The sequence below is a fragment of the Prionailurus bengalensis genome, chromosome D1, assembly GCF_016509475.1.
Source record: "Prionailurus bengalensis isolate Pbe53 chromosome D1, Fcat_Pben_1.1_paternal_pri, whole genome shotgun sequence".
Taxonomy (NCBI): Eukaryota; Metazoa; Chordata; class Mammalia; order Carnivora; family Felidae; genus Prionailurus; species Prionailurus bengalensis.
The window spans coordinates 102,050,985-102,106,749 of record NC_057346.1 but is presented as its reverse complement, the minus strand read 5'-3'; the positions used below and the strand labels follow the sequence as shown (position 1 = coordinate 102,106,749).

The 55,765-nt window shown below is 37.0% G+C and overlaps 4 protein-coding genes and 1 pseudogene across 4 annotated transcripts; 4 read left to right on the top strand and 1 right to left on the bottom strand.

Moving 5' to 3' along the window:
• Nucleotides 1-4,036: 4,036 nt before the first annotated feature.
• Nucleotides 4,037-5,044, top strand: LOC122483761 (olfactory receptor 5M10-like). The gene has a single exon (XM_043581129.1). The coding sequence runs from the start codon at nt 4,097-4,099 to the stop codon at nt 5,042-5,044; it is 948 nt and encodes a 315-aa protein (XP_043437064.1). The 5' UTR covers nt 4,037-4,096.
• A 10,531-nt stretch (nt 5,045-15,575) lies between these two features.
• On the bottom strand, nt 15,576-16,559 carry LOC122484345 (annotated as a pseudogene).
• A 10,995-nt stretch (nt 16,560-27,554) lies between these two features.
• Nucleotides 27,555-28,595, top strand: LOC122483763 (olfactory receptor 1030-like). Its single transcript, XM_043581131.1, has one exon. It carries the CDS (start codon nt 27,657-27,659, stop codon nt 28,593-28,595), a length of 939 nt encoding a protein of 312 aa, XP_043437066.1. The 5' UTR covers nt 27,555-27,656.
• A 6,979-nt stretch (nt 28,596-35,574) lies between these two features.
• On the top strand, nt 35,575-36,513 carry LOC122483764 (olfactory receptor 1030-like). The gene has a single exon (XM_043581132.1). It carries the CDS (start codon nt 35,575-35,577, stop codon nt 36,511-36,513), a length of 939 nt encoding a protein of 312 aa, XP_043437067.1.
• A 12,495-nt stretch (nt 36,514-49,008) lies between these two features.
• LOC122482794 (olfactory receptor 5M11) lies at nt 49,009-50,269 on the top strand. The gene has a single exon (XM_043579090.1). It carries the CDS (start codon nt 49,020-49,022, stop codon nt 49,962-49,964), a length of 945 nt encoding a protein of 314 aa, XP_043435025.1. The 5' UTR covers nt 49,009-49,019; the 3' UTR covers nt 49,965-50,269.
• Nucleotides 50,270-55,765: the final 5,496 nt, after the last annotated feature.

Here is a 55,765-nt window from a genome sequence, read left to right as displayed (position 1 = left end):
GCAGAGATAATACCTATCCTTCTCAAGCTATTCCAAGAAATAGAAAGGGAAGGAAAACTTCCAGACTCATTCTATGAAGCCAGTATTACTTTGATTCCTAAACCAGACAGAGACCCAGTAAAAAAAGAGAACTACAGGCCAATATCCCTGATGAATATGGATGCAAAAATTCTCAATAAGATACTAGCAAATCGAATTCAACGGCATATAAAAAGAATTATTCACCATGATCAAGTGGGATTCATTCCTGGGATGCAGGGCTGGTTCAACATTCGCAAATCAATCAACGTGATACATCACATTAACAAAAAAAGAGAGAAAAACCATATGATTCTTAAAAATTTTTTGAGGGGAAGGAAATGGTTGCTCTTGAACTGCATTAGCTTAAGGCTGGAAAGAGCCCTGATCACATCATACCTTTTCTGTTACACTTTATTAGTAACAAATATTTTGTCAGTATTAAGCATCTAGTGAATAACTTCATCTGCTTGACCCTGTGGAAATAAAAGTGACCTTTAAATCAAATTTATGGGGGTACATATACTCACAATGAAAGATAGAGATTTTGATTGTATCTTGGCAGTGCGTGCAGCCATGCAATCACAATTGCGCTTTTTCAAAGCTGCTGAGGATGGGGAACAGGAACAGGGCACATAAAATCACCACAGAGGACAACCTTCTTACCAGATTCTGCCATTTTTATTTGAATAGCAATCCTAGGTTTATTGCAAGCCTTTGGTTACTTTCCAAAAGTCCGAAGAAGTTGATTTGACCACTCTGCCAGTGTTCTCATTGATTTTATGGAGGAACAGGTTTGGGAGAGGCCATTCCCCTGCTTGTAGGAAGTTGGTCGTTCTCTGTAATATGTTTTCGGGATTTATTTAAGTTGCGTTAGTCAGTTTTTGTTTTTATTTCCACGCAGTGTTCCATTATATGTAACAAAGGAAATTTTCAATAACATTGGGGGCCCTGCTCCTGGGCTACCAGGAAAGTTATTATTAAAATTTACCAAGGTCCAGGGGTGCCTGGGTGCTTCAGTCGGCAGGTCATGATCTCATGGTTAGTGAGATCGAGCCCTGCATTGGGCTCTGTGCTGACAGCTCAGAGCCTCGAGCCTTTTTCAGATTTTGTGGCTCCCTCTCTCTCTGCTCCTCCCCCACTCACACTCTGTCTCTCTCTGTCTCAAAAATAAATAAACACCAAAAAAAAATTAAAATTTACCAAAGTCCAAGTGAGTCCGCAAAGGCTCAAAGCATGGGTTGTTTCTCCCCCGAGCACACATCTATCTGCTTCATTAAAAAAATAAAAATAAAGAAGTCACCAAGAAGAAGCATCCCAAACATAAACAAAACAAAACACAACAAAAAGCAAAACCTTCCTGATTCCCCTAAGATTAAAGTCATGCAGCCATGCACATACTAAAAACATAATACTAGGTTTGTAACTTTCTGGAATGTCCTTCATCATGGTAATTTGTAACTCCTTATGTAATATATATATATATATATATATATATATATATATATATGGTGTTGCCCCCCGAGCACTCTCTTCTTTCTGAAGACTGTGTATCTTGGGCATCTGTCCCACCTTGGGCTCAAATAAAACTCGTCTCCTTTCTCTTCCAAATTTTTAAAAAGTTTTGTTCATTTTGTGTCCACATCTGGACACACCACAAATTGTTCGTCTATGCGTCTGCTAATATATGTTTGAGTTTCTTTGTGGATAAGTGTCATCTATTTTCTTGAATAAATACTTAATACTTGTTTCGTCACAGGTTAGTAAGAAACTGTAAGTCTATGAGAAATTTTAGGAGGTAGACCCATTTTCCAAAGTCGCTGAATGACTTTATATTCCCTCAAGGGATGTATTAGGAGAGTTACGTTATTTCGCATTGTCATTTTTGTCAGTTTATTCTCAATCTGTTTTAATTCTTGCTCTTGAGATGGGTGTGAAGAAGCATCCGGATGTAGTTATAATTTGCTTTTCTTGACAATTCTAGTGGTCGACATTTTTTTTCCCTGCTGTTATTGGCTGTTCAGATATCTTTTATGAAGAGCCTGTTCACTTCAGATTCTTTTTTACTGGGCTGGTTATATTTTCATCCCTTAGTTATGGAGGATATGCACTTATTCTGGACATAGATCCTTTGTCAGAATTACTTGAGGTGAGTATTTTTTCTAGTCTGCAGTTTTCCTGGTCTTTGTGCTCCTCAAATCACTCACCTATAGTCTTAGTCTGCAGTCTCACTAGCTGAAGTCACCTTAGTGTTCACAGGGAAAAACAGACTTTCTAATTGGAATTCCCACTCTACCATATTAAAAAAAGCAAAACCTATCTATCTTTGTCTTCCTTCTTCCAATAATATTAAAACGGAAGGCTAATTTTGCTAATTGTGCTAAAGATCTCATGCACAGAACTAAGCAGTGTACACATATGTTAGATAGGGATATTGGCCTCAAAGGAGAATTCAGTTCTCAGAGCATCAATTTAAGGTTATACCTGTGAGGAACAAAGACTCTTTTAATTACTTTTTTAGAATTATTTTTTAATACTCTATGGAATATACTTAAGAAATACATTATAAATCTCCCCACCTTGATTTTACAAAACATGGTAAATCAGCTTTTTCCAGGTAGGTCACGTTCTACATTGTTTACTAAAAATACGTTATGTTCTTTGTGTGGAGATTTGTATCCCAATAAAGAGGAAAAAATGCACCTAAATGCATTCCGTCTTTATTTTTCTCCATAGCCCTTGCTTTTAACTAACATAATGATATATCTCTTTGTCTATGTGTCTAATGTCTGTTCATTTTCCTACAATATATGCAGCATGAGGTTGGGGTGTTGTTCACTGTGATAACCACAGAACCTAGGACGGAAAAAACAAATCAGCCTTTACAGTGTAAATGAATAAATGAATGTGTCAATTTACAGAGCAGAAATAATTCTGTATTCTGTAAACTGTTAGCCAAGTATCAAGAGATGAATCTCATAAATAAATGTTTCTGAATGAAATCAAGCCAGATGGCTGTAGATTTAAGGAGAAAATATGGTACTAAAGATTTATCTCCCATGTTATATCTGAAACAATAACGTATCATTGTTCATGGGACATTAGAAATGCAAGCTCATTTTTGTCCATTTGAATGATGCTAATTACCTGCACCTTTTCTTATTTAAAAAAACATCTATTTTATCTATCTATCTATCTATCTATCTATCTATGTATTTATTTATTTTAGAGATGAGAGACAGAGCACAAGCACAGGAGGGGCAGAGACAGGCAGGGAAATAGAATCCAAAGCAGGCTCCAGGCTCTGGGCTGTAAGCACAGAGCCTGACACAGGGTTTGAACCCACGAACTGTGAGATCGTGACCTGAACCGAAGTCAGACGCTTAACCGACTGAGCCAGCCAAGTCCCCCAAATTGAGTTAATCTTTTTTTTTCTTTTTAATTTTTTAAAGTTTATTTATTTATTTTTTGAGAGAGAGACAGAGCACAAGTGGGGGAAGGGCAGACAGAGAGGGAGACACAGAATTCAAAGCAGGCTCCAGGCTCCAAACTGTCAGCACAGAGCCCGATGTGAGCTTGAACCTGTGAACTGTGAGATCATGACCTGAGCCGAAGTTGGAAGCTTAACTGATTGAGCTTCCCAGGCAACCTTTCTTGCACCTTTTTATTGCTGAATTTCATCCCACGGGTTTTCTTTTTCTCAAAGTGTGACCAAATTCAAATATGGAGTTCCCTGGGAAGAAAGGCATAAATGTATGAACATGTGTATACATAAAATACGTAATATTATACATTAGTAGATAATAATTAATATGAAATGTGCACATATGAATATATATACACAGGAGACAGAGAAAGTGTGTGTATGTTTGGCATTTGAGATATAGGAGAAAAAGACAGTACAGTGACATGTACTAAATATTTATGTAGACGTTCTGATGTATTGTTAGAAGAGAAATTTTCTGGTAGATGAATATATCAATGAATAAATGATGAAATGGATGGAATAAAAGGAGACTCTGGCTCAGATGGAATTTCTCACTTTCTCTGTCACTCTCAGTTTAAAAGGGATAAGAGAATGTCTTCCCCAAACCACACTACAGTGACAGAATTCATTCTCTTGGGACTCACAGACGACCCTGTCCTGGAGAAGATCCTGTTTGGGGTGTTTCTGATGATCTACCTGATCACGCTGGCAGGCAATCTCTGCATGATTATGCTGATCAGGACCAATTCTCACCTCCAAACACCCATGTACTTCTTCCTTAGCCACCTCTCCTTCGTGGACATTTGCTATTCCTCCAATATCACTCCAAACATGCTGCACAACTTCCTCTCCGACCAGAAGACCATCTCCTATGCTGGATGCTTCACACAGTGTCTTCTCTTCATTGCCCTGGTGATCACTGAGCTTTACATGCTGGCTTCAATGGCATTGGATCGCTATGTAGCCATTTGTAGCCCTTTACGTTACAATACCAGAATGTCTAAGAACGTTTGTATCTCTCTAGTCATGGTCCCCTATATTTATGGCATCCTTAATGGACTCTCCCAGACACTGCTGACTTTTCACTTGTCCTTCTGTGGCTCCCTTGAAATCAATCATTTCTACTGTGCAGACCCTCCTCTGTTAATGTTGGCCTGCTCTGACACTTATGTCAAAAAGATGGCGATGTTGGTAGTCGCTGGCTTGACTTTGTCAAGCTCTCTCTTCATCATTGTCCTTTCCTACCTTCTCATTATTGCAGCCATCTTGAGGATCCGTTCTGCTGAAGGCAGGCACAAGGCCTTTTCTACTTGTGGTTCCCACTTGACAACAGTCACCCTATTTTATGGAACCCTCTTCTGCATGTACTTAAGGACCCCATCTGAGAAGTCTGTGGAGGAGTCCAAAATAATTGCAGTCTTTTATACTTTCTTGAGCCCAATGTTGAACCCGGTGATCTACAGTTTAAGAAACAAGCATGTGATCCATGCTATGCAGCAAATCATTCAGGGAAATCTCTTTCATAAAACTGCAATGTAGCATCTGTTCATTGTAATTACTGAGTGTCTGTAATAACATAGTGGGTCCCTTCACAGGGCAAACCTACTACTCTATAGTCATGATGGAATATTACATAAACTCTCAATGACATTACCAAATTTCTCCACAAAGTAATAGCTTTAATAAAAATTGTAATGTTGAAACAGTATTTCCTTAGCAAAAAAATCTCAGAATGTAAATTGTGTAGTATCCAATAATTCCCGAAAACACTTTAACATCTTTATTTTCGGGGGGATAAATATTAGAATTAATTCAGTTTGATTGGAACATGGGAGATTCATCTCCTCTGAATTATATGGTCCAGAGAGCCATAATGAGGTTCAAAATAGAGTGATTAGTTTTAAACATTTTAAAAGAGAATTATGAAATAATTTATTCTTCAATGAGTGATATAGATCAATGGTCTTGTGCCTGAGTAATCACTATATTACATTGGGGGAATTTTATTTTTATTATTATTTTTAAACGTTTATTTATTTCTGAGACAGAGAGAGACAGAGCATGTACGGGGGAGGGTCAGAGAGAGGGAGACACAGAATCCGAAACAGGCTCCAGGCTCTGAGCTGTCAGCACAGAGCCTGACGCGGGGCTTGAACTCACCGACCATGACATCATGACCTGAGCCGAAGTCGGCCGCCCAACCGACTGAGCCACCCAGGTGCCCCGGGGGAATTTTAAATATATGGATCCCCTATAAGTTTAAGCTTTCCATATTTTTTCCCAACCAATATTAGAGATATCCTGAAAAAGTTTTGTCTTATTATAAATATTGTTTATGCTCCTCAATTTTGAAAAAAAATACTCTCAACACCTGCTTATAAGTTTTCAGAATCATGGATCCAGTTCAATCATAGTATAATAGAAATCTAGATATATATTTCATTTAGTACTTCTGACTTAGATCCAATTTATTCAGACTTAATAAATAGAGTCTATCAATTGGCTCTGTAGACCTAAGAATGCCCTGAAACATTCTACAAATGAGCGGTGTGTCTTTATCTTTCTGAGGAGAATACCTGATGTTTACTTTGGTTCATAAAAGTGTCTGTGACTCATTATTTGGTGAATAAGGCTGTTGCAGTATTTTCCAAAATTTCTATCGTGAAAAGTAATAGTAAAGAAGTTATATGAAGAGGTGCATAATTCAACACGTTAGCACATGAACCTATGTGTTATTAGTCAAGCTGATGGCTGTGTATTGAAATGTAAGTTAAATTTTCTAAAAATTATCTTAAATGTCGGTGTTCTAATATTGTGTGCTCGGATATTAACTAAGATGGCAGTAGTAAATGCTTATGTGAAATCAATTCCTGTATTTACAGTAATGTATTCAAATGCTTTTCCAGAACAATACTTAAATGACCTGCAGTTTCAGTAAGTTAGGCTCCATTCTTATGTCTCAGTTGATTGAATAAGGCTGATTCTTTCAACAATGTTTGCCATATACAAATTAAAAAAATAAACTGATGTGAGGCAATGACATTTATTGGTGACATTTCCTACTCCAGTGGGCAACTTCTGTTTGTATTTTATTTTTTTTTATTTATTTATTTTTAAATTTCTCTTTAATGTTTATTTATTTTCGAGACAGAGGGAGACAGAGCACGAGTGGGGGAGGGGCAGAATCTGAAACAGGCTCCAGGCTCTGAGCTGTCAACACAGAGCCTGATGCGGGGCTCCAACCCACAAACCGTGAGATCGTGACCTGAGCCGAAGTCGGCTGCTTAACCGACTGAACCACCCAGGCGCCCCTTCTGTTTGTATTTTATTATATTTTTCTCAATGATTTGATATGCATACATATTCTTATAATTCCTGAGACACAATTGGAATCATTTGCCTTATACAAGTTTGAATACTAAGTTTTCACTTGATAGTATGTTTGTATTTTCATACAGACTAAATATTTTTAGTGAACATCACTTCTGAAGTATTATACAGAAAATTTGACCATACTTGAAATTAGTTACAAGAATATTGTATATGAATTGTAGAAAAGTAAGTTGGAAAATACTAAAGGGTTTTTCAATTTTGGAACAAAATTCAAATTAAATTTTGAAAAAAAAAGCAAAACGTACTTGTAATCTCTTATTACAATGAATTTGGTGCACCTTCTTTGCATACAGTTTTTCTTGCAAGCTTCTGTCATATTGTATCCTATTATTGCAAGGATTAACTCATATCTCCATGAACATGCTTGATTGTTTTTTTAGGATGGGGAATTGCTGCATTTAATGCTCTGAATATGGCTTTTGCTATTTTTTAAACTTTTTGTTAATTTTTTTCTGTGGGTAAATTTTTCTCTGGGAGTCATCAACTTAGTCATAAGCACTTATGACTAGTTATGCTTGAGCATAACCAGTCGACTGTGCCTTTATTAATATTAGGGCATATCATTTAAGATTGTTTGTCTTCTTTGTTGTCTCAACTGCACTCTTTCGAAAGGAATATGTTTTAATTGGAACAGAAGAATAATTGAAACATACTTTTAAGTAATAAAAGACATACATCAGTTTGATGATTGCTGTTCATGTTATTTCTGATGATTCCTCATATGAAGAATATTTACATTTTTATGGGAAATTTTTTTTAAATTTTGTTTTGTGGCCTCTCTGCCACCTAAAATTAAATAAGCAAGCATCTCTGTATGTTATTAATTTTTCCTGGCCATATTTTGTAGGAATATGTTGAATTTTTCTAAATAAAATTTTATTGCACACTGTGATATTATATAACCTTTCCCTTCATATTTTAACCTGTTTCCTATTTTTTTTTTAATTAAAAAATTCCTTTGAGTTAAGATACCGTGTAATATTTGTTTCAGGTGTTGAATCTAGTGATCCTTCCCTTACATACAACTCCTAGTCCTCATCACAAGTACTCTCCTTAATACCCATGCTTCATTGAAACCATTCCCTCACACACCTCCCCTCCCGTAACCCTCAGTTTGTTGTGCATAATTAATAGCCTGTTTTCTGGTTTGCTTCTGTTTCTTCTTTTCCCCTATGTTTATCTGTTTATTTCTTAAGTTCCACATATGAGTGAAATCATATGGTATTTGTCTTTAACTGACTTATCTCATTTTGCATAATACTCTCTAATCCCATCCATGTCAGTGCAAATGGCAAGATTTCATTCCTTTTTATGGCTGAGGAATATGCCATTACACACACACACACACACACACACACACTAACTTCTTTATCTATTTATTAGTTGATGGACATTTGGGTTCTTTCCATAGTTTGGCTATGTTGGTAAGGCTGCCACAAACATTGGGGTGCATATATCTTTCCAGATCAGTATTTGTATTCTTTGAATTACTACCTGGTAGCACAATTTCTGGATCATAGGGTAGTTCTATTTTTAACTTTTTGAGGCTACTTCATACTGGTTTCCAGAGTCCCTGCACCACTTTGCATCCCCACCAACAGTACAAGAGGGTTTCTCTTTCTCTGCATCCTCTCCAACATCTGTTGTTTCTTTGGTGTTAATTTTAGCCATTCTGACAGGTGTGAGGTGGTATCTCGTTGTGGTTTTGGACTTGTATTTCTCTGATGATGAGTGATGTGGAGCATCTTATGTGTCTGTTAGCCATCTGGATGTCTTCTTTGGACAAGTATCTATTCATGTCTTCTGCCTAGTTCTTAACTGGATTATTTGTTTTTGGGTACTGGGCTTTATAAGTTTTTATATATTTTGGATACTAACCCTTTATGAAATATCTCCTTTGCAAATATCTTCTCACATTCTGTAGGTTGCCTTTTAGTTTCATTGATTGTTTCCTTTGCTGTGCAGAAGCTTTTTAATTTGATGAAGCCCCAATAGTTCATTTTTCCTTCCGTTTCTTTTGCCTCAGGAGACATACCTAGTAACAAGTTGCGGTGGCCAAGGTTAAAGAAGTTGCTGCCTGTGTTCTTGCTAGGATTTTGATGGTTTCCTGTCTCACACTTAGGTCTTTCATCCATTTTGAATTTATTTTTGTGTATGGTGTAAGAAAGTGGTCCAGGTTCATTCTTTATGTTGCTGTCCAATTTTCCCAACAACATTTATTGAAGAGACTGTCTTTTTTCCATTGGATACTCCTTCCTGCTTTGTTGAAGATTGTTGGCCAATGTAGTTGTGGGTTCATTTCTGGTTTTTCTGTTCTATTCCATTGATCCATGTGTCTATTTTTCATCACTACAGTTTTGTAATATAACTTGAAGTCTAGGATTGTGATCCCTGGAGGTTTGCCTTTCTTTTTCAAGATTGTTTTGGCTATTGCGTATCTTTTGGGGTTTCACAAAAATTTTAGGATCATTTGTTCTAGCTTTGTGCATAATGCTGGTTATGTTTTCACCGACATTGCATTCAATGTGTAGATTACCTTTGGTAGAATAGACATTTGAACAATATTGGTTATTTCAATCTATTAGCCTGGAATATTTTTTCCCATTTTTGTATCACCTCAGTTTCTTTCATCACTGTTTTATAGTTTTCAGAGTACAGACATTTTACCTCTTTGGTTAGGTTTATTCCTAGGTATCTAATTGTTTTGGGTGCAATTATAAGTGGGATGGATTGATTTCTCTCTCTGCCGCTTCATTATTGGTGTATAGAAATGCAACAGATTTCTGTACATTGATTTTATGTCTTGCAACTTTACTGAATTCATGTATCAGTTTTAGCAAATTTTTGCTGGAATCTTTTTAGATTTCTATATAGAGTATCATGCCAATCTTCAAAGAGTGAAAGTTTGACTTCTTCCTTGCTGATTTGTATGCTTCTATTTCTTTTTGTGGTCTGGTTGCTTAGACTAGAACTACCAGTAATATGCTACATAACAGTGGTGAGGGGGAACATCCCTGTCTTGTTCCTGACCTTAGTGAAAAAGCTGTTATTTTTTTCCTATTGAAGATGATATCAGCTGTGGGTTTTTCAAATATGGCCTTGATGATGTTGATGTATGCTCTCTCCATCCCTACTTTGTTGAGGGATTTTATCATGAATGGATGGTGTATTTTGTCGAATGCTTTTTCTGCATCTATTTATAGGATTATATGGTTCTTATCCTTTTTTTTAAATTAATGTGGTTTATCACACTGTTTGATTTGTGAATGTTGAACCACCCTGCAGCTCAGGCATAAATCCCACTTGACTGTGGTGAATGATTCTTTAAATGTACTGTTGGATTTGATTTGCTTGTATCTTGCATATATATATATATATATATATATATATATATATATATTTATGATATGCATCCATGTTCATCAGGGATACTGGCCTGTAGTTCTCCTTTTCCGTGGAGTTTTTGTCTGGTTTTGGAATTGGGATAATGCTGGCCTTGTGGAATGAGTTTGGAAGTTTTCCTTCCATTTTTATTTTTGGAATCGTTTGAGAAGAATAACATTTAACACTGCTTTAAATGTTTTGTAGAATTCCCCTCGGAGGCCATCTGGCACTGGACTTTTGTTTGTTGGGAGATTTTTGATTACTGATTCCATTTCTTTGCTTGTGATTTGTCTGTTCCAGTTTGTATTTCTCCCTGTTTCAGTTTTAGTTGTTTGTAGTTTTCTAGGAATTTATCCATTTCTTCCAGATTGCCCAATTTGTTGGCATATAATTTTTCATAATATACTCTTATAATTGCTTGTATTTCTGTGATGTTGGTTGTTGGTTGCTATTTCTCCTCTCTTATTTGTGATTTTATTTATTTGGGTCCTTTCTTTTTTCTTTTTTATAGGTCTGGCTAGGGGGTTTATCAATTTTATTAATTTTTTCAAAGAAAGCCCCTGGCTTCATTGATCTGTTCTATTGTTTTCTGTTTGTTTGTTAGTTTCTATATGTCATTTATTTCTGCTTTAAACTTTATTGAGCTTCTTCCTCTGACTGTAGGCTTTATTTGTTTTTATTTTTCTAGCTCCTTTAGGTGTAAGGCTAGGTTGTTTATTTGAGATGTTTTTCCTTCCTTGATAGGCCTGTAATGCTACATACTTCCCTTTTATGACAACTTTTGCTGCACCCCCTGATTTTTGACTGTCATGTCTTTAGTTTTATTAGTTTCCATGTTTTTTTAATGTTTTTTTTTTATTTCCTGGTTGACTCATTGATTCATTAGTAGTATGTTGTCTAATCTCTATCTATGTGTTCGTGGTCCTTCCAGATTTTTTCTTGTGGTTGACTTCAAGGTTCGTGGTGTTGGGGTCAGAAAATGCACATGGTATGATCACAATCTTTTTGTCTTTGCTGAGGCCTGACCTATTTGTGACCTAGTCTGTGATCTATGTTGGAGAATATCTCATGTGTACTTGAAAAGAATGTTTATTCTGGGGTGCCTGGGTGGCTCAGTCATTTGAGCATCCAGCTTTGGCTCAGGTCACTATCTCACCACTGGTGAGCTCAACCCCTGTGTCGGGCTCTGTGCTGACAGCTCAGAGCCTGAAGCCTGCTTCGGATTCTGTGTCTTCCCCTCTCTCTGCCCCTCTCCTGCTCCTGCTATCTCTTTCTCTAAATAAACATTAAAAATGTTTTTAAAAATTTAAAAAAAGAAAGAAAAGAATGTTAATTTTGCTGCTTTAGGATGAAATGTTCTTAATGTATCTGTTAAGTTCATCTGGTCCAGTGTGTCATTTAAAGCCATGGCTCCCTTGTTGATTTTTCTGCTTCATCTATCCACTGATGTAAGTGTGGTGTTAAAATCCCCTGCTGTTATTGCTTTATTATTAATGAGTTCCGTTATGTTTGTTATTAATTGTTTTATATATTTGGGGGCATAAGTAGCTACAAATGTTAGAACTTCTTGTTTGACAGTCCCCTTTATTATAATATTACAATAATATTATAATAATATTACAATAATATTATAATAATCTTATAATATAGAGCCCGTCATCTCTTGTTACATTTTTGGTTTAAAATCTAGTTTGTCTGATACAAGTGTTGCTACTTTGGCTTTATTTGATGTCCATTTCCATGATAAATGTTTCTCCATCCCATCACTTTCAATCTGCAGATGTCTTTAGGTCTAAAACAAGTATCTTTTTGGCACATATAGATGTTAACCCATTTCATCTTAATATTTTTAAGCAATCCTTTATTATCTCACAAATGTATGATGTTATCTTCATTGTATAATTAGATGAAATACTTCTGTTTATTTCTTATTTGTTCACATCATTTAAAATACATATAGATGTAAATACATCTAACAATAAATTCTTACAATTAATATAAATGTAAAACATGCTCCAATTGCTAGTAAAAATTCCATCTTCGTTATTTTTCCTTATAAAAGTTTTTGTAGGAAATGCAAATCAGATGCTTCTAGTTATCCAATATTTTTAACCTGGCATTTATGCATAAGGTGGTTTCATTCATGAAATACAGGAAAATATATACATAAAATTCAAATATGGCTATGCATACAAGACATATCTGCAGTAAATTATTTGAATAATGAATAAACATGTCTTAGTATGAATAGGAATGTTATGGCTTAGTCTTCACGCCCGACTGGGAGATGTATGGGATTATGGCATAGAGAGTTCTGCTTAGGATGAAAGGAGATGAGTGAATTAAGACTTTTTTTTTTTTTCCAGAAAGGCAGAGAGATGCTGGTGGCTTATAAAGGACGAGCAAGAATGCGGTTTTATCTATAACCATTGTGCATTACTTAACACTTTTATATAAACATTTTAGTTTTGTAACATTGCCAGGGTCCATAATGCCACATAGTTTTTCGCAGATATGTAAACACAGAACCTTATCCCTAGCTAAATTTCCCTTTTGCCAACAATTATTCCCCCCCAAAGAACCGACATGCCCACACTGAGCCCTCAGCTGTGAGTCATTCAATCACTGGAAACAAATTCTGTGTTGATTAGAATTATAATAAATCCTGAAAATTTCAACAATGAGAAAAATGTTTCTGAGCTTAATAGTAGTAGGAAAAGTTCACGACAGAAAATTAATCTGTTTGACTATAAAATATTTAAAATAAGCAGCACTCCGGGTGCCTCGGTGGCTCAGTTTGCTAAGCATCTGACTCTTGGTTTCGGCTCAGGTCACGATTTCACAGGTTTTTGAGTTTGATAAAATAAATATTTTTTATTTTATATTTAAATATTTAAAATATTTAATTTAAATATTTTTAAATAAATATTTAAAATATTTAAAATATTTAAAATATTTAAAATATTTAAAATAAATATTTAAATTTTTAATATTTAAAATTTTTTATTTAATTTTTTTTTATTTAAATATTTAATATTTAAAATAAGCAGCACTCCGGGTGCCTCGGTGGCTCAGTTTGCTAAGCATCTGACTCTTGGTTTCGGCTCAGGTCACGATTTCACAGGTTTTTGAGTTTGAGGGCCAGGTTTGCCTTTGTGCTGGCAGTGCAGCCCCTGATTGGGATTCCCTCTCTCTCCCTCTCTCTGCCCCTCTCCCACTCACATTATCTCTCCTTCTCTCTCAAAATAAATAAATAAAGTTAAAAAAATAAATAGGTAGCACTCAATAATTGGGCAAAGATTTTGCCACAAAGAGAATAAAGTGGTAAAGTGTTAAGGTTTGATAAGTTCCTAGAAATCAGTTGAATCACTAACCCCAACACATAAATAAATGCTGCAAGCTATGAATGGAACTTTGATAAATTTAAACATGCTAAAAATGGATGAGTAACAAGTTTGGTAATGAAAACATGAACTAAGATACTCATTTGTGGGGGCGTGCCTGGGTGGCTCCGTCAATTAAGCATCCAAATTTGGCTCAGGTCATGATCTCACAGTTCGTGGGTTCAAGCCCTGCTGGGCTCTGTGCTGAGAGCTTGGAGCCTGCAGCCTGCTTCAGATTCTCTGTCTCCCTCTCTCTCTTTGCCTCTCCCCTGCTTGTGCTCTCTGTCTCAAAAACAAAACAAAACAAAACAAAACAAAACAAAAACATTAAAAAAAAGATACTCTTGAATGTCAGTTAAGAGAGTTCTAAAGGACTAGTACTTCCATACATTGTTAGTGTCAGGAAAAATAACAATTCACAGTGTTTCTGGAAATCAATTTAACGTTAGGTTTTCAGGAGTATTAAAGATGTTTGTCCACTTTTATTCAGCTATTCCAATTGTAAGAATGCGCTGAAGGCCTAAAAAGATATTTTGAGAGAATTTTCATAGTAATGTTTCAAAAGTCTATCAACCCAAAGAAATTCCACCAAAGGAAGAATTCTTCTTGTGCTGTAACAGCATCATCACAACAGCTAGAAGTACCGTGTCATGGAGATGAAGTAAAACAAATTTCGGTTCCAATAAATTGTATCTGATGCACTAATGTCCTCTGTGATGGTTTTATATCTACTGTATTCACACATACACACAATGAAATAGCACTCACAACGCTTTTGAGGAGAAAGGAAAACTTGAGCACCCATTTGGTGGTGGCGACGGTACACATAGCTACGTCCAAAAGGAAAGAAAGAAAGAAGTAAGATTAAGTAAGACTGTAGAAACTTATCTTCATGTAATAACCAATCAGAAGCTGAAGCTTACGTGGGGAAAGATTTTCCTAAAGAGAGAAAAATAAAAACTGCTGAAATATTAAAAGGAAAAGATGTACTAAATGTGTCATATCAATGGTACGCTATATTAATTCACTTAAGTAAAGCCCAAGTTCAAAAAGTATCAAGCAATCAGGAATATGGCTGTGCTACGAGTTAGTTGCAAAATACTAAGCCCAAATTTCCACGCTTAGAATAGCTGCTATTTTAAAAATAGTTTATGGGTAGACATGAACGGAACAGCAAGGTAATATGCAGAATCACAGAGCAAGTAATTGTCAATAAGGTAGGAACAGAATCATAAAAGCCTCTAATGGAAGCCATGACATTTCTATATCCAGAATGGGTTTCGCCTATTCCTATAGGTATCTGCTTTGATTAAGGAAAACTATTGAAACAAATGTGTTGGTTAATTAAGACGTCAACTATCAGATTCTTTGTGAAAATAATAAAGCACAGATGGTTTTCTACTCTGGATAAGTAGACATAAGAATGTACCAAAAATGAACGTATTGAAACAAATATGCAGAATTAAAGTTTTCAGCCTTTTTTGAGAAGATAATCAGCTTTCATTAAAGGAAACTATGTAGTATATCAAGTGAATGTAAATTATTTGCATATTCAGGAAACATACTGCAAAGCCCTGCACTTTGCTAATAAGAATAGCTCAGTGATGGTCAATATTGTGGACCTATGAGCTGAAAGGAAGGACTTGTCTGCAGACTGATCAAGGGGAAGGGAGTTCTTGAGTGAGACTAAACAGGGGACCCTGCTTAATTATAAGCAGCTGACTTCCGCTGTTGTGTTTCCCACCTGTCATCATCTCCAAACAACTGTCCTTTTCATGGCTGCCATTAGGATTCTCACCTGGTCAGAAGCTGTGCATATATAATCCATGTTAGTGTTACTCCAGAGAATTGCACTCAGGTACAACCAACAGGGGTTGCTTTTTCATTGTTTTGGCATGTTTTTGGTTTTTTCATTGGGAGACTGTCAAAATAAACCTTTTCTCCATTGTGCCAAAGTTCCTCTGAAACATTGTTCTCAAAGCCTGCTTCACATCTTTGTTCCTCAGGCTGTAGATAAATAGATTCAGCATGAGACTCACAAAGATACAAACCACTGCCACAATTTTCCCTTGTTCAACAGACTGCTCAAGGGCTGGTCTCAGATACATGCAGAATAGGGACCCCAAAAACATGGCGACAGCGATCAGGTGGGAGCCACCGGTGGAGAAGTCTTTGCACTGGCCTTTGCTGGAAGGGATCCTCATGATGGTGGTGAAAATGAAAGTGTAGGAGATAAGGATGATGAGTAGGATATAAGGATGGAACGGTGAGGTTAATCTCCACACACAAATAGAGCCGTCTGCTTTCTGTAAGTGTCTGATCCTGTGAGCATCAGGAGGGGTGGGTCAGCACAGTAGAAATGGTTGATGATGTTGTGTCCATAAAAGGATAAGCGAGAGGTCAATAGTATCTGCATTGTGCCCACCATAGTACCCAGAGGTAGGGGGCAGTGACAAGGCAGATGCAAAGGCGCCTGGACATTCTGCTGTTGTAGTGTAGGGGATGGCAGAGGGCCACGTACCTGTCAGAGGCCATGGTACCCAGCATGTGATACTCCATAAGGAGCAGAATCACAAAAACAAAACATTGGGCCAGACACCCCATGTAGGAAATTATTTTCTTCTCTGATAGAAAATTACCAAGCATCTGAGGTGCGACGTTAGTAGAATACAAAATATCCACGCATGTAAATGGGTGAGGAAAAAGTACATGGCGTTTTGCAGCCATGGAGTGAACCCGATTAATACAATGAATCCAACGTTCTCTGTCAGAGAGCTGAGGTAAATCAAGAGAAACACCACAAAAAGGATGGACTGCAGCCCTGGTTGGCTTGTGAGTCCTAGCAGGATGAATTCAGTTGCCTCAGTGCCATTTTGTTGGGGAAGTTTGTCCATCGTCATATTCTCTGATAAGAGAATAATTTTTCAGATATAAATCCAGAAATAAATTGCATTCATTTCAAGACTAAACAAAGTAAATGGGCACTAAAACAAAGTCAGGTTTGGAAAGAGAGGTGTAAATAGGTTGTTAGTTGCCCCAGTGTTAGAAGAGTTGCAGCAGGTGCCTTGAGGTGGTTGGTGGTGAAATGGACAATATATTTGAAGTCCATGCACCTGCCATGCTGACTGCTTTGCCACTCTCACCTCACAGCTAGCACATACAGAATTCGACTTAGCTCATTGGTGTCGCTGATTAGGCTGTGTTATCACAACCACTGGTGCTCCAACATGGCTACTGCCATTGTCTGATCACGACATAAAGCTTCATCAGGAAATCAGGAGATGGGGTGATGCTCTGTAGACTGGTTGTATTGTTGTCAACAAGGGCAAAACTTCTGTAATTGGAGTAGAATATACTCTTGAGAGCCTGTTGTGTATGTATTCATGTTCAGTTTCTTCCTCATTTCTTCCTTATTCTCTTACAGCAACGTAGGTTTCTTGGTGTCTTTTCCATCTCATCTCCTTTCAAACCAGCCACTCAGAGTCTGGGTTGTTTCCTCACCTAATATCCCTTTTGATCTCATGGTCTCTTTTTATCTCATAATATCCCAATATCTATGATTATTTTATATTATATATGTCATGTTCATATTTCATTTTATCTCATGCCTTTGATTTCATACCTTATATCTAAACTATCAGGAAGTCTTATCTGCTATACCTTCCAAAGATTATGCATGGAATCTTAAAACAGCTTGTCAGCATTTTCTCTGCTGTCACTTAGGCCTAAGATAAAATTCTCTCTCTAGTCATTTTTCTTTTGCCACATTGTCCTTCTAGTGTTTTTTTTTTTTAAACATCTTGAGCACAATCCTATCTCAGGACCTTTGCATATGCTCATCCCTCTGCCTTGAAATTTCTTCTACCAGGCCTTTGAGTCACTCATGGCATCACCTCATTTAGATCTCTCAAGTTAAGTTCTGCTCCAAATAGCTCTTTAATCATGGACCATGATCTATTTTTCCTCATTTATCACTTCTGAAATGATTATTTATTTACATAAATAATTATTACATATTTTTTAATCTGTCCTCTATTAAAATGTTAGTAACAGGAGGGCAAGAACTTTATTTTTTGCCACATCCCTAGAACCTGGGCCAATACCCACATCATTTGATACAATAACCATTAGTTGAACAAACGGATGAATCAATGAGGTATGTTTGCCAATTCACATCTGCTGATTTTTCATGATGTGTAGATGTCTCACCTCTGTGATGTGCCAGTGTAGACTGAGTTGCTACAAAAATTCTAGCTACCATATCAGATTTGTTTTTATAACACAAACTAGTGATAATGGCATCTGACCCAAAACATTTTTAATTGATGATTAAAATTTGCAGGTTGGACTATTAGAAAGAGTTGGAAGTTGACTCAGGACAGAAAACATAACTTGCCTTTAATTTTTAAAGCCAGGAGGATATTAAAAGTTTATACATTTTAAAGAATAACTCTATTGCTTATAACAATGATATATTCACAAATATAACACTTCAATCAGTGATTATCAACTCTGGCTTCATGTTACATTCAGATGGGGAATATTTGAGAGCATTGATACTGGGATCACAGTTCAGCTCAGGTGAGGTATACACATTGGCATATTTCTTAATAAACTTTCCACATGATTTTAATGTACAGCTAGGGTTGAAGCACTGAGTGAGACAGTTGTTATGATCTGTTTAAACTAAATAAAAGAGGTTTTATCACCTGTTTTTACCCTCTGCTGGTTTATACTTTCTCCTTAGAGAAGATCCTGATGTATCACCACAAAGTTTCCCTAAGTATAGAACTTGCCATCATCATGCACACAAAAATTTTCCCCATTAGTTTGAAGAAGGAAATACCCCTTCCTCTGACTTTAGCTCTAGTAGTATTCTGTTGGTTTTTTAGAACCTTGAAAAGAGATAATCTTACCAAGAGTCTCCATGAGCCTAACTCAAGTTTTCTTGCATTCGTAAATAGAAGGAAAAAGAGGTAAGCCTTATTATTAATGATCACACCATTCTGTTGTTTACTGCATAAGGTCCAGGGTTTTCTTTCTTGGATACATGTGGAGAAACACTTACTGTGGAAGTAAATTTGGTATAGTTATAATCCAAAGTATAAGCTGAAGTGAAGGAGTAGAAGAGAACTTATGTGTTCATATTCTCACTAAAGTGTTCAGTGTTCAAAAAATGCCAGCGCAGATTTTGTTGAATGGCATCTAAGACTTTTTCAGTCACATGTCACAGAGCATAGCCCACAATGCCATGGGCCTCCACCAGATGGGTGCATTCCACGTTGTTAAGAGACCCTTCTTCCTCTGTCATTCAGTGCTCTCATTCCAATAGAAAGATTAGTGAGAAAATGAGAGGAATGAGAGCAATCCAAAAGAAGAGAATAACTAAATGTATAAAATCATTACAGTTCAAATAACATATTTGCCAAAAAGAACCTCAATTATGCTTAGCTTAGGTAGGAATTAAAGGTCTATGAACAATATGGGGACGGGGGACAAACAAACAAAAAAACCCCTTCAATCCCTAATGAATCTTTTCTGATAACTTTGGTTAAATGGGATCCTTTAGCTCAAAAGTCAATAAAGTCCATTGCAGTGTTGGAAAGGGACAGAAACACAGTAAAGAAGGAATTCCTGTATGACTCAGTAGAGCACGTGACTCTTGATCTCGGGGTCATGAGTTCCAGCCCCATGTTGGGCATAGAGTTCACTTAATAACATGTGTTATATATATAACACAGTAAAGAAAAGTATATTCCCCTTGAACAAAACAATTTAAATCTGTTTTGATCATTCTGGTCGCAACAATGCCATCATATTTCAGTGCAAGCTTGAATTGAGTAAATCTATGAGAAGCTCCTTCAAATGAATAAGGGGAGGTGTTCACATTTATGTTTTTCTTTCTCACCCTTAACCTTACACTCATTTACCTAAATCCTTTAAAAATATTCTCTTAATAAAAAGTATAGGAAATCATTACAGTTGTATGGAGTTAAAGTACATTTTCTTGTGCGAATGTCTAAGTCTCTAGTCTTGGAGGAGGAAAGGTTAAGAGGGAAGGGTGAGGTACGGACTTTTTGAATTCCAAGAACTGGCTGAAGCTCGGTGTGTAAGTCTATTCTAAATCTTAGCTGTATTATGAAATGGATCTGTAACCAATTTCGAGATGGTTGCAAGGCCTGACCTCAACACATTACCAGTCACCTGCTGTCTTTGTCAGAAAGAGTCGGAGTCTGCCTGCCTATGGTTTTGCCTTAATGTGTCAATTTTTATAATCCCTGCTAGTTCCATTTTATGTTCAAAAGAGGAGATACTATGATATCAAACAATATTAGGAGTTCTTGATTTTCAGACTTGCCTGTGGAGGGATAGTGATTTCCTAGCCTCCTGGAAGGTCCCCAAGGTAGCAGGATTCATACTTGGATGACTAACTCTGGATGACTCCTCTCTGAAGCATTCATCAGGAAATCACCTAGGGGACATCATTAGGATTCCCTCTGGAGGTCTTTACAAAAGTCACTTCTCAATGGATCAGATCCTCATTTATGGGTTAATCATTAAATGAATGCTGTATCTTTCATTAAATGCAAGAACACATGGTACCAGTTTTGATACTGAGATTTCTCCTAGGGTAGGTAATAAGGTATTGCATTCTTTGTAATGAAAAGGTCTTTGTCGTGCCTCTGCTCATCATATCCTCAGCTGGAATAGTTGTTTCCCCTTGTGAATGCCACTGGTGGTTTTCCCTGTCTCTCTTGTACTTACTACTTTTGTAACCTATTTCTTTTACAAGATTGTCAGTGCTCTGAGGACAGAATTAATGTCGATTTCAGTTGACATCTCTGAAACAGATCCATACAATATTTTGGGTGCACAGTTGATGTTTAGTGGAGAGGTACTGAATGAATACCTAAGCAGTGATGCTAGGAGGAGCGTTGTGACTTAGTGGTGTTCCATGTAAACAGCAGCTTGTCTCATTTTCACTAGGATCAACCTAAGATCATTTCTTCCCGTGAATTAAATAGCAAGTTGCAGGGAGTGAGTTTTTAGACTCTCAGATCTAATTGAAAGGTTAGTTTGAATGAAACTTGTTCAAGTATACTTGTTGGCATGGGCTGCTTATACAACAGTAGGTTTAGTTTATGATTCCTGCTCATATAATATTTCTTCTTTGAATTTTATTTACATTATAATTTGAAATCATAGTAAATTCCTAGTACTTCTGAGCCAGGTTCATAATAATACCATTATAAATAAGAAAAAATAATAGTATTTTATCTTTTATATGATTGAGCCAAATTTTCCTCATCTGAAGTCCATCTACCATTAGTGCTTGACATAAAAATGTAGATTATGACAGAGAGAAAGTAAAGAGCCCAAAGCCTGGTACTTTGGCATAGGCATACTAATGAGTGAATAAAAAAAAGAAAAAGATGATTTAAGGCCTTAGGAAATAACTCTGAGACTGGCTCTCCTTGCTGTGGGCTTTGACCTTGAATCAACTTGTCAGGCAGCCAAGGCAAAGTAGACTGTGGGCCCACCTAACTTAAATAGTGCTCCTTGGACTTGACTTAATGTTCCAAAAGTTTCTTTGGTTTCCATGGGGGTATGGGCTATCCCCAAATTTCCAAACTTCCTTCATCTCCTTGTAGGGAATGTGAAAATATCACACAAAGGTGGGAACCTCAGATATGTTGCATCAGCGAGGCTGAGTACTACACAGGAGCATTCCCAGGTCATGTCTACAAGAGTCTAAGGGGCAGATTTAAGTTACAGGAGGGGCTGTAGTCCCCTGAAGAGCCAAGGTACAGCTGGGTCAGTAGGGAAGATTAGCAGGCTGTGTCCAGCCAAGAGAAATTAAGGACTACAAGATGCACTTGTCCTGGTAGAGGACAGCAGAGCAACCATGTAGATCGGAAGCCAAAGAAGGCCAAAGAGAAGCACAAACATAATGGATGCAGATCAAAGCCTCTTTTCACCAGTGATAAGAGGCCTCATAAGTCATAAAACGGGGGAAATCATTAAAATATGAAGGACTGGGCCTTTCCCTAAAGAGGAAGAGCAACCAAAGAGTTATTAACATTTTGATGGCTCTAAGTCCAAAGTTGCTTTTTAAAAGAAAATCATACTTCACAAGTCTACATGCTATGGAATTATATCCTGACACAAGGATTCAGGTAACATGACAACTAAAGATAGATAGATATTTTGTCATTAAATTTTCTTCTGAAAATATAAGAGAGAAACATGCAAAATATTTATTTACCAGTTGCCATGAACATGTGAAGAGTAAATAAAAGAACTTTACTCGTCAGGTGGGTCAAAAATCCTGCTAGGTGAAAAAAAATAAGCAACAACAAACCCTATATATACTCCTTGTCATTCTGAAAGTGCTTTTCTGCCTAGCTGATCTGTTGAGATGGGTCAAAGCTTGAATATATTATAATTATCCCTTATACTTTATAACACAGTATTAAATCCATGCTATCATCAAATCTTTCATGAAATATGCTAGTAGAAAGAAATTATGTTTTCATGTTTAGTTAAGATATTGTTTTTCCTCCCTTAAGGTGATACATTGTATTCATTGTGGAAATTTGAATTGCTTACCAATCAACTGACCTATTGCTGAGACCTTGAATATGTTTTGACCATCAACTTCCACATTATACACTCTGTTTATACATGCTTTGATCGTTGAAATTATCTCTGCATTTTCTTAAATTCATCTGGGCAGATATAATTAACTGGTTTTATAGCAGATTCACCATAAAAAACACACTGTATCTTGTTTCCCCCATCTCTGCTCAATGTAATTGTCTCCAGAGGAAGAGGTAGACAATTACAGGGAATTATTAAAGTTACATTTTCACATTTACTTTACGTTATCTGCACCTACAACACATTTGAGACTCAGATAGTGTGGAAGATACTCTCATCTCTTGAGTATTTATGAGGAATGCAAGTCACTAGTGTGCTAAGCATTTTAAAATAAATATCCATCTTCATTACCACAAACAGGCAAAGAACATTTGACATTTACAATATTTCTGTGATGCAGATATAATTTATTTCTTAAGCTGAAAGTCCTGACACTCAGAAAAATTGAATATTTTTTTTCCTATGAACACAGAGCTAGGATGCAGGTAAAATATTATTTGCTTAGATATTTCTCTGAGAACACTTCAGCCCATATGGACTTGTTAAGGCTAATAATGAATGTTTATGGGTAATTATGCTTCAGACATTCTTGAAAATTATAAATACACACACACACACACACACACACACACACACACACACACACAGGTTTCTTATGGAGAAGACTGAACTATGAGGAGCACCAAAAACCTTTATAGTTTCCAGGCAAAAGGATTGGGTCCAGTACTAGATTGATAGTGTTTAATGGGATCAAAAAGTGGTCAGAGCCATGACTTGCTTTGTTCTGTCGTGCACTTCCCATTCATAGCATTTGTCCAAATTTGAAATTTTTATTAAAGAAATTAATTTTAACATTACATATTATTTTAAGAAAAAGGATCTCCCAAAAGTTTTGAAGCAACTTTGCAAACCTCTTTGAAGTTTCTTTCGATGCCTATGATTCCGATTGTTTTTCCCTTCTTTTTCTCCTCCTTCCCCTTCTTCTCAATTTAGGAAAGTTTGACTCAGAGTATTTCAAAGTCAAGGATATAATAATATTCAGAGGGAATGGGGATGAGAACATGTAACCATTGATAACAGAGGCTTCTGGAATGCATGAAGAGATGAAAGGGTGTGCCAATTATGGTAACAAGGGATGAGGCAGAGGTGACTCTGGGGGACAAGGTTTTAAAGGACATTTTGGATTCCATTCACTGCATCCCCCACATGCTTATCTAAGTAGGGTGAATACAGATTAGTGGGATTATGGAAAAAGATTCTTGCTGTTGCCTGGCCAACAATACGAGACATCCAATTCTCTATGTGGTTCATGAACATGTCTCATCTCAGTCAGACGTGCTGACTGGTCATGGCTCTGGAAAGAGAAGGAGAGCACCAGAGCTATGCCTATGTGCTACTCTATCTGCGTGACTTCAATTCAGAGGAAAGGAACAGAAAAGCAAGTCTAAGCCACATTTTCAAATCTAAGTTGACCTGTAATAATGCTAGTAATGATAATATCTGACTCATATGCATAGTCCTCAGTTGAGTCAGGATCCAGAAGGAGGGTACCTCAATGGTCCTTTTAAGCTCCAGGTCAGAACCTTCTAAACCCAGATATATCCCCAATCTTTAACAAAATTACTGCTACTACTTCCACTGCCACATTATTGAATAACTACTGTGTGCTGCTCTGACCTGGATTAGGGACATGGCATAAAACAACATTTCACTCAGATTGTTTGCCTGAAGGGAATTTAAAGAAAAGACACAGAATACAGGCAAAGTTATAGAAATTGATCAAAGAAGTTGAATCATCTGGAGGCTAACTTCAGAAAGGCATGTCCACTCCTTGTTCTAAAACGACCAGGCAATGACTACAACCACCAGACTTGAGGGGATCAAATCCCGACCAGTTTCTTTCCCAACACACAGCTCAGCAGGAGTTTAGCTTGGAAGGAAGCAGCCACTGGAGCCCCTTTGTTGTGAATCGAGGAGACAAGGAGAAATAAATTGAGTTACTTTTCTCTTTCTCCTTCTTGTCCCTCCACTGGTTCCTCCCAGTGGCCAAACTCAGCTGACACTGGACACCAAAGGAGCTCTACGGATGTGATCCATCAGGGTTCAACTCCAGAGGGACAAAGGAAGGTAGAGAAGACAAGGCAGTGGGTCAGGGTGGGAGAGGGTGACAAAGGGAGAACCCCCGCACATCTATATCATGTGTATATCCATAACATTCTCACAGTACATAATAGCTATGGAGTATTAATCCTAGTAACAAGATAAAGCACAAGGCTCGGAATGAGTAAATAATGAGTCCAAGATCAACCTAAGTTGATTGATCTTCCAGTGGCATTCCAGACTCCAAAACTTTCTGTGTGCGCCAGGCACCGTTCTACCTGACAGGTTGTAGACAAGAGAACCTATTATTCCCCCAGTCAAGAAATAGTAAGACATTCAAGCATAATGTAAAATAAATGAGGAATCCCATTGCTTTATGATTCTCGAGAGCTTTGATTCCCTGTTGATATTGGGGCATTGGCCAAAATCAGGTCCTCAAGGAGCTTGGTTAGGATTTGCAAAAGCATAAGTTAGTGACTGCACATTATCTGAATGATTTGCTGCTAGAGATAATTAAACCATAGGGATTTGGTGCCTGTATGACAATTCTGTTATAAACTCTTCAGGCTAGAAGAACCCAAACAGTTTATAAACCTATAACAGTTTATAACCTCCTATCTGTGCTGGCCTTGGGAAATCATTCTTCTTTCACAGGTAGGATTTGGCGTTGTCAAAATATATTTTGGAATGTAGAGAAAAGTATTTTAGTCAACAAAAAATCAAGTTATGGGCTGAAACATATGCTGACGAGTTAGCAAAACTGTTGTTATCGAGTTAACGATTTTCTAAGAGTACAAATATTTATACGTATACAACAAAATAATAGTTACTAGACTGGAGAGAACATCCATTCCATATATAATGATTGATTGGCTCCATTTGGGAAAGCACTCTTCCAGGTGTCACTGAGGCTCTAGCTAGAGATTAGATAAACTCTTGTCCCTGAAAGTCACACTTGAAGTTGAGTCTTATGTTAGACCAGACCTGGATTTTTCACCTCATACAACAGTAGCTACAACTTCTTGAGTGTTTCCTCCATGTGAGACATATTTTAAAAGTTTTGCACTAATTTAAATCCCTAATATGAGGGAGTTGCTCCTTGAACCAAATTTTACACATGAGGAAATTAGACACAGAAAGATGAGGAATTTGGTCGTGCCCCATGGCTAGGAATTGGGGGATGTGGCTTTCCTGCCAGGTGGTCTGCGGGCTCCTAGGATCTGTTCATTTTGATGACTTTCAAAATCTAACCCAGTATACTGTCTCTTACTTAATGAAGAAAATTAGGGAGTGGCATTAAATACTTTCTGGTTCCTTCCAAGTTAGAAATGCTACTTGTTATAATTACAAGCATCCTATTGTACAATGCTCTACATCCCTTCATAGAAAAACAGCCACTCCCAGGTTTATAATCCACATGAAAGTTAATCAAAATGCATCTCATTAAGATGGCTTCCTAAATCTTTTCCCACTTCAGACTGAATTATGACCACATATCTGGAGACATCACCCTTCTTAAAATAAACATCAACCTTGTAGACTCTTTAGATGAATGGGTAGTGCCACCAGAAATCTACATGACCAGAACCTCAGGGTGAGGGTGAATGTCAAGAGTACAGAGCCTCAGGTACCCCAGAGCCACTTCTGTCTCCCTACAAATACTTCTCTCTGAGTTTTCTCTGTTCTAACTATGTAGGGTGTTGTGATCTATTTCTTTAAAGAAAAGTTATTGTCGTATAGTGTCAGTTAAATAATCAGACATGTTCAAGGTTACACTGCATCATTAACCCACAGAAACAAAGAGATATTAATTATTTTGATGCTTGATTTATATGTTAATAGATATTTATTAAAAACACCATCCCAGCATGAAAGAATATTTGACTTTTATAATAACTGCTCTGATTTTACAAACTTAGAAACGTACAAAATATTTATGATTACATTGATTTAGGTGACTTGTCTTGGATTTTAATACCCTGGTCAATATGACCAAAGTCCACATGTGCAGAGTGGGATAATGCAATGGGCAAGATTATTGGAAAGGCATTTACAAAGTGCCTTAAAAAATGATTCCTGCCCATTCTTGGATGCGTAGCTATTAGTAAAAGGCAGTATAACATGCTGTCATACCTGTGTGTGTGTTATTGAAGGAAGCTACTGGTTTTTTACAAGATGGTATTTATGGTACATAAAAGTACCCTCCATAAATGCAGAAAGGGGAGATACACTTGAGGGTAACTTAAGTCTTGTCTCAGTTGTATGATTGCTATGATTATTATTCCACTAGGATCATTCACATGTCTTGAAAACCCTAATCAGAATTTATGTTACATAATTTTTCTTATTTTATGTGAAAGTTAAAATGAGGTAGAGTTACCATAAAATTATTATAAGGCATGGATATGTTAACTTTTTTTTTTCATTATTGTCTCCTCATGGATACCAGGGGGACTTTTAATCCTATTGCTTTGTCTAATCTTTCACCCAATAAACACTTGATATCACTGATATATGTATGTGTATATTTTATACATATATATATATATACATATATATATGGTTTGCATATTATACATGTATCTTTTTTTATATCAAAAACATGATTGACTTTATGCCTCATGAACCAAGTTTTGATAATGATACCCAAAGCAAAGGAGATCCTAGGCTGAGTCTTACATGTTCACTAAGGTTTGGTGATAGGGGACCACCTGAGTAGAGAAGACCCTAGGGAAAGGACATGAATTGCAGCATGAGGGAACAAACTGCTTGAAAAGATCTTGAGTTCGGGGAGGCAAGAGGACAAAAGCTAGTTCTATAGGGATATGCGTCATTCCTTCTAGCTGCAAAAAAAAGGTGATGATTTATATTCCACATCAAAACTATATTGACAAACAATGGATTTCAGTGTCCCAAAACAGCAACGTTTAAGGAAATTGTAAGTGAACAAACGTAATACATCTTGCAGAGAAGATTAAGTCTTGTCAACACGAAGAGACTTGAAGAAAAGCATTTAGAATATGACTGCCTTTATAAAAGGAGCTCTCTACTAATGTAGATGTTTAAACTGTCAACTGCGGGCTTACTAGGCTATTCCTTTACGGCACGTGAAACTTACAAGCTTCAGACTAGAACTATCAGATGACATGATGGGGGTAACAGATGCTTGACCAAAGACATGCATCTCTATTTGCTTTCTTTCAGTCCCCATTTGAAGCCGAGCACACACAATGTTACAGACAAACTACACAGCAGTGACTGAGTTTATCCTCCTGGGACTGACAGATCGAGCCGAGTTGCAGCCTGTCCTTTTTGTGGTCTTCCTGGTCATCTACCTTATCACAGTAGTTGGCAACGTGAGCATGATTTTGTTAATCCGAAGTGACTCAAAACTTCACACGCCCATGTACTTCTTCCTCAGCCATCTCTCCTTTGTGGATCTCTGTTACGCTACCAGTGTCGCTCCGCAGATGCTGGTTCATTTCTTATCCAAGAGAAAAGCCATTTCCTTCCTTGGTTGCCTTCTACAATTCCACTTTTTCATTGCCCTGGTGATCACGGATTATTATATGCTGACGGTGATGGCTTATGACCGCTACATGGCGATCTGCAACCCCTTGCTGTACGGTAGCAAGATGTCCAGATGTGTCTGCCTCTCTCTTGTTGCTACGCCCTATATTTACGGTTTTGCAAATGGCCTGGCACAGACCATCCTGATGCTTCGCCTCTCCTTCTGTGGACCCAATGAAATCAACCACTTCTACTGTGCGGACCCACCTCTCATAGTCCTTGCGTGCTCGGATACGTATGTCAAAGAAACTGCCATGTTTGTGGTGGCTGGTTTCAATCTCACATGCTCTCTTGCCATCATTCTCATCTCCTACATTTTCATTTTCACGACGATTCTGCGCATCCGTTCTGCAGAGGGGAGGCGCAAGGCCTTCTCCACCTGTGGGTCCCACTTGACGGCTGTCACCATCTTTTATGGGACGCTATTCTGCATGCACCTGCGACCCCCTTCCGAGACATCTGTAGAACAGGGGAAAATTGTCGCAGTTTTTTATATCTTTGTGAGTCCTATGCTAAACCCTTTGATCTATAGCCTGCGGAACAAAGATGTTAAACAAGCAATCAGGAAAGTTGTCCAAAAGAAATTACTTATTAAATAGACAATTTGGTCACAGGTATGTAATATATCTTATTGTCTCACCAATAAATGAGCATTTAAGATTAACAAATCACCTTGTGTCATTGATTACTTTTCGACTTTTATTGTTCACATCTGGATCTTGAAAGTGTCAAATTATTTGCTAGTATTTATAGTTCCATCTGAGTAAATTAAAAAAAAAACCAACAAACCCTATAAATTCAAAGACAAAACCAGAAGGCATTATTATTGGTTTATACATTCAATAAATAACAGAAGTTTCCATGCATAATACTCATAGTGATACAAAGTTATAAAAGACAGAACTACCAAATTATGTTATGTCAATGCCCATATGTTTGATTTTTATAGTGCTTATTAATTTCCAAACTAATAAGCAGAAACTTCCCAACTATAGTAGGTGAGAGGGTTTATTTTCTCTTTTGCTGTTTACAGTAATCATATAACAAAGAAGATCTTATGTATCTCTGATTATTACTCTAAACAATATTTAGAATGACAATACTGGTCCCGTGGAATCCTTAGTCTTAAGGCTTTGATGGAATGACGTATTTTCCTTAGAAGGTTTGCTTTTTTTTAAATCAATATCCACCCTCATCATAAAACTGGTTTTGTGGTTTCACTTGTATTTCTTTTTTTCACAAACGATTTCCAACATACATCAAAAAATAGGAAATATTATAAAGACCACCTGTGCAAGTGACCTAATCATTAAGGCTTCATACGTGCCAGTTTTCCTTCAAATATTTCCCAAACTCAGCTATTCTCAAACAGAGCCCTCCCCGCCTGATTCCATTCCTCTCTCCATTTCCTGCACTAACATCTCATGTGAGTTTAGTGTTTCTCATCCCTATGTAGAGTTCTATTATTTGCTGGTGTTCCTGTGTCCATAAAATTATATAATATTATTTGGCAGATTTAAAATTTGTTATAAATGAAGTCACGCTATCCTACTGCAAGTTATTCTGTTTTCACTGAATCTTGTTAGATTCATCCATGCTGATTCATGGAGCATGAACTGTCACTGGTATAGTCCACATCAGTATATAAATATACCACAGTCTATCTATCCATTCTCTTATTGGTGGGGGAATACATTTTTCCTGCTCCTTGGTAATATGAAAATCTAGAAAACCATTTTGCTCTGAAATTCTGAATGTGGACGAGTTCAAGAGTTCCTCCATGTAAATTCCCAAGAGGGTAATTTCTGGGTCATAAAAGAGTATCTTTACATTTAGTAGATATTGCCAAATTGCTCTACTTAGTGCTGTCTGAAAAACAGTGTGTGAATTTGGTCTTTACTCCATATTTTTGTCAATTCCTATATACTGTCAGACTTTCAAAATGTTTTCCAATCTGATGGGTGTAAAATGGATTCTAATTTCGTGTTTAAGCTTTTATGTTGTCATTACAAGTGAAGCGGAGTGTTTTTAAGTGCTTTGATACTAATGGAAAAGTTTTCTCTCAGTTGTGTGCCTATATTCTTTGTTCATTTTTCAGCTGGGTTATTTTATCTTTATTTTGTACATTTGCAATAGCTCCTTATGTATTCAGTAGTAGATACTAGCCTTTTGATGATATATGCAATGCAAATACTTCAACCTGTTTGTAGATTGTTTTTCACTTTTGTGCATGAGATACTTGGTAGTATAGAACTATGTAACATAGTTCAAATGTTAATCTTCTCTTTATGGCTGTGCTTTGTATGTTTTGCCTAAACAATTCTTTCCTATTATAAAGATATTTTCATATTTTCTATCAATTCTTTAAAGTTTTACCTTTGCATATTTAAGCCTTTATATTTCCTGGTATTACAAATGTTGCAACATAATTATTATTGTCATTTTATGAAAATAATTAATTTTTCCAACTTTTAAACACTCCATACGGCTCTTATTAAGATTTTAGTAAAGGGGTGTCTGAGTGGCTCAGTCCATTAAGTGTCCAAGTCTTTTTTAAAATTTTTTATTTCTTTAATGTTTATTTATTTATTTATTTATTTATTTATTTATTTATTTATTTTTGAAGGAGAGAGACAGAGTATGAGCAGGGAAGGGGCAGAGAGAGGGAGACACAGAATCCAAAGCAGGCTTCAGGCTCCAAACTGTTGGCACAGAGCCTGACATGGGACTCAAACTCACAAACCATGAGATCATGACCTGAGCCAAAGTTGGGCACTTAACAACTGAGCCACTTAGGTGCCCCTTGTCTAACTCTTGGTTTTAGCTCAGGTCATGATCTCATGGCTTCATGTGATCCTGCTCCCCATCAGGCTCTGTGCTGTCAGCCCAGAGCCTGCTTGGGATTCTCTCTCTCCCTCTCTCCTTGCCCCTTCCCCCACTCATGTCTCTTTCTCAAAATAAACAAACTTAAAAATTTGTAATTTGTTTTATTTTTTATTTAAAAAATTTTAACATTTATTCATTTTTCAGAGACAAAGAGTGACAAAGCAAAAGTGGGGGTGAGGCAGAGAGACAGGAAGACACCGAATCTGAAGCAGGGTCTAGGCTCTGAGCTGTCAGCACAGAGCTGGACACGGGGCTTGAACTCACAAACCGTGAGATCATGACCTGAGCTGAAGTCTGACGCTTAACCTGTTGAGCCACCCAGGTACTCCTAAACTTAAAAAAAATAATTACAAAAAGATTTTAGTAAAAATTCTGTCATGTATGAATTTTTCATATTTGTATCAGTTTATTTCATGGTTCTCTCCTGTGGGACCAACCTGTCAAAGCCTTTGTCAACGCAAACTATTTTTATAAAGATAGTTTTATCACCTCTCATCTGAAAGTTTGAACATTAAGGAATTTTCTTGAGGGATCTCTGACAGAAGATACCATTAAAATGTATAGAAATACTTTATTGTTTCCAGAGTTTATGTTCACTATTTTCTCAGAAGGCACAGGATACCAACTTCATTGAGCCAATGCTGGTGGCTATGAGAAGAGCAAGAAAAAAGTTATTCATAGTTGATATTAGATCTGTGTCCACTCTTGTATTCTGGTACTTGCCATCATATATCTTCCTTACTATGTCTTAACATATGTTTCAATTTGTCATCAGTGATGCATGCCTTGGTCATCTTTTCTTTCTTGCCCAAACTGGTCCAATTCCCAAGTCTGAATGCACTGTATCCAGATTTAAGAGTTCACAGAGAAAATAGCAACAAAAGAGGGGTGTTATAATTTTTCCTCTTCAGTAATTATAGGCGGTCCATTTTGTGCTGGACAATATGCATGTCCATCCATTTCATGGCACCGTACTTCTCATCATTGGCCTTTTCTCCCGAGACCACAAGTTTTGAAAGTCAATTTTGTTGAAATTCCTCTCAGAATAGATTGGTTGGGCAGAACACAGCTCTATGAAGTCCAGGCCAATCTAGTTATTGATTTATTTGTTTTTAAGATCTACCGTACCTTACAAATGTTTGATTGCTTCATATACAAAAACTGAGAGAGATGCTTGTGGTTTTACTTCCCTTTGTAATTTTTTCCTATTTTGTTAATTAAAAAAATTATGTTTATTTATTTTTGAGAGAGACAGAGTGCGAACAGGGGAGGAGCAGAGAGAAGGGGAGACAGAATCTGAAGCAGGCTCCAGGCTCTGAGCTGTCAACACAGAGCCCAAGGCAGGGCTTGAACCCACAAGAGTGAGATCATGACCTGAGCCAAAGTCGGAAGTTTAACCAACTGAGCCACCCCGGCACCCCAGTTTTTTCCTATTTTATTATCTCATGTCCTGTAAAGAACTAGTATTATTTCTTTTATCATTTTTAAATTTTTTATCCCAACTCTGGTGATTAAAATCTAAAAGTGCTTTTGCCTGATATTCATAGACTACCAGCAGTATTTTCCTTGTTTTGGGTTGGTAGATGCCTATTGTATATTTTTTTTACCTTCTTTACTTTCAGGCCCTAAGTCCTTCAAATTCCCGAGTTTCATATTTCATTGTGAATACACATACTTAGGTATATTTTATAACTATTTATTTTGCACTTAAAAATTTTTTTTCTCCATCTGTTTTTACCTTTATCCAACCATGAATTAAATTGTGTTTTCTAAGTAACTTTGATTCATGACTGTCTCATCCCCTGAGTGTCAGCTCCAGAAGGCAAGGTCCATGTCTGCTTTTGCTCATTATGTTAAAGCCAGCCTATTCCCCAGACCTTGAATATAGATGGCTTTGATTCCCTGTTGATATTGGGGCATGGGCCAAAATCATGTCCTCAATGAGCTTAGTCAGGATTTGCAAAAGCATAAGTCACTGACTGTAGTCTGAATGATCTGCTGCTAAATTAATTAAACCACAGGGAATTGGTGCCTATGTGATAATTCTGTTATAAACTCTTCAGGTTCTTCTATCCATGCTGTCCTTGGGAAATCACTCCTCTTTCACAGGTAGGATTTGGTATTGTTAAATACATATTTTGGAAAGTAGAAATAAATGTTTTAGTCAACAAAAAAATCAAATTACGGGTTGAAACATATTCTAATGAATTAGCACAATTGTTGATATTGAGTCTAATGATTTTTAAGAGTACAAGTACTTATACAAGTACAATAGAGTAATAGTTATAATAGAAAGGAAACTAGAGAGAACATCCATTCCATATATGATTGATTGGCTCCATTTTGGGAAAGCACTGTTCCAGGTGCCAATGAGGCTCTAGTTAGAGATTTGATAAACTCTTGTCCCCGAAAGTCACACTCTGATGTTGAGTCTTATGTTAGACTAAACCTGGATTTTTCACCCAAATACAACAGTAGCTACAACTTACTAAGTGTTTCCTACACATCAGACATACTTGAAAAGTTTTATCTGAATTAAATATCTCATACAAGGGAGTTGTTTTCAGAACTAAATTTTATGCATGAGGTATCTGTAATCTTTGCTGACTCTCATAACCACCCATGGATACTGTCTGTTGCTTCATGAAGAAAACTAACAGGATGGTAGTAAATACCATTTTGTTTCTTTCCAAGTTAATAATACTACTCTACTATTTTATAATTATTAGCATCAGATCATGCAATACTCTGTATCCCCTTCAGGGAGAATTGGTCACGCTCAACTTTATAATCTATATTAATTTTTTAAGTGAATGAAAAATGCATTTGATGAAGATACTTTCTCTAAATCTTTTTCCACTTCAAACTGAACCACTGCCACATGTAAAGGAGACATAATCCTTGTTAAAGAAGACACCAACCTTCTACCTCTTTGGGTGGCTGCCTAGTGACAGCAAGCATCTACATGACAGAGTCTCAGAGTGAGGGTGAATGTCAAGTCTACAGAGCCCCCAGGTATCCCCATAACTACTTCTGTCCACCTACAAACACTTTTCTGAGAGTTTTTTGTTTGCTTGCTCAAATCATGTACAAAATTGTGCTCTCTTCCTTTAAAGAAAAGTTATTGTTGCAAAGTACTCAATTAAATTATCTGAAATTATCAAGTTTGTATTGCCTCATTATCCCACAGTAACAAATAAATGGAGATTGTAATTATTTTGACTCTTGATTAATGTGTCAACAAATAGATATTAAGAATACCATCCCAACAAGAAACAGTACTTGTCTATTATGATAATTAATCGTAAGAACTTAGAAATACACAAGATAAATATGATTACATTCATTTAGGTGACTTGTGACATTCATTAGGTGACTTACATTTTATTACCCTGGCAAATAATTCCAAAGTCCAAAAGTGCAGCATGGGATATTGTAATGCACAAGGTGCTGGAGAAAGACATTTACAAATTGCCTTACAGAGTGATCCCTCGCCATCCCTGGCCTCATAGCTATTAGAAAGAGGCAGTGCAACATTGCCATACCTTAGTGTGTGTTTTTGAAAGGAAGTGTAGGTTTTCCACAATGATATTTATGGTACTTTTATCCTGCAGAAATGTGGGGAGATGGACTTGAGGGTATCTTATGTCTCATCTCAGTTGTAATATTACTATGATTATTCTGGTAAGATCATTTACATGTATTGAAAAACTTAAATAGAATTTATGACACAGAATTTTTCTCAATTTTTGCGAGAGCTAAGAGGAGGTAGAGTTGCAATTGAATTACTATAATGCATGGATATGTTTGTTAATCTTTTTTTTCATTATTATCACCTCCTCCCAATACCAGGGAGTCTTTTAATATATTGTTTCCGTTAGTCTCTCACCCTATGAACACTTGATATCACTGATATATAGGTATCTGTATGTCTTATACATACATATATATATGTATATATGTATATATACATATATATGTCTTATAAATAAATATATATACATACATATATATTATGTATCATACACATATCTTTTCTTATACCAAAAACAGGATTGACTTTTATGCCTCATGAACCACGTTTTGGCCGTGATTTTTGACAATGATACCCAAAGCAAAGGAGATCCTAGGTTGAGTCTTACATGTTCACTAAGGTTTGGTGATAGGGGACCACCTGAGTAGAGAAGACCCTAGGGAAAGGACATGAATTGCAGCATGAGGGAACAAACTGCTTGAAAAGATCTTGAGTTTGGGGAGGAAGAGGACAAAAGCTAGTTCTATAGGGATATGCGTCATTCCCTCTAGCTGCAAAAAAAAGGTGATGATTTATATACCACATCAAACCACATTGCAGAAACAACTGACTGTAATGTCCCAAAACAGCAACGTTTAAGGAAATTGTAAGTGAACAAAAGTAATACATCTTGCAGAGAAGATTAAGTCTTGTCAACACGAAGAGACTTGAAGAAAAGCATTTAGAATATGACTGCCTTTATAAAAGGAGCTCTCTACTAATGTAGATGTTTAAACTGTCAACTGCGGGCTTACTAGGCTATTCCTTTACGGCACGTGAAACTTACAAGCTTCAGACTAGAACTATCAGATGACATGATGGGGGTAACAGATGCTTGACCAAAGACATGCATCTCTATTTGCTTTCTTTCAGTCCCCGTTTGAAGCCGAGCACACACAATGTTACAGACAAACTACACAGCAGTGACTGAGTTTATCCTCCTGGGACTGACAGATCGAGCCGAGTTGCAGCCTGTCCTTTTTGTGGTCTTCCTGGTCATCTACCTTATCACAGTAGTTGGCAACGTGAGCATGATTTTGTTAATCCGAAGTGACTCAAAACTTCACACGCCCATGTACTTCTTCCTCAGCCATCTCTCCTTTGTGGATCTCTGTTACGCTACCAGTGTCGCTCCGCAGATGCTGGTTCATTTCTTATCCAAGAGAAAAGCCATTTCCTTCCTTGGTTGCCTTCTACAATTCCACTTTTTCATTGCCCTGGTGATCACGGATTATTATATGCTGACGGTGATGGCTTACGACCGCTACATGGCGATCTGCAACCCCTTGCTGTACGGTAGCAAGATGTCCAGATGTGTCTGCCTCTCTCTTGTTGCTACGCCCTATATTTATGGTTTTGCAAATGGCCTGGCACAGACCATCCTGATGCTTCGCCTCTCCTTCTGTGGACCCAATGAAATCAACCACTTCTACTGTGCGGACCCACCTCTCATAGTCCTTGCGTGCTCGGATACGTATGTCAAAGAAACTGCCATGTTTGTGGTGGCTGGTTTCAATCTCACATGCTCTCTTGCCATCATTCTCATCTCCTACATTTTCATTTTCACGACGATTCTGCGCATCCGTTCTGCAGAGGGGAGGCGCAAGGCCTTCTCCACCTGTGGGTCCCACTTGACGGCTGTCACCATCTTTTATGGGACGCTATTCTGCATGTATCTGAGACCCCCTTCTGAGGCATCTGTAGAACAGGGGAAAATTGTCGCAGTTTTTTATATCTTTGCGAGCCCTATGCTAAACCCTTTGATCTATAGCCTGCGGAACAAAGATGTTAAACAAGCAATCAGGAAAGTTGTCCAAAAGAAATTACTTTTTAAATAGACGCTTTGGTCAGAGGTATGTAATATGTCTTATAATCTCACCAATTAATGAACATTTACATTTAGCAAATCACTTTCTGTCATTACATGTTCTTTGTCGTTCCTAATTTGAATATGGGACTTAGAAGACTATCTTAAGATATTTGCTAGCATTTAAAGTGCCGTCTCAGTGAAGAAGGACAAATACTGCATAGCAACTGAAAGACAAGACCAGAAGGCATCGCTCTTGCTTTATAAATCAATAAAGAACAAAAGATTCTACCAATCAATTTGTAATTGTACAAAGTCATAAAAAAACCCCAGAATTACCAAATGATACTATGTCAACGATCACATGTTCAATTTTTATAGTGCTTAAGAATTTTCAAACTGATTTCCGAAAACTTTTCAACCATAGCAGGTATTTTTTTTTCTTTTTGCATTTCTATAGATCACATAGTAATAAAGATCTCTGGGTAATTCATATTACCGTAAGAAATAACTTTAGGGATGCCTGGGTGGCTCAGTGGGTTAAGTGCCTGACTATTTTGGTCCAGGTCAGGATCTCCCTGTTCCTAAACTGGGGCCCTGTGTTGAGCTCTGGACTCACAGCAGGGAGCCAGCTTGGCATTCTCTGCTCCCTCTCTCTCTCCCTCTCCCTCTCCTCCATTCCCTCCCCTCTGTCTCTCTCAAAAATAAACATTGAAAATAATTAAAAAATATTTATTAAACAAAAGAAATATCTTAAAAATTTTTTTTAACATTCATTTATTATTGAGAGACAGAGAGAGAGCATGAGCAGGGCCGAGGGACCGAGAGATGAGGAGACACAGAATCTGAAGCAGGCTCCAGGCTCTGAGCTGTCAGCACAGATCCCGACGCGGGGCTAGAACTCACAAACTGATCATGACCTGAGCTGAAGTCAGATGCTCAATGGACGGAGCCACCCAGGCACCCCAAGAAAAGAAAGACCTTTAGAGTGATAATACTAGTCCAATGTAATCCTCATTCATAAGGCTTTTGAGGGAATGGCATATTTTCCTTAGAGGTTTTTATTTTTATTTTTTTTAATTCATATTCACCCTCATACCCTCATCATAAAAGCGGTTTGGTAGTTTCACTTGTATTTTTTTTTTTATTATGAACTATTTCCAATGCATCGAAAAAGGAAACTAATGTAAAGACCTTCTGTGCAAATGTATCTAATCATTATTACGGCTTCACACATTCCAGTTTGGGTTCAGATTATTTCACATACTCAGCTATTCTCAAACTAAGCCCTTCTTGCCTGATTCTGTTTCTCTCCCCATTCCCTACACTCAACCCTGCTGTGAATTTAATGTTTCGTGTCCCTATGTAGAGTTCTACACTTCCTGGTGTTCTTGTGTCCATAGAATTATATATATATATTTTTTAGCAGATTGAAAACTTGTCTATAAATGAAGTCGTACTATCCTTCTGCAAATTATTCTGTTTTCACTAAATCTTGTTGGATTCATCCATGCTGATTCATGGAGCATGAACTGTCACTGGTATAGTCCACGTCAGTATATAAATATACCACAGTCTCTCTATCCATTCTCTTATTGATGGGGGGATACATTTTTCCTGTTCCTTGGTAATATGAAAATCTAGCAAACATTTTGCTCTGAAATTCTGAGTGTGGACCAGTTCAAGCGTTCCTCCATGTAAATTCCCAAGAGGGTAATTTCTGGGTCATAAAAGAGTATCTTTGCGTTTAGTAGATATTGCCAAATTGGTCTACTTAGTGCTGTCCCAAAAACAGTGTGCGAGATTGGTCTTTACTCCATATTCTTGCCCTTTCCTATATACTGTCAGACTTTCAAAATGTTTTCCAATCTGATGGGTGCAAAATGGATTCTAATTTCTTCTTTAATCTTCCGTGTTGTCATTACAAGTGAAATGACATGTTTTTACATTCTTTGGTACTGATTGAAAAGCTTTCTTTTCTTCAGTTGTCTGTCTACATTTTTTGTTCATTTTTCAGCTGGGTTATTTTAGCTTTATTTTTTACCTTTGCATTAGCTCCTTATATATTCTGTACTAGATACCAACCTTTTCATGATATATGCAATGCAAATACTTCAGTCTGTTTGTAGCTTATGTTTCCCTTTTGTGCATGATGTATTTGGTGGTATTTTAACATAGTTCATATGTTAATCTTCTCCTTATGGTGTGCTTTGTATGTTTTGTGTAAACAATTCTTTCCGATTATAAAGATATTCTCTTGTATTTTCTTTCAATGCTTTAGAGTTTTATTTTTGCATATTTAAATCTTTCTTTTCCCTAGCATTATAAATGTTGCAAAACAGACTTTAATTCTGATTGTGTAATGAAAATAATAAATTTTCTATCGTTTTTTCAATAGCCCGCCCATTTTTTTATGAGAATTCTATCGTGTTTCACGTTTTCCTATTTGTATCAGTCTTTCGCTAGGTTCTCTTTTTAAGGACCAAGTTGTCCATTCCATCATCATTGCAAACTGTTTTTAAAAAATAACCTTACCACCTCTAATCCGGAAGCTTGAAATGTTAGAGTTTGTTGAAGGATCTTTGGCAGAAGACTTTAGAATATACATAATTATCTTATTCTCTCCAGAATGTCCATTATTTTCTCAGAAGGCACATGATACCAACTTCATTGAGCCAGTGATGGTGGCTACAAGATGGAGAAAGACATAAGGTACTTATAGTCTATATTTGGTCCAGTGTCCACCCTCTTATTCTGATACTTGCCACTTCAGATCTTCCTTTCCTAGGTTTAACATAGTTTGCAGTTCGTCATAAGTTTTGCATGCCTTGATCATCTCTTGTGTCTTACCCAAACTGGGCCACTTTCCAAACAGGAAGCTGCCATATCCAGATTTAAGAGTTCACAAGGAAAATAGCAACAGAAGTGAGGTGTTGTGTTACTTTCCTCTTCAGGCATTACAGGTGGTCCATTGCCTGCAGGATAATTTGTGTATCCATCCATTTCGTGGTACCTTACTGCTCATCTTTGGCATTTTCTCCTGAGACATACAAGGTTTGGAAAACAATGGTGTTGAAAATTACTCTCAAAGGAAACGGGAGCTGAGCAGAGCAGGGTCTTATGAGATCAAGGTCAATCCAGTTGATTTTTTATTTTAAGATTTTCAGTATCCTACAAATGCTTTACTGTTTCAAATATAAAATCTGAGAGGGATGCTTGTGGATTTATCAATTTCTCTTTGTAATTTTTGCGTATTTTATTAGCTCCTGTCAGCTAATGAATGAGGCTTATCCCTTTTAACATTTGTACGTTCTCTCCCAACTTTGATGATTAAAACCTAAATGTGCATTTTGCCTGATATTCAGATACCTTCAGCAGTATTTTTTATTCTTTTCAGTTAGTTGATGCCTATTATGTTCGTTTCTACCCTGACTTTCAGGCCCTGAGTCCTTTCAATTACTGAATTTCATACTTTTATGAATATACATGCTGACGAATACTTTCTAACAGTTTATTTTGCACCTAGAAAGCATTTACTCTGTGTTTTCTCCCCTTTCTAACACGAATTAAATTGTGTTCTCTAAACTTTTTTTTTTAGTTTTTTGTTCTACTTTTTATTTGATTAGAATACATTGTACTTTCTACTTTTAGTAAAGTTTTAAAAATTTGGATAGATATAATGATTGAACAAAGTCATTAGTCATACTTTTCTTGGAATAATAAAAGGATTATAGAATATTTTAACATGGATACTCCTGCTTCTATCTTATATGGTGTCATGAAGAATGATATATGATTGACAATAAATTATCACTTAATAATAAACTGTTTAAATATTACCTGTTATATATGACTACAATTATAATTATATTGAATATTTATCTAATTTATCTAATTTATCTAATATTTATCTAATATTAATGTTCCTTTAAAATTAGCCATTTTTGGGGCGCCTGGGTGGCGCAGTCGGTTAAGCGTCTGACTTCAGCCAGGTCACAATCTCGCGGTCCGTGAGTTCGAGCCCCGCGTCAGGCTCTGGGCTGATGGCTCGGAGCCTGGAGCCTGTTTCCGATTCTGTGTCTCCCTCTCTCTCTGCCCCTCCCCCGTTCATGCTCTGTCTCTCTCTGTCCCAAAAATAAATAAACGTTGAAAAAAAAAATTAAAAAAAAATTAGCCATTTTTGTCAATGACTCACTGTTCTCTTTGTATCCCCTTTTTATCCTGGGTCTAGTTTTCTTCTACATGATTTATACCTTTAATTAGTCATCCTCAATGACCGTTTGTTTGTGTGAGAGAAATTCTGTTTTTATTCGTCTGAAATTGCCTCGTTTTAACTTTAATTCTTGATGAATAACTCATTCGGGTACGGATCTAGGTAGACTGGTATTTCCTTTCAGTATATAGAAAATTATTCTTTTTCAGGTCTGTCTTAGTGTGTTCCACAGAAGATTTTATTACCAGATTCTCTGTTATTTCTCTGTAGGTAAATTTTCTTCTTATTTCAAATTTGGTGTGTTTTAGTCTCAGTTTTTTCTTTGCTGAGTAAGCCCTATCCTCTGGGTATATGCTCGCATAGTATCACGAACCTTTAATGCATAGGACTTTTCACACCTCTAAGTTAATACTTGTATGATATTTGTGTGATCGATTCATGATTGTAGCATAACCAGATTGTTGGCCCCAGAGGGCAAGGTCCATATCTATCTGCTTTTGCTCACTTATTTTAAAGCCAGTATTTCCCCAAACCTAGAACAGATGATTCTCAATAGATCTATATTGAATTAATAAACTATCATTATGCTCATTGCATTATAATTATGTCATTACAAATTCTACCACTTTTCACCATGATCTTCACAAATTCTTAGCAATTGAAAACCTCACTGCGCATCTTTTCATGTGTCTGTTAACCATCTTCATGTCTTCTTTGGAAAAGTGTTTATTCATGCCTTTTACCCATTTATTCACTGGATTATTTGTTTTTTGGGTGTTGAATTTGATAAGGTTTTTATAGGTTTTGGACACTAACCCTTTATCAGATACATCATTTGCAAATATCTTCTCCCATTTTGTAGGCTGCCTTTTAGTTATGTTGATTGTTTCCTTCACTGTGTAGAGGCTTTTTATGTTGATGAAGTCCCAATAGTTCATGTTTGCTTTCATTTTTCTTGCCTTCTGCAATGTATCTAGAAAGAAGTTGCACTGGCCAGTGTCAAAGAGGTTACTGTCTGTATTCTTCTCTAGGATTTTGATGTTTTATGGTTCCCATCTAGGTCTTTCATCCATTTTGAATATATTATTGTGTATGGTGTAAGACAGTGGTCCAGTTGAATTTTTCTGTATGTCACCACCCAGTTTTCCCAACACCATATGTTGAAGAGACTATGTGTTTTCATCTTTGTCAAAGATGAGTTGACTATATAGTTTTGGGTCCATTTCTGGATTTTCTATTCTGTGCCATTGATCTTTGCATCTGTTTTTGTACTGGTACCATACTGTTTCGATGACTACAGCTTTGGGAGATAGCTTGAAATCCAGAATCGTAATGCCTCCAGTTTTCTTTTTCTTTTTCGGGATTTCTTTGGCTATTTGGGATCTTTTGTGGTTCCATACAAATTTTAGGATTGTTTGATCTATCTCTGCAATGAATGCTGGTGGCATTCTGATAGGGATTGCATTAAATATGTAGATTCCTTGGATAGTAGGGAAATTTTAACAATGTTTGCTCTTCGAATCCATGAGCATGGAAAGTTTTTCCATTTCTTCCCGTCCTCTTCAATATCTTTCATGAGTCTTCTATAATTTTAAGAGTATAGATTTTTTAACCTTTTTAGTTAGGTTTTTTTCTTAGGTGTCTTATTGTTTTTGGTGCAGTTGTAAATGGGGTCAATTCCTTGATTTCTTTCTGCTGCTTCATTATTGGGATATAGAAATGCAACAGATTTCTGCACATTGATTTTATATCTTGTGACTTTGTTGAATTCATGTATTAGTTGTAGCAATTTTTTAGTGGAGTCTTTTGGATTTTCTACATAAAGCAAATAGTCAAAGTTTGACTTCTTCCTTGATGATATGTATACCTTTATTTTTTGTTGTTGTTGTCTGATTGCTGAGGCTAAGGCTTCCAGTATTATATTAAGTAGTAATGGTGAGAGTGGGCATTCTTGTCTTTAAAAAATAGCCTCTCAGTTTTTCCCCTTTGAGGATGATATTAGCTGTGGGTCTTTCATATATGGATTTTATGATGTTGAAGTATATTCCATCTATCCCTACTTTGTTGAGGGCTTTTTATCAAGAATGGATGTTATATTTTGTCAAATGCTTTTCCTGCATCTATTGAGAGGATCATATGGTTCTTATCTTTTTTTACATTACATTTTTTACATTAATGTATCACATTGATTGATTCATTGATTGATTTATGAATATTGAACCAGGCCTGCAGCCCAGGAATAAATCCCACTTGATCATGGGGAATAATTCTTTTAATGAACTGTTGAATTCAATTTGCAAGTCTCTTGTTGAGAATTTTTGGATCCATGTTCACCAGGGATACTGGCCTGTAATTCTCCTTTTTAGTGGAGTCTTTATCTGGTTTTGGAATCAAGGTAATGCTGGATTCATAGAAAGAGTTTGGAAGCTTTCCTTCCATTTCTATTTTATGAACAGTTTGAGAAGAACAGGTATTAACTCTGCTTTAAATGTCTGGCAGAATTCCCCTGCAAAGCCATCTGGCCCAGGACTCTTATTTGTTGGGAGATTTATGATAACTGATACAATTTCTTTGCTGGTTATAGGTCTGTTCAAATTTTCTGTTTCTTCCTGTTTCAGTTTTGTTAGTGTGCGATTTTCTAGGAATTAGTCCATCTCTTCCAGATTGCCCTTTTCTTTGGCATATAATTTTTCATAGTATTTTTTATAATTGTATTTCTGTGTGTTATTTGTGATGTCTCCTCTTTCACTGGAGATTTTTATCTATTTGGGTCCTTTCTCTTTTCTCTTTTATAAGTCTGGCTAGAAATTTATCAATATATTCAGCCATCCAAAAAAATTAAAAAAGCAGAGAGAGAGAGAGAGAGAGAGAAATCTTGCCATTTGCTATAATATGGATGGAGCTATAATGTATAATGCTAAGAAAAATAAGTCCACTGGAGAAAGATAAATATCATATAGTTTCATTCATATGTGGAGTTTAAGAAACAAGACAGATGAACAAATGGGATTTGGGAAAAGAGTACAAAGGGAAACAAACAATAGAGTCTTAATGACAGAGAACAAACTGAGGGTTAATGGAAGGAGGTGGGCAGAAGATGGGCTTAATGGATGATGGGGATTAAGGGGGCACTCGTGTGATGAGCACTGGGTGTTGTATGTAAGTGATGAATCACTGACTTCTACTTCTGAAACCAATATGGCACTGCATATTAATTAAATAAAATATTTAAAGAGTACAAATTGGAAGAAAAAAGAAAACTGCACAGTGAAACTTTGCATATGCTTGCCTCATCCTCCCACCATGGAGTAGAAAGTCTTTAAGGACACAGATAGTTGACTTTCTCTTATACTCTACATTGACAGTACAGTGGTAAGCACAAAGTTTCCCCTAAATGTTTGTCAAGCCAGTGAATGAATGAATGAATGAATGCCAGTAAACCTGGAGAATGTTTAGTATGGTGTGAACACGTCACATTTCGTTGTTAAAGTATCAACAACATGGTACTAAAGACTATTGAATGGCCTGACTGCATGCCAGGATCACCAATTATTATTTGCATCTACCAGGGAAAGCTACGTAACCTCTCCTTGCTTCAGTTTACCCTCTGTAAAATGAAGAAAATGGTGCTAGTGTTCTATGGACTTGTGTGAGGAATAACTAAACTAAGGATTGTAAGGTGATTGCAGCGCATAGTAAGTGTCTCATGCCTATCAACTATATTTAATGACCCTCATTGTGATTTGTTTCCTTTGGGTCCTTAAATAAATTCCCCACTTATTCCACTTTGGCTCCCGGCAGTTTTCATTTTTGAGGGAGAAGCAAGTATGCTCAATAAAAGCGCAAGTACCAGGGAGGGGATAACCAAGAGTTGCTGTGGATTCGCAAAACCAAAGAACACATGGCCCACTTCTTAAGTCATTCAGCAAGTATCTGTTGATCAGCGATCATATCCCAGGGCCTGTGCTAGCCGCAGAGATCACAGTTCCTGCCCATAAAGATGCAATGTAGTGTTGTCAAGAGAGATGTGGGCAGTAAATTAAACAGATTGTGTTAGACAAGGATGGGGGCAGGGCACTAAGAGCACAGGGAGGAGGGAGGTCAAACTCACTTCTGCGGAGGCGGAGAAAGCATCTTTTGAGAAGACATCCATTTGAGCCTTTCCTGCTGCCAGAAGCAACTTGGATCTGCTGGGAATGAGCAAGGTGTCAACTGTAGGGGAAGCTCAGTGAATATTTAAAGCCAGAGATGGACAGAAGGATAAAGTGTGACTGCAGGGTGAGGAACGGCAGCGACTTTCAGTTGAAAACAGAGTCCAATCTGGGGGTGCCGGGGTGGCTCAGTCGGTTAAGCGTCTGACTTCGGCTCAGGTCATGATCTCGAAGTCCGTGAGTTCGAGCCCTGCGTCGGGGTCTGTGCTGATGGCTCAGAGCCTGGAGCCTGCTTCGGATTCTGTGTCTCCCTCTCTCTCTGCCCCTCCCCCGTTCATGCTCTGTCTCTCTCTGTCTCAAAAATAAATAAACATTACAAAAATTAAAAAAAAAAGAAAAGAAAACAGAGTCCACTCGGTATGCGACGATAGGCATCAAACTCTACCCTGTCACTTAGGTACTACCTGGTACTGGGGCGTTAGTCCACCCAAGCTCCTGTAGTAGAGCCTCTGTCTTTTCTTCTGAAAGTTCAGGATGGAGTCCCTTCCCTTCAGGGTTATTTTGAAGACATTAAATTACCTACTTGAAAGTTGTCCACAGAGAGGAAGTCCTCACCAAGGAGTTTGCCCATGACCTGTGTATGTCACAATGCTCTTTATGACTGACCTTCCCCAAGACTTCGATGTTCATCAGCGGGGACATTCTGAGCATTCTGGATTTAAGAGAGGAAACAGTTTCAGTGTGAAAGAAAAACAAATGGAAAATCAGACGGTTGTGAAAATTTGAAGATAAAACTTTTCGTGTGCCTTCCCCAGAGCTCGTAGGGCAAATAGGAATTCTGACATTAGGGAAAATAAGATTGAGTCATCTGATTAGCTTTCTGATCCCAGGGTGTCCCAATTAATCCCCACAGGCGTGATTCCCCATGTAACACACATCGCTGCTATTCTTAAATCCTTCTGAGACTTGTTTGAAGACCTGCCCCTACCTCCCACATCCTGGTATAAATGCAACAACATTTTACAGCTTGGAAAGGCCTCAGTGAACTTCCTCAATCAGAGGTGAAAAAATAGTGCATTTCACAATCAGAAGTAAGTCTTCGTGTTTTTATGTTCTTTAGTTTTAGTCAGGAGGAAATTACTTACAGTGTCAAACTAAGGCACAACGGTTTGCTCCTTGTTTGCTTGAAATATGCCCATGCCATCCCTTCTGTTCTCAGGTCCTGAGTTTGAACCTCAGAGTTTTCCTGACAAGAGGGTTATTGAAATTTCCATTGATCTCCCTGGATAACATTTTACAGAGCTGTCACTGGTGCAAAAGAACAAAGAAAGGTAAAAGGTCTACTATCATAGAAAAATGCAAGGACATTTTCAGACATGGGGTGGAGCTTTCTCTAAGAGAAGAGTTCTTGTAGTTAGAGTGTGGCAATCTATGAGCCCTTTACATCTATCTATCTATCTATCTATCTATCTATCATCTTTCTTTCTATCTATCATCTATCTATCTATCATCTATTTTTTGTGGGGGAAGATTTTGAGTTTGTGCATTAACTCTGGTTGAGGATCCGTAGTTTCAATAAATATTTCATGAGACTTATATTTTAAAAAGGAGGAAAAAAGAAGCTTAAGTTCCATTTTTTCAATGAATTCTCCCTAAGAGTTTTATTTCTTAACTTTACAAATTTTTTTCATAAAAAATCTTTTGTCGTTTACCTATAATTGAATGGGCTACAAAATTACTCTAGACATCTTGCCCATTGAGCTCTGTTACCCTCTAGCGCATTCTCTCTAGGGCTGAATCCTTGCCTGGGTGTTTTGTTTTGTTTTGTTTTTCTTTTTTTTTTCCTTAGTCTTTTTTTCTTCTTTTCACAGGAGTGAGGGTGATCTCCTTCTATATCCCCCGTCATCAGCTCTGTTAGTCTCTGTGTTCCAGGACCCTCTCTGAACCCCCTGTTAAGAATGTTCACCTTTTGCTCTGGCCTTATACAGGCAGCTGGGTCATCTGTGATGTTCTTTCTGTAAGCACACGCTATGCTATTCATTATCTTTTTATTTTTCTTTCTTCCCATTTATCAGAACTTCTGCTCTACTTTCCAGTGGGCATTTCTGGATCCCACACAAGTCACCATCTCATGAATCAAGACTCTTTCAGTTCCCACAGGTATTCATTAAGTGACATGTGACAAATGAGTTTTCCTACAAATGAAAGCCTTAAGTCCAAGTTCTATAGTGTCTATAAATCTGAAAAGCCCACATTCTGATCTTTTACTTTCCATCTTTCTCTGTCCTGGGGACCACTATCTGCATCCTTTCTGAGGGTTCCTGGGTGCAAACAGATGTGAAATCATCTCCTAAGCCACACTACTGACGTGTGTCATTTAAAGAAATACACTGTTTAGAGGGCAGTTTCCTGCTGGCCACTTCCTGAAGAGACTCTGCCACTATCCACAAAGAAAGATCCCACACGGTGACTTTGCCTCTGTTCCTTCTCCTTCCTGGAACACCCTTCGTAAAGTAAGATTATTGCTTGTTCTCGTTCTCCTTCAGTTTGTTGCCAAAAAAGGTCATCTTTTCAGATGTACTTCCCTGATGTTACTACTTAAAAGCTGAACACCTGCTTCACGAAACTCCATTTTTTTCCCTCCCTAACAATGCCATTTGAATCACCATTTACTTCCTTGCACTAATCTGTGTCTCCGTCCACTGTACGTGAAGGTCGGAAGGGCAGGGATTTTGAAGGTGGTTGTGTTCACTTTTGCATCCGCCGTGCCTCATCACATGATACTTATTTTATGAACATCTAGTTTGATATCCATAATGACTCTTGAGTGAGGTAGAACAGATATCATCATTCCCACTTATGAATGAGGAAATGAAGTAACCCACGGTTAAGGATTATTGCTCATTATCAGCAAGTGTTGTTAGTGTATTCAACAAATGTTAAGTACCTACTCTCTGGATAAAGAAGATAAAGCACAAAAAGACATTGCTGTTGTCTCTCTAAAACCTATACTAAAGTAAGTTTCAGTGACTCATTTTGAAATGAGACAAGAATTGGGCAGGGTTCAAAAAATTGAATATGAGAGGAAGGGCAAGAAAAAGAACATTTGAGAAAAAGGAAGATGAAACTAAGCACTGGTTATGATGTAAAGGAGAGCAAAAAACCCATAGAATTTGTCCTACTTCTGGATAGGTAGAAGTTGTGATTAACAACTTAAATACTAACCATGCAAAACTTACTTATCAGCACATTATATATCTATATTGCTGTAGACTATTCTCAAAATAATGAGTGAGAATTCATTTGATTAGATGATTCTTCACTCGTTTATTTGCTGTAAGTTTATTAGACCAAAGTGATTGTCCTTTTTAAAATTGTGAATCTGGGAACATCTGCATTATAATCTCCTGGTTACTTGTTATATATGAAGTTCTCCATGTCCCACATGAAAGTATCTCACATAAACTTCCTGTAACTTTTCTTAAGAAGCTTTCCCAGCAATTGTTTTGTACACTAAATTCAAAAAGCTCTTAATTCTCCTGAGGGCACGACATCATGACAAGCTCCATGGGGATACAGAGATGAGTAAAACATATGTAATCCATTTTTCATGCTTCCACTATTCTTTTCTTTTCTTTCCTAAAATTGAATCTGTAAATGTGCAATTAGAAGTCACAGTTTGATAATGAGCTGGACTTTGTCCCTGTCCCGGAGGAAGGAATATATGAGGAGTGGAAAGTAGATAGAATGAGCAGAAAGGTGATAGAATGTGCTACAGAGTGAGTTAGAGGTATGTAGGGTGTGCTGAATGCATAAAACATCCTGCACCTTATCGGATAAGTACAGTTTGAGAGGAAAAAATTTTGAAGGGGGAGAGGGGACGTGTAGCTCAGTTGTAAACATGGATAACGGAATAGGTATTATGTACAGTTATCTATAGGTATAGCTATAGGTGCGACTACAGTTATACAGAGAGAAATATAATAGTAATTCCATACAAAGACAAATGAAATAATGGCTTAGCAGAAGCACAAAGTCTGTTTATGGTAACGTTCATTTTGAATGACACATGGAGATATTGAGGAAAATCACTTCGACAGTCAGAAGTAGGATTTGTACCTTTCTGTCTGCTTGACTTCCATTGTTTCCAACGCAGGTCCAGACTCTCAGAAAATGTCCAGCTCAAATGCCAGTGCAATAACAGAATTCATTCTCCTGGGGCTCACAGACCGGCCTGAACTCCAACTTCTCCTCTTTGTGCTGTTTCTGGTTTTGTATCTTGTCACCCTCTCGGGAAACCTGGGCATGATGCTGTTGATCAGACTGGACTCTCGCCTCCACACACCCATGTACTTCTTCCTCACTAATTTGGCCTTTGTGGACTTGTGTTACACCTCAAATGCAACCCCACAGATGTTGACTAATTTCTTATCGGAGAAGAAGACCATCACCTTTGTTGGCTGCTTTACGCAATGTTACATTTTCATTGCACTTCTCCTCACTGAGTTTTACATGCTGGCGGTAATGGCCTATGACCGCTACGTGGCCATATGTAACCCTCTGCGCTATAGTATGAAAATGTCCAGGCGTATCTGCCTCTGTTTGGCCACATTGCCTTATGTCTATGGCTTCTCAGATGGGCTGTTCCAGGCCATCCTGACCTTCCGCTTGAACTTCTGTAGATCCAATGTCATCAACCACTTCTACTGTGCTGACCCACCACTGATTAAGCTTTCTTGCTCTGATACGTATGTCAAAGAGCATGCCATGCTCGTATCAGCTGGCTTCAATCTCTCCAACTCCCTCTGCATCATCCTGGTGTCCTATGCCTTCATTGTTGGTGCCATCCTCCGGATCAAATCAGCAGAGGGCAGATGCAAGGCATTCTCCACCTGTGGCTCCCACATGATGGCTGTGACTCTCTTTTATGGGACGCTCTTCTGCATGTATGTAAGACCACCAACAGATAAGACTGTAGAGGAATCCAAAATAATAGCTGTCTTCTACACTTTTGTAAGTCCGGTGCTTAATCCATTGATATACAGTCTGCGGAACAAGGATGTAAAGCAAGCCTTGAAAAATGTCCTCAGAGGAAATACGTCACTAAGATGGGACTGACCCTGATTTCCAATGAATCGTCACTAAAACTTGGGCTCAATATCTTTGTATTCTAATGATGTATTTTTATATTCTCTATGAATAAGTCTCAAATATCTCAGCTAAAAATCTCAAGTCTGGGGAAAAGATGAACTTCACTTATAAATCTGCATTCTTGCACCTCAACATGTGGTCCATACACCAGCAGCAACAGCATCACCTTGGACTTTGTTAGAAATGTAGGAGCACCACATTCTGCACCTTAGATGCACTATATCCAAACTTGTGTTTTAATCAAATCATAGGTGATTTGTAAACACATTAAATTTGAGGAGCACTGTTCTAATTGAAAACTCCCACTTAGTATGGCATGGAACATTCCCGTGTGCTTATTGTTTACAATGATGACGAGATAAAGATGTTCTCAGTTCCACTTCTTACATTTGTTCTATTCTTATTATTATCTATCTTTTGGGGCTAGGAGTGTTTGTGAAACACATCCTTCTGTCCTTCTCCTCTGAGTTACTAAGTAAAACCAAAAAGCACGGATCATGATAGTCTTCCCATTCCTTGTGAATGTGCTCATATAATGGTCAGTATGGGAATGGGGAAGAGAGGAATAGGGTGACCTTTTTTTTTTCCCTAGCTCTGAGTTTGTGGATCCAGTCTATGACCTCTGAACTATAGGGACCTACTTTTTTGCTCTGATCTGCAAGCCTGAATCTACACACCCAGGTCTAGGAAAAGAAAGAATGCTTTCAGTATCACTTGGATGTGAAAAGTTTAGAAATGCCGGGCAATGTCCTTTTTCTTCATTTCTAGTTTATAAGTGAAAATTTGGATTATTGATTTGAGTGTTGCTTTTTTCTCATATAAACATTTATACCCTTTACCTAAACACCACTTTAGCCGAAAACTGCCAATTTTTGGTAATTTTTACATTCATTTTGCACTATTTTTTTTTCCAGCACCTCTTCTTTAACCTTTGAGCTATTATAGAAGATAGTGCTTAATCATTGTATATTTGAGAGTTTAAAAGATATTTCATTGTTACATATTTGTCATTTCGTTCTGTTGCCAGAGAACATATGCCTTATGATTTTAATCTTGGAAATTTACTAAGTTTAGTGTTTTATTTATAAGATGAGGTAAATTTATAAATTATATTTATAAAATGAGAGATAATTGACATATAACATTGTGTATGCTTACGGTGTTAATTGTAATGATTTGATACATGTATACGTTACGAAACGATTATTGCAAGACAGTTTGTTAACACATCTATCATGTCACATAAACACATTTTTTTTTCCTGTGGTGGTCACGGTGAAACATTTAAGATCTTCTCTCTTAGCATTTTCATGTATACAGTACAGTATTGTTAACTACATTCACCATGTTGTACGTTAGATTCCCTTGAGGTTATTCATCTTATAACTGAAGGCTTGTAGCCTTTGACCAACATTTCCCCATTTCCCACATCCCCCCCCAGCTGACAACCAGCCCTGTACCCTCTGTTTATGTGAATCTGACTTTCTTAGATTCCACATAAAAGTTAGATCATACTGGGCACCCAGGTGGTTCAGTTAGTTGACCATTCAACTTTTATTTTCAGCTCAAGTCATGATCCCTTGGTCATGGGATTGAACCCTGTGTCAGGCTCCTTGTTGAGTGCGGATCCTGCTTGAGATATTCTCTTTCTCTCCCTCTGCCCCTGGCTCCTGCTCTCTCTCTCTCTCTCTCTCAAAATAAATAAACACATTCAAAAAGAAGTTAGATCATACGGTCTTAGTCTATCTCATTTATTTCACTTAGTATAGTGCCCTCATCCAATATTACAAATGGCAATTTCCACTTTTTAAATGATGGATTAATATTCTGTTGTATATAAATACCACATCGTCTTAATCATTCATCTGCAAATGGACACTAACATTGTTTCCATGTCTTGAATCTTGTGAGTTTTGCTGCAATGAACGTGAAGGTGCACCAATCTCTTCAAGATAATGATTTCATTTCCACCGGCTGTACATATCCCTAGAAGGGGGCTAACTGGGTCATATGATAGTTTTATTTTTGATTTTTTGAAGAAGCTCCATACTGTTCCCATATTGTCTATATAGATTTATGTTCCCATCAGCAACGCACATGGGTTCCTTTTTCTCCACATCCTCTCCAGCACTTACTATCTCTTGTCTGTTTGATAATAGCCACCTAATAGCTGTAAAGTTGTATTGTGCTGTGGTTTTCCTTTGCATTTCCATGATGTTTTGCGATAAGCAGCTTTTCATTACCTATTGGCCATTTGTATGTCTTCTTTGGAAAAATTTCTATTCAGGCCATTTGCCCACTTCCAAACAGGCTTATTTGTTTTTGTATTAAGCTGTATTTTTTTTTATATATTTTGGATATTAATGTCTTCTCTGATATATTGTTTGCAAATATTCTCTCCCAACCCATAGGTTGTCTTTTCATTTTGTTGATAGTTTTTTTTTTTTGCTGTGCAGAAGCTTTAAGTTTGATGCAGTCTAATTTTTCTTTTCTTGCTTGTACTTTTGATTTCACATACAAAAAGCCATTGCCAAGACGAATACCAAGGAACATTTTTCCTATGGCAGGTTTTATGCTTAAGTTATTAATTTATTTCAAGTTAATTTTTTATGTGTGGTATAATATAGAGCTCCAATTTAATTGTTCTGCATGTGGTCATCCTCTTCCCAGCACCACTCACCGAAGAAACTCTCCTTTCCACATGGAGTATTTTTTAACTCCCTTGTCAAATATTAGTTGACCGTATACGCATGGGTTTATTTCTTGGCTCTCAATTCTGTTTCTTTGGTCTATATGTCTGTTTTTGGTACCAATACCGTCTTGTTTGTACTGCTATAACTTTGTAAAATAATTTAAAATCAGGAAGTGTGATGCCTCTGGCTTTGTCCTTTCTCATGATTGCTTTGGCTATTTAAGATCTTTTTGTTGTTGTTGTTGTTCCATATGAATTTTAGGATTATTTGCCTTCTAACAGTGAAAAATGTCATTGGGTTTTTTATTGGAATTGCATTAAATCTACAGATGGCTTTGGGTAGTATGCACATTTTAACAATTTTAACTCTCTTTCAATCCATAAACACTGAGTATATTTTTGTTTATGTCTTCTTCAATGTCTTTCGTCAAAGACTTTTTGTTTTTAGATTTGCACAGATTTCTTTTTACTTCATTTATTTACTTTGAGAGAGAGAGAGAGAGAGAGAGAGAGAGAGAGAGAGAGAGAGAAAGGAAGGAAGAACTGAGCATACAAGTGGGGGAGGTGGAAAGGGAGAGAGACAATTCTAAGCAACTGCACAGTCAGCAAGGAGCCTGATGTGGGACTCGAACTCAGGAGCTGTGAGATCATGACACGAGCTGAAACCAAGAACTCAATCTACTGATCTACTCAGGCACCCCAGTGGACAGATTTTTTCATGCTTTGGTTAAAATCATTCCTAAGTATTTTATTGATCTTGGTGCTATTGGATTTTTTCTTTATTTCTTTCCCAAATAGTACATTATTAGTATGTAAAAACGCAACTTATTTTTTACTTGTTGATTTTGCATTCTGCATAAACTTACTGAATTTATTTATTAGCTCTAACATTTATTTGGTAGTGTCTTTAGGTTTTCCTATGTATAAGATCTATCGTCTGCAAATATAATTTTACTTATTTCTTTCAGATATTGGATACTTTTTTTTTTTGCCTAATTGCTCTAGCTTGGACTTCCAGTATTTTGTTCACTGGGAGTGGTGATTGTGGACACCTATGTCTTGTTTTTAACCATAAAGGAAAGGTTTCACCTTTCCACCATTGAGTATGATGTTAGCTGTGGGCTTGTCATATATAGCCTTTATTATATTGACGTATGCTCTTTTTATACCCAATTTGTTGAGAGTTTTCATGATAGGGCATTGAATTTTGTCAAATGTTTTTCTGCATCTATTGTGATGACCATATAATTTTAACCTTTTATTCTATTAATGGATGCATCTATTTTTTTTTCACAACTGATCCCTGTGGAGACAGTGAACTATAAGAGGTAATGGGCACACATGTGTCCATTTTAAGTACTATTTGGGTGTTTTGCCAAATGTGTATCCATAGGACTGTCACCACTATTGATTGACATATACAGGATTTCATCACTTCCCAAATTTCCTTTTTATCCCTTTTATGACAATTACTTCCCTGCATACCCCACCTTTGCTAATCACAGATATGCCTTTTTCTTGCTATATTCATATAAATAGAATCAAACCATATATAGTCTTTTGTGTGTACATTCTCTGAGTTGCCAAAATATTTTGGAAAATCATCCAGTTGATGTATAGATCCATAATTTGATATATTTTCTGTTATTGAGTAGCTTTACATTTTAAAAATGTACCACTATTTATACATCTATGTGTTATCAGAATTTGGGTTGTTTCATTAAGTGTCAGACTGTCTTCAGTATCAGGCTTAATTAAAGTGTAATGTCCAGGGCAAAAGAAAATTCTTCTACCAACCTGTTATAAACTCACACGGAACAGATGTGATTACAATTAAAAATCATGACTTTTACCTTGAAAGACCTCTTTTTCATTTCTTCCTCCCTTGATCTAGTCACCATGGATATAAAGTCATCACATATAGGTTATCTTGCCAGACTTTTTTGCAGGTAGAAGTGAACATTTTCTGTATTACGTTCCTATTCTACTTTGTAACTGACATTTGTGTGCCTTTCACACTATATGCAATCATAAGGCCAACAAATGAAATCAGGTTGTGAAGTTAGGATGATGGGTTAGAAGATAATAAGTTTAGACGTCTTCTAAAACCATAGAGCATTTGCCTTTTAATGGATGAAGCTGCTACTCAGGTCTCATCAATCGCTTCCATACTAGAATGCAAGCCACGTGAATTCAAAATATATTGATCTTTAGAAGAATTTCATGATCTTGCAAGTAGTGCAAAATGTGTCAATTTGAAAACATCATGTCAACTAAAAGATATTTGTGGGTGAAATCCTACTCTATTTTTTTTCAATAAAGTCACTCAATATGTATTTATGACTAGCATGTTCTAGTCACTGTGCAGAGTGTTGTGTATATAGTGAATTAAAATTTTAGTTTCTTATTCTCTTGGGATTAATAGTCTGGAAGGGAAGACAAATCTTAAGGAAACAGTATTCATTGTATAGATAGATCAAACAATTCTAAAATTAGTATGGAACCACAAAGGACCTGAAACTGCCAAGACAGTCCTGAAAAAAAAAAAACACAAATCAAAACTGGAGGCATCATGATCCTGGATTTCAAACTATATCGTAAAGTTGTAGTCATCAAGACAGTATGGTACTGGCAGAAAAACAGACACATATATCAATGGAACAGAAAAGAGAACCCCAAAATAGACTCACAACTACATGGTCAACTCATCTTTGACAAAGCAGGAAAAAATAGCCAGTGGAAAAAAGACAGTCTATTCAACAAATGGTGTTGGGAAAACTGGAAGGTGACATGCAGAAGAATGAAACTGGACCACTTTCTTACACCATACACAAAAATAAATTCAAAATGGATGAAAGACCTAAATGGGAGCCAGGAAACCATCAAAATCCTAGGGAATACAGGCAGCAATCTCTTTGACACTGGTCAGAGCAACTTCTTTCTAGATGCATCACAGAATGCAATGGAAACAAAAGCAAGCATGAACTTTTGGGACTTCATCAACATAAAAAACTTCTGCGCAGTGAGGGAAACAATTGACAAAACTAAAAAGCAGCCTGCAAAATGGGAGGAGATA

Coding starts and splice junctions, on each gene's coding strand:
- LOC122483764 (XM_043581132.1), top strand. CDS start 35,575: ATGTTACAGACAAACTACACAGCAGTGACTGAGTTTATCCTCCTGGGA.
- LOC122482794 (XM_043579090.1), top strand. CDS start 49,020: ATGTCCAGCTCAAATGCCAGTGCAATAACAGAATTCATTCTCCTGGGG.
- LOC122483763 (XM_043581131.1), top strand. CDS start 27,657: ATGTTACAGACAAACTACACAGCAGTGACTGAGTTTATCCTCCTGGGA.
- LOC122483761 (XM_043581129.1), top strand. CDS start 4,097: ATGTCTTCCCCAAACCACACTACAGTGACAGAATTCATTCTCTTGGGA.